At 44.5% G+C, this 67609-nt stretch overlaps 3 protein-coding genes and 1 long non-coding RNA gene across 7 annotated transcripts in view; 3 read left to right on the forward strand and 1 right to left on the reverse strand.

Moving 5' to 3' along the window:
• Positions 1-15510, forward strand: part of ZBTB43 (zinc finger and BTB domain containing 43) — a 22577-nt gene extending 7067 nt beyond the window's left edge. For 2 of the 3 annotated variants that reach the window (XM_039861648.1, XM_039861646.1), the window contains one exon: positions 10116-15510. In XM_039861648.1, the coding sequence (XP_039717582.1) occupies positions 10139-11542 (1404 nt within the window). In that variant the 5' untranslated portion in view covers positions 10116-10138 and the 3' untranslated portion in view covers positions 11543-15510. Of the gene's footprint in view, positions 1-3085; positions 3393-10115 lie in introns of those variants that run through there. The other variant, XM_039861647.1, reaches the window with a different exon arrangement.
• A 12999-nt stretch (positions 15511-28509) lies between these two features.
• On the reverse strand, positions 28510-32455 carry LOC120601728 (uncharacterized). Its single transcript, XR_005652520.1, has 3 exons — positions 32108-32455; positions 30133-30251; positions 28510-29084 (listed from the first exon to the last, which is right to left on the reverse strand). It is a non-coding gene; the product is annotated as an uncharacterized LOC120601728 (long non-coding RNA).
• On the forward strand, positions 32442-54625 carry ZBTB34 (zinc finger and BTB domain containing 34). 2 transcript variants are annotated; one of them, XM_039861650.1, is made up of 2 exons: positions 32442-32527; positions 48150-54625. In XM_039861650.1, the coding sequence occupies exon 2, from the start codon at positions 48160-48162 to the stop codon at positions 49672-49674; it is 1515 nt and encodes a 504-aa protein (XP_039717584.1). In that variant the 5' UTR covers positions 32442-32527; positions 48150-48159; the 3' UTR covers positions 49675-54625. The 2 variants fall into 2 exon arrangements, with proteins under 2 accessions (XP_039717584.1, XP_039717583.1); XM_039861649.1 differs by lacking the exon at positions 32442-32527 and adding an exon at positions 33041-33818.
• A 12676-nt stretch (positions 54626-67301) lies between these two features.
• RALGPS1 (Ral GEF with PH domain and SH3 binding motif 1) overlaps positions 67302-67609 on the forward strand; it is a 250459-nt gene continuing 250151 nt past the window's right edge. Inside the window, exon 1 of the mRNA XM_039861567.1 lies at positions 67302-67513. The gene's annotated coding sequence lies outside the window, so the exon portion shown is untranslated. The remainder of the gene's footprint in view (positions 67514-67609) is intronic.

Raw genomic sequence — 67609 nt, forward strand, 5'->3', positions numbered from 1 at the left:
CTCTGAAACAGTTTATGTAGCACAGAAATTGATTTGTTTTAAGAATCTTTTCATAAAATATTCTGGGCCTGGTGTCCTTTTGGAAATCATTCGAATATATTTTTTTAGTTTCTCCAAGGTTATTAATCTTTTCAGATTTTTTTCTTAGGTCAATTCTGATCATTTATATTTTTCAGTAAAACTATCAGTGACACTTTAAAATGTATTAGTGTGGAATTGTCTCCTATTTTAAAAAGTTTCTATAATCAATTTTAATTTCTTCATTGTGTTAAGAATTGAGAACATTAATTATTGAGTATTTAAGCTTTTTAAAATTTATAATTTTAATATTTCTGGATTTATTACATTGTGTAATCCCATGTAATCAGATGTGCTCTATGTATGCATTTCTGCTGTGGGGAATTTATTGATGCTCTCTGTCCCCTTACGTGATAATTTTTGTAAATGGACCATGGAAATTGAAAAAGAAGGTGGATTATTTAAGCAGAGGTCCCCAGCTTTTTTGGAACTAGGGACCAGTGCTCCTATGAGAATCTAAAGCCTGATGATCTGAAGTGGAGCTGAGATGGTGATGCTGGGGAGCGGCTGCAAACACAGATGAAGCTTCGCTCATTAACTGCTCACCTCCTGCTGTGCGGCCCGGTTCCTAACAGGCCACGATCTGTACTGCGGCGGGGGATTGGGAACTCCTCATAGGATGCAAAGGTTGGGGGTTCCAGTTAAATTAGCATTATTAATGATACCAGTGTAAACCTCTAGATCCTAATTAGTCCTTTGCCTGCTTGATTTGTTAAGGATTAAGCAAGGGATATTTATATTTCTTATCACAATTTTTTTTCTGTCATCGTTTTTTGAAGACTGTACTACATTTTACACATAAAAGTTCACAAGATAGCACTCATTGAGTTAAATCGTCAATTAATAAGGTTTTATAACGTTTGATGCTCTTTACATTGAATTTTACTTTGATACGAATATTGTTGCTGGATGTATTTTTGTTTTTATGTATCTGTATTTATTTATTTACTTACTTACTTTTGACCCTTTTGGTGACTAATTCAGCTTTTCTATGTCTGAAAAGATATTTTGCTTTCATTTTGAAAGAGATTTTGATTGGGTATAGAATTCTAAGTTAACAGTTTTTTCTTTCAGTACTTCAAAAATGTCTTCTGTTTTGTATTGTCTCCTTTCTCTTAGCTGGCGTTGCTTCTTCCAGGATGTTTGCAGCCTTTTTTTATCTTTGATCCTCTGTACCCAGTGGCTCTTTTTTCTCTGCTTTTAATATTTTCTCTTTCTCACTGGTTTTAAGGGATTTCATTATGATATACCTTGGTATAGTTTTCTTTATGCTTCTTGCATTGGGGTTGTTGAGCTTCTTGGATCTGTGGGTTTATTATTTTCATCAAATTTGGAAAGATTTTAGCGTTATTTCTTCAAATAAATTTTGGCTCCTATACTCTCTCAAGCCCCTTGCAGTCCCACAGCTCACTGATATTCTGCTCTCTCTTTTTTTCTTTTTCTCTGTTTTATTTTAAGTTGTTTCTATTGCCTAGCCTTTCAATTTCACTAACCTTTTCTTCTGCAGTGTTAATTCTGTTCTTATTTCCATCCAGTGTTTGTTTCATTTTGTTTTAATCTGTAGAAGTTCGACTTGGGCCTTTTTTATAGCTTTCCTATCAACCTATGCTTAATTTTCCTCTTTTTTCTTGAACATATGGAATATAGAATTTTTTGCCAGTTGTATAAATCTGTCATTCTGGGTCTGTGTCTACTGATTGATTTTGTCCCCTCTATTATAGGTTATATTTTCCTGCTTCTTTGCATGCCTGGTGATTTTTTTTTTTTTTTTTACTGGATGCCAGACGTGAATTTTACCCTGTTGGATTCTGGATATTTTTGTATTATGTAAATATTCTCAGGCTTTGTTCTGGAAGACAAGTTACTTGGAAATAGTCTGATCGTTTGGAGGCTTGTTTTTAAGCTCTCTTTAACAGACCAGAACTACATTTTATCTGGGGCTAATTTGTCTCCACTACAAGACTCTTCTGAATACTTGCAGTTTTCCACTCGGCGAAGTTTTCTTCTGTTGAGTATTTTATTTGTTCCTTCTACTCCATTTGTTTCGTTCTTTCTTTCACGGACACTAATTAGCCATACATTGGATCTCCAGTCTCTTCTCCTGTTCTAGTATCTTCTCTTGCTGTTTTCATATTTTCATCCTCCTGCATTCTCCTAGAAGGGCCTCAAAGTGCCTTCCACATCATTGATTCTATTTTCTACAGTTGTACTTCTTATTCTTATTGCCTATTAAAATTTCTGCTCTATTGTTTCACCCCTGGCACCCATCCCAAGTCTTCAGTCTGTTCAAACTTTATGCTCTATTAGTTTTCTTACATCTTTAATTCAGTCGGCTTTTTTTCATATCATTCTGCTATTTTGTCTCATCTTCCTTATACTTCACTCATAGAGCCCATGTTTTCATAATTTAGTGGAAAACTTCAGTTTAAAAATTATATTACTCTTTATCCTTTGCCATTTACTTCTTTTTTGTTACTATAGAATATATTTACAGACCTCATTCACTAACAATTAAACCATGTTGGTTTTATTCTGCTTATTAATTTTTTAGAGGGAAACATTCTGTTCAGGTCCGAAATGTCCTTTGTGGGTGGATTGGTTTTGGTCCTTCACTGTAGATCTGAATGCTGTTAGAATCAACTTTTGGCTCTTTCGCTGGAGGACGGGCTGCACCATGTTGACATCAGGACTTGCTTGGGTGTAATAGCTGAGGCCAGAGGCTGGGCCTCAGGTACTTTCAGGAGAGCTTGAGCTCTGTGCACTTTGTCCTGTGTCAGTGAAATTGTGGTGCCAGGGACCTACTTTAGTCTCTTTGGCCCAGCTGGGAAATGATGATGGGTGGTGCCTTTGCTTCCTTCCTCGGGCTGTTACTGAGCCCCACCCTCTCATGTCATAAAAAAATCTCTGCTGAGGCAACCTTTGGTATCCCAGTGCAGCCCCCTCTCAGTGTTGCCAATCTGCAAGACCTGTCCCATGGTCCACTCTGGCTTTTTAGTTGCAGGCCTTCCAAATGAACAGGTATTAGTGGTCCTCTGTCACGAGGGCTGCTACTATACCAGGATTGCCTGGTATAGCAGGTAGAGTCGCAGGGGCACTGTCTCTCTTCAGTCTGGCCCCATCTCTGCTATATCCTTAATTGAAGTCCGTGGCATATAGATAATTCTGATCTCCTTTTTTTCAGAACTCAGGCCAGTTTTAGTATATTTCTTAGATTTTTTGGATGAGGAGGTGATAAATGAGAAGAATTATGTACTGCTCTGAAGTCTTCCTCTTACGCTGGTGACACCAACTTTATAGTGACAAGATATATAACTGTGGGTATACCAGATTCCCTCTTCTGAATTCCCCCGGGTTTGTAATTTTCTTGTGGTGCGTTTTACCAGGCTTTGCTTGATAACAGGGTCGTATGCATGTGTTTTTTTCTTCCCTACCAGATTCTAAGCTCTGGACAGTGAGACTCCTTGATCATCTTAGAATCCTCCACACTACCTTACATATAGTGTTTTATGTTTGTTTGTTTTTAGTGAGTTAATTAATTACTTCTATGTAAGTTTTGTAAACAATTGAAGTAGCAACTATACTGTTAATATAGATCACAACCACCTGTAAGTTTGTAAATATTGCTTCTATGGCAGGAAAATCTGTAAAAGTTCAGGCTTTGCATATTACTAAGCTCAGGGTACGTGTAGAAATGCCACACACAAAATTAAGGGTAGAGATCAGATACTTACTCAATTGCAAGGACTGTGACCACCTTGACACCGTTAAAGTTACATGACCTTTTTTCCATTTTTTTCTTTAATGCATGGTAAACGTATATGTCATTCAATTTGCCATTTTGTTGTGTACAATTCGGTGGCATTGATTATACTTACCACGTTGTGCAACCAGCACCACTTTCTATTTCCAAAATTTTTCATTACCCCAAACAAACACTCTACCCATTAAGCAATAACTCCCCTGAGCCCATGGTAACCTCTTATCTACTTTCTTTTTCTATGAATTTGCCTATTCTAGATATTTCAGATAAGTGGAATTGTATAACATTTGTACCTTTATGTCTGGCTTATTTAAGTTAGTGTTTAACATGACGTTTTTTAGAATATTTTCAGTGTTCATATTGTAACATGTTTCAGAACTTCATTCCTTTCTGTTTGTGTTCTGTAGATGGTTTTTAGGTTTAATTGATTTAAAATGTTGTTCAAGACCTCTCTTTCCTCATAGATCTTCTGTCTGGTTTTTCTATCCATTATTGAAAGAGGTATTGAAGTCTCCACCTGTTATTGTAGGTCTCTCTAATCCCGTTCATTTTTGCTTCATATATTTTGCTTGATTATATTTCTCTTGTTAGGTATATATATGTTTATAATTGTTATATATTCTTGATAGATTGAACCTTTTGTCAATATATGTTTTCCTTTGTTCTTGTAACCTTTTTGTCTTAAAATCTGTTTTGTTTGATGAGTAATATAGCCACCCCAGCTCTCTTTCAGTTACTCTTTACGTAGAATATTTTTTTCATCAATTTACTTTCATCAGTTTGCTTTTGTATCTGAAGTGAGTCTCTTAGATACAACATATAAATAATTTTTTAAAATCTATTCTGCCAATCTCTGCCTTTTAATAGGAAGGATTTACTTCTACCATTTAGCTATTTCTCTTCAGCATATCTTACGTTTTTTCTTCCTCAGTTCTTCCATTACTGCCTTTTAAAAATAATTGTTTTGTTTGTGTTTTTTGGCATTCCATTTTAATTCCTTTTCCTTTTATTTTCCTAGTGGTTACCTTGAGGTTTACAATTAACATCTTTAACTTATAACAACCTAGTCTGACTAATTCAAACTTAGTTTCAGTAGTATGCAAACACTGCTCCTATACATCTCTGTCCCTCCCCCTTCATATTGTTATTGTCATAGATGATATCTTAATACACGTGTGCCAATTAACAGATTTATAATTGTTTAATATTGGCTTCTGTATTTACCTATGGTGTCACCTTTATCAGTAGTCTTTATTCCTTCGCGTGGCTCTGAATTACTATCTAGTGTTCTTTCACTTCGTCCTGAAAGACCCTTTCTCATTTGTCGTAGAGATCTACTGGTAACAAAACCTTTACCTTTTGTTGTTTTTTTTGTTTGTTTGTTTATCTGGGAATGTCTTAATTTCTCCTTCACTTTTGAAAGTATAGTTATTCCAGATGTACAGCTCCTGGTTGACAAATTTTTCTTCTAGCATTTTAAATATGTCATACTACTGCCTTCTGGCCTCCATGGTTTCTGATGAGAAATTAGCTGTTAATCTTTTACAAGATGAGTCAGTCGTTGCTTTCTTTTGCTTTCAAGATTCTCCCTTGTCTTTGTCTTTCTACTGCTTGACTTGCAGTGTATGTCATGTAGATCTCTTTACCTTTATCCTGCTTGGACTTTGTTGAGCTTCTTGATGTATAGGTGTGTCTTTTACCAAATTTGGGAAGTTTTCAATTATTATTTCTCTTAATACCTTTTCTACCCTTTCATTTGCTGAGACTCCCATGGTGTGCCTAGTGGTACATTTGATGGCGTGCCCAAGTGCCTCAGATTGTGTTCATTTTTCTTTATTCTTCTTCCTTCCTCTCCAAGGGGGTAATATCACTTCTTTTATCTTTGAGTTTGCTGATTTTTTTTTTTTCTGCCTGCTTAAATCTGCCATTGAACTCCTTTTGTAAATTTTTAATTTCAACTTGTATTTGTTTCCTAGGCTGCCACAAAAAAACCGTCATAGACTGGGTGACTTAAATAACAGAATTTCTTCACAATTCTAAAGACTGAGTCTGAGATCATGATATTGGAAGATTTGGTTTCTCCTGAGGACTTCTCCTTGGCTTACCACATTTTCACTGTGTTTTTATATTGCATACACCCCTGATGTGTGTCCAAATTCATTTCTTACAAAAGCACCAGTTAGATTAGAGCCCATCCTAATGGCCCCACATTAATTTAATTACCTCCTTAAAGGCCCTCTGTCCAAATGCAGTCACATTCTGGGGTACTGGGAGTTATAGGGCTTCAACATATGAATTGGCAAGGGGTACAGTTCAGCCCATAACACAGTTACTATACTTTTAGCTCCAGAATTTCCGTTTGGTTCCTTTTTTATAATTTCTAATTCTTTATTGACATTGTTCTCCTGATTTCCTTTAGTTCTGTGTCACATCGGGTTTGGGGAGTTGTTTTGGGGGAGGGGTTAGCAATTTGAGCTTATACAAGACAGTTGATTTCATATCTCTGACTTGTAATTCTAATGTATAGAATTCCTCAGGGATAGTTTCTGCGAATGAGTTTTCCTTTTTGTTTGTATACTTTGTAATTTTGGTTGAGAACTGGAACATTTTGAGTATTCCGTGTGGTAACTCTTGAAATCAGATTCTTCCCCTCCTAAGAGATTTCTTTTGTTCCTTGTTGAGGGCTACAGTTGACTATTTGTATGATGATTTTTCCCAACTATTTTGCAAAGTCTGTAGTATTCCTGTTGTGTGTAGTCACTGGAGTTTCTGTCGTTTTATCTATGTGGTCAGCCTATGACCTGACAGAGGTTTACTTAATGTTTTGTAAGCCAGAAAAGTGTGTTTGTCTTTTAAAATCTTATGATAGATGTTGCTGGGAAGCCTTTGCAGTCTGAGGGAGTGCAAAACAGCGCTGCGTGGGTCTGCCAGCCAGCCACTGCAGGAATGTGGGCCAACAGTCCCACAGGCTGTGGCAGGGCTGAGGAAGGGAGATTGGAGCTGGTTTGCGCACACTGCTCTCTTAGGAAGCTTCAGCAGCCTCTCCCTGCATCGAGCATTGTCTTGGTTGCTATAAGTGTCTGGTCAGATTCCAGGGTTCCAAAATAGTTGATTCTGACCATTTTAACAGTTGACTGGTGGTTTTGGTGGAGGGACTGACCTCTAGAGCTTTCTCCTTCACTATTTTCTGTAATATCACTTACGGCATTTATTGTTGTAGAACTGTTTTTTAAAGTCTTATTTTCAGTCATTTAAAATTCCACAACAGATATTTGAAATCTTGAGGAAAAGATGGATATTCAATAAATAGTGTTGGAAAAACAGGCTAGCCGTTTTGGAGGGAAAGGGCTGGATACCAACCTTACTCCTTATGCCAAAATAACCCTTTGTGTATTAAAGGTTTAAAAGCTTTAAAAAAAAAAAAAAAAGTACCAGGAAAAAAATTTTACTAATTCTTTTTACTTTTAAAATAACCTTGGAGCTGGGAATGCCTTTTCTACATCTAACACAAAGCCCTGGAGCCATAAAAGCAAAGATTGGGTAAATTTCAAAGTTAATTTCCCAGATTTACAAAAAAACTACAATAAGATATTTCTTCAATTTATTTGAGCAAAGGATATGACTAGTAATTTATAGGAAAAACAAATAACCAGTAAACGTGAGTAAAGAATAATCTCATTCATAATTAAAGAAATGTCGATCAAAACAACAGTGACTCTTGGATTCACTTTGGAGTTTTGTAAAGTTTTTTTCTCGTTTGATAGCATCCAGTGTTGCTAAGAGTGTTGAGGAGTAGACACTGTCATTACCGCTGATAGGAGTGCAACTTGCCACCTCTCTGGAAAGTAGTTTGTTAATATGTGTCAGAATATAATATGTACAGCCACGTGACCCTGCAGTTCCACTGGTAGAGATTAACCTATAGATATTTCAAGGATTTGCCAAGGTAGTATACACAAATATCCATTATAGCATTGCTCATAATTTTAAAAACCTGGACAATTAAACTTCTATAAGAAGAGAACTGCTTAAATTATTATGAATCCATATAGCAGGCAGCTCTATAGCCATTAAACAGCTGTCTGCTGTATGGTGTCTTAGTCCATTTGGGCTACTGTAACAAAATACTGTGGACTGTGTGGCTTATAAACAGATTTATTCCTCTGTTCTGGATGCTGGGGCAGTCCAAGGTCAAGGTGCTGGCAGATTCGGTGTTTGGTGAGAACCACTTCCTGGTTCATAGACAGCAGCCTTTTCAATGTGTCCTCACATGGAATTAATCCTCTTGTGGCTCTTTTATGATGTGTCCCATTTTTAAGGGCTCTGCTCTTATGACGTAAATACCTCCCAAAGGCCCCACCTCTGCATACCATCACATTGGAGGATTAAGTTTCTACATGAAGTTTTTGGGAAAAATCAGTGTATAGCATGTTGGAAGATTGCAGGATACATTAAGTGACAAAAGCTAAGCGCAGAATAAAATGTAGTTAATGAATCTGTTTAGTTAGGGAGTTTTAAAGGTTGTATATGATTCTGATATATGCACAGAGATGTTTCTGGAAATATGTGCAAAAGTTTGTTAATGGTGATTGCCTTTGGGAGGAACAGACTAGGAATAAATAGTAGAGAGGGTTTTTGTTTGTTTGTTTTTTACAGCTTTCTGTACTTTTTTTTTACATGCGTGTATTAGTCTCCCCATTTTTTTATATATCTGAAAACAAAATTCTGCAGTGATGGGATCTAGCAGAGAATCTGTTTACCCAGAGGTGGTTCTCAGAATTTACCTAACTCTAGTCTGTGCATTTACCTAGTTAACTTTTGCTTTTGCAAACTGCAAATACCTAAATAGCTTGTGTCCTGGTCTGTTTTTATTTTAAGTTATGATAGAATGTTTTAAGAGGCATAACCATAAACTAATACTTTATTCTAAAAACTGTGTTACCTCTTTAAATTATTAATGATTACTTTGATATTTTGGCATCTTGGAAGAGGCAGAATGATGTGATAGGAAAAATAACGTAGGCTTTGGAATCATAGAGACCTAGATTCAAATCTCAACTTAATGAAAACTACCTTTCAAGTAACTTGAGGAAGTTACTTGAAATAGCTGAACTTGAGAATATCAATCCTTACATTTGCAGAGTCTTTGAAAGTTAAGTAAAAAAGGTGTGTAGCCCCTGATATACAGCAGTTACTCAAGAAACATTAGTTTCTTCTTTTGGCATCTCTCCCTCTCTCAAAGATGACTTGCAACCTTTGTTTGGGTTGTCTGGTTCTTTTTTCTCATACCTGGTACTTAGCAGTGTTTAGATATAGATTAGAGCCAGGTGACAAATAGTACTCATAAATCTGTTGGGTTTTCTAGTTTGTTTTGATTTACTATGAAATTATGGGGCATGAGCAGGATCTCTGACAAAATTTATCTCGTTCATTGCCATTGTTAGAGATTGTCTCTAATGCTTGATTTACCCAAAATATATTTTCAGTAACAACACAGGTAATCCCTTACTTACTGTGTTATAATTTATCTTCAGATTGGGTTCATTCAGTAACAGTTCATATTATCCTTTGGTCTGTAACTTCTTAACAATTCGAAGGCCACCAGATAGAAGGAATACCTTGTCTTCCCGTTTAATTTCATTCGTTTCACATTATCAGAAGCTCCTAAAAGGGCCAAAATTCTGACTGCAGCTCACATCGTTGGGGGTCTCAGGAGTTCACCCCTGTGGTGCTGAGGGACCAAAGGCACGATTGTTCTGTCCTGGCCACTTCAGCCCCCTTACCCCTCCGTCACTGGATGCTAGCCTGGTGGTCTCCTTTCAATTCCTTTTTTGCCTGAGATCCTTTACATGTGCTCTTCCTTCTGCGCTCAATTCGATCCTCACTTTCATCCTCACCCCAACTTGGAAATTTGGGTTGAATCTGATGAGGCCTTTTTAAAATTCTGCCATTTTGATAATATATCATGTTTGTTTTGACTAGAAATATTTACTTTATTTCACCTGGGTGATTTCTATAGTTTGCAGATCTTATCTCTCTGGATTCCATTCTCTCATTCACAGACAGTCAGAATCAAGAGTTACTACCATGCAGAGTGTGGCGGGTGGTTCCGGCACACTCATACCTGAGAGCCTTGCTCAGGGGAATGAGTGTGCCACTCACTAGTGCCCACAGGCAAGGGGACGTTAGAGAACTGTGGCACTTGTCTTCGTTTTCTTAGAGATCAGTAAGTTTCTCTTTGGGCTGGAATTAGTACTAATTTTTCTTTCTCTTGTAGCACCGAACAAGATTTGTGATGAAATGGAGCCTGGAACAAACTCTTTTCGGGTAGAATTTCCTGATTTTTCCAGCACTATTCTGCAGAAACTGAACCAGCAGCGCCAGCAAGGACAATTATGTGATGTCTCCATTGTTGTGCAAGGCCACATTTTCCGGGCACACAAAGCTGTACTCGCTGCCAGTTCACCCTATTTCTGTGACCAGGTACTCCTGAAAAACAGTAGGAGGATTGTTTTGCCTGATGTGATGAACCCAAGAGTATTTGAGAACATTCTCCTGTCTAGTTACACGGGACGTCTCGTGATGCCCGCTCCAGAAATTGTTAGTTACTTAACAGCAGCGAGCTTTCTCCAGATGTGGCATGTGGTGGACAAATGCACTGAGGTTTTAGAGGGAAACCCCACAGTCCTGTGTCAGAAGCTAAATCATGGCAGTGACCACCAGTCTCCGAGCAGCAGTAGTTACAACGGCCTGGTAGAGAGCTTTGAGCTGGGCTCAGGGGGCCACACTGATTTCCCCAAATCCCAAGAACTGAGAGATGGAGAGAATGAAGAGGAGAGCACCAAAGATGAGCTGTCGTCACAGCTCACTGAGCATGAATACCTTCCCAGCAACTCGTCCACAGAGCACGACCGACTGAGCACTGAAATGGCGAGCCAGGACGGGGAGGAGGGGGCCAGTGACAGTGCCGAGTTCCACTACACCCGGCCTCTGTACAGCAAGCCCAGCATAATGGCACACAAACGCTGGATTCACGTGAAGCCCGAGCGCTTCGAACAGGCGTGCGAGGGCATGGACGTGCACGCCCCCTACGATGAGCACCAGGTCACTGAGTCCATCAACACCATGCAGACGGAGCACTCAGCCCAGCCCTCAGGAGTAGAGGAAGACTTCCACATTGGGGAGAAAAAGGTGGAAGCAGAATTTGACGAACAGGCCGATGAAAGTAATTACGATGAGCAGGTGGACTTCTATGGCTCTTCCATGGAAGAGTTTTCTGGAGAGCGGTCGGATGGAAATCTGATTGGACACAGACAGGAGGCTGCCCTAGCAGCAGGCTACAGTGAGAATATTGAAATGGTAACAGGGATTAAAGAAGAAGCATCCCACTTAGGTTTCTCTGCCACCGACAAGCTGTATCCTTGTCAGTGTGGGAAAAGTTTCACTCACAAGAGTCAAAGAGATCGACACATGAGTATGCACCTCGGTCTTCGGCCTTATGGCTGCGGTGTCTGTGGTAAGAAATTCAAAATGAAGCATCATCTCGTGGGCCACATGAAAATTCACACAGGCATAAAGCCATACGAGTGTAATATCTGCGCGAAGAGATTCATGTGGAGGGACAGTTTCCACAGGCATGTGACTTCTTGTACCAAGTCTTATGAAGCTGCAAAGGCTGAGCAGAATACGACTGAGGCTAACTAAAAATAGGATCTGGCCCTTGAGTGGCAGGCACAAAAATAAACTATGGTAATTATGCAAATCTGGGCACAGATGATATGTGCTACTTGCTATTATGAGAGAAGCTTAAAAAAAAAAAGGAAGATATTTCTGAAAGACCAGTTCTAAGTAGGCCAATTAAAAAATCTAATTCCTCAGCTTTGTATGTTCCAGTCCCGGCCTGGAGTAGGTAATGGGGGTAAGTTACCCCCGCTCCCAGTAGCAAGGCAGACCTCTAGGCCTGTCACGATTGAGGCGGGTGCATTTGGTGATAGATACCTGCCCTTGGAACTGGACTCCAGCCCACCAGTTCCACTTCAGGTGGCAGCAGTTTTTGATCACTCATTATTACGAGCTCATGTTGGAATTTTATTTTGCTCTTTCTATGGATACTTAGGTAATATGGGTTTGTTTTGGTAACTGCTTCACTGAATGAAATGCTACTTCTGTAAAAGCTACAGGTAATGTGATTCCTAGGATGCAAAATTGATTAGCAGAGCTCTCTTGTCTGGTTTTATTCTTTCTAAAGTCTGTTTCACCTAAAACAATGGAGATACTAAGAGGTGACATTCTAAGTATGAAACAACTTATGGTACAAGCTTCAGTTTCTATAAGATGCCACTGTCACAGTGTGTTTCAGACTCTTGATAAGGCAGAGTATTTTAGTACTAACATTTAGTTTGAAATACTGTATCTTCTTATAATTCTCTAGTGTGCCAGAGATAGGTATTTCGAATTGGTTCACTGTCCGAAATCCTTTGTTTAATTGTAGCATCTACACAGTGGGGTCTCCTCTGTGGCTAGGAGACGTCTGGCCTGCTGCGACTGACCACGGTACCACTGGCTGCTGTAGCCGCTCTGCTGTCTTAGATTATGGTGCTTCCCGAAAGGGTCGGTCAGTGGGGAGGAGCCAGAAGTCACGGCCGAGCGTTACCTGTGAACTTCAGGAGTTACTAGAGTGCCGCAGCGACACTCCAGCTGTCAGCGTGAGAGATGCCAGGAGCAGGATTTTGAGTGGCAGGTTATACTTGAGAGGGGGAAAAGCTGCCCAGGAAAAGAGGAGTCTCGCAAATGCACTGGAAGGGGCCATACTCTTCTAGAGGGGACGCTGAGCTCCCGCTGGCAGCTCTGTAGGAGTGCTGGGCGTGTTTTAAAAGGGGAAAAGGACGTGTCCTAATCTTAGAAAGTAGTCTACAGATTCATGCTCCCAAATTCTATATAAAGCCGCATAAATTTACAAGTCCACATAGCTATACCTACCAAAAACAACAAAATCAGCAGCTATTCTGAGACCTTATCTGCCAATCAGATGTTTTAGGGTAAAAAGCAAGCTTATATTCAGGATGCTCGTAAGCAGAGTAACACACCTGGCATTTTCACCAGAGTGGGACAGGTGCTGCTCTTACGTTACCTTCTCCTTAAGCTTCCCGGCCTGTTACTGCCAAGTGGAAACTTTTTTTTTTCCTTAAAATAAAAAGAACTTTTCTTGGATTTGGGATGAAATTTTGTTTTAAAAGTTTGGTTTTACTCTCATGTGATAGACGTTGCTGGCAGTGGCCTCTGGTCCTCAGGCTGCTACCACCAAGGGGTTTACTGTTGAATGTTGTCTGGAACGGGGGAAGAAAGAACACATTTAGCAGTTAGCTTGTAATCAAGATTACAAAACAGGGATCTATTCAGTAACACTGTATCATTCTCGATATATAAAAAGCACTTTGTATTTAAAACTTTATTATAAATATATATATATATATATTGGTTTTTTAACCTAGAAACTAGATATTACCTCTTGGTCGTTTGCCACATTAATATCCTCTTCGTGTTGAAAATTCACCTGTTAACACCCCCTTCCTTGTGTACCTGACAGCAGTGTAGAGAGGTGACTGTACAATCAAGCTCAGTGGCTCTTCCTCGCCGGTCGGTTTTAGGTATGATCCCAGCCATTACGTGTGGGGAGAAGTTGTTTTATTACTCCTAGTCATTTCAGAACTAAAGCGGTGAAGCCGTTTCGTTCTGCCAAAAGCCAATCACCATCTCCCATGGTCTTAGCAAACCTTTTTCTGCCTGTTTGGGAAGTTCGATGTGCTATTTCCCATTAGACTTTATATTCAAATGAGCATCGGGACATGGGGGAGAAGAGTCCGAGAGGTAAAATGAAAACATTCTAGAAAAATCATGGTCTTTCAGTTCTGCTGAACTCAGCCAGCCCCTTGGGCGTGAGTAATGGTGAAGCGCTTTCGCTCCGCCAGGAGTGGTGGGTGCCCTTGGCTGGTGGTTTCGGAAGCAGTCAGTTGTGCTGGGACTTACTTCCCGTGTGGAGAGAGGGATATCTTTTATCGAGATCCTTACATACATGTCAGCTACTACATGTAGAATTTAAAATGTAAGTTTCTCAACATCTGTTTTAATTTAAGTTTTTTAAGATAGTTGGGGTTTCTGTAAAAGTTAGAGTTGCTAATCAGGTCCCCCAGCCCCCGTGAGATGGCTGGACATCTGAAATGCTGGCCGCGTTCAGAGAGGTGGGGGATGGAGATTGCCTTAGTTTGGATATTAAAAGTGAATTTTTATAAACTCTACTTTTTAGGATTAAGAGATCATACTGTATTACTACCTTTTTTTTTCTTTCCTGCCCGCCCCGGGTCGGATCGATAGTCTGTCTCCTCAGCCTCAGTACAGCTTTAGAAAATCTTTACCCTTCCAAAGTTTGGATAGTGGTGGGTAACATTTTCCAAACAGTCTTTCAGGGATCGTGTCACTGGCCTACAGCCGAGGTATTTGTTCTCCACTTTGAATCTTAACTGTGGTTTTTCTCCAGTCCGGATGGGAAAGGGCTTCAAGGCACCGCCAGTGATATTTCATATTAGTACTTAGACCATGCCTTTAATTTTAGGTACACCATTACAGTAATCCACTTGGTAAAGTAGCATCACTGTCTAAGGAGGGGCTGCGATAGCCTTTCCTGTGTCGAGGGCGACCCTCAGGCGCCCCTGCGCCCCGGCCTGTTGAGTCTGACTTCTAGATCTCACCTGCCTCCAGTCCCTTCCTCTGACCACAACTTTCAATGGGTCCTGCCTGGAAGGGTTTCCTCCATTCTAGTGGGCATTTGCTGAACTAAACTGACCCTAAGCTGACTTCCGGCTGCTTGGGAAAACCGCTTGGCCTCAGCGGCCCCTTCCCACAGAGACACACGCCTCCCCAGATGGGTACACAAGCAGCGCTGAGGCAGAGCAGCAGCAGCGTAGCTGTGCCTCCCCTGGGGAAGGGGGTTTGCTGCAGCCCCCCGGCCACTGAGGGAGGCGAGGGTGCCATCACGCGAAACCCAGGTGTTTGCTTCTGTAAGGTCTCTGATAATTTAGGAATGCTGGAAACCAAGCAACATATTCTCCTAGTCCCCATCTGTGCCACACTTAATTTTGTGATTTAGGTTGCTGTCATGGGTGACTAACTTTGTTCAGTGAAACCAGGGTTTGTTTGTTTGTTTGTTTTATTTGCAACTCATATTTTAAAGGTACATGTTTCTTACTTCAGATCTCTACTGATTGATAGTGCTCTATGGGAAGATGCTGGAACACATTTTGCAAATGTGACTTTTTTTTTTTTAGTTTTGCTTGAAGCCTGTGTCATAATGTCAGTTGCTGCTGCCTTCTTTCCTTTTATGAGGTTCCCAATGTTTCTTCCAGAAAATTACTTTATTTATGCAAGTCAGGTGACTCTTAGACCACAAAACCATTTGATGATAAACAGATTATCACTAGGTGCATATCTAATTGATATTTTGTGAAATGTTATGCCTGTGTTGCAAAAGTTGAATAGTTTTGTCTTTATATATTGCTGTCTTCAGTGTACAGCATGGTTTTACTTAATTGAATGTTACTGTTTAATATTTTCTTCTTATAGAAGAGACCATGCCCTTTTGTATGACATGTTTTAATAAATGTTATCTGTCAACTTTGTAAAAGTTTTTTCACTCTGGGTATATGACCACATGTCTTTGTCTTCATTCTGGCTTTTGCTACCTGAAAATATAAGTTTTATTGTGGCCTTTTGAGAGTAAATGTCAAACAGACAGTTGGATCAGGTAGGCAGTGAGCGATCATTTGCTGTGCCAGGCAGGCACTTATGATGATTATCTCATTTCAAACCCCTGCCAGCCCCATCGGGCATCTAGGTGCGCTGGGTATTCTCCGTGCCGCTCTCTGGAAGCTGGCCTCTGTGGACTTGTCCTTCTGGCTTCTGGTCAGGGTCTACCAGAGACATGCCAGAAGGAGCTTCGTGGACGAGAGGAGAGAGAAGTTGGGTTAATTCACTGCCCTGGCTGCTGCTTGCCAGGTGTGGGTTGACGGTGGCTGGGCTCCTCTGCCAAGGGCCACCTGTCAGGCCACTCCAGGGTTTGGTAACCGCACACTCCCCTCGTCATGGATAGGTCCTGACTCCCCCTGTTGCCAGCCCTCAGGGGCCTCACTGTCCTCCCAGGAGTTCCTTAACCCTGCCCACACCCCTCGCGAGTAGTCCCTTTGTGAAGCTCCCCAGTCACCCCAGCTGAGTATGCCATGTTTCAGGCCAGGACTCAGGCGGATCATAGGTCTGTGCATTTCACACACGTGAGCCGTTGTCATTCAGGGAAGGCAGGCGTGTCGCCAAGCGCGGTACGGTGACGGCGGAGCTGGCATTCAAACGCAGGACTTCCTGGCTGTGACACAGGGAGGAGGTTTTTCCCACTGCTCTGGAACGCCTCCGTGGGCTTTAGGCGGGTCTCTAATTCGGCTCGCTTCGCCCTTCCCCAGTCACGCTGTCCCCAGACAAGTCCGGCAGGGAAGAGCGGGCTCTTTAAAAGCGCTGCAGGGCCGAGGGCCCCACATATTTCCTCGCGACAGCTCACTGCTTGTTTTAGACCAAACTCAACCATCTTCCCACACGAACCTTCTGTTACCACTGTTTGTTGTGAGGTTTCCCCCCCTCCCCACTGCTGAGCTTGAAGCCAACTGCAGATTGCCTCGGCTAGCTTAGCCCTTCTCCGTACGTGAAGAAGTCCAGGAGAACCATTTCTACCCTTTTTTTGGTGCGGGCCCGTCCATCCTGACCAGGGCAGACAGGCTCTGTGGCTTGGTGACCCCTCCGACCTCTACTGTCACCCCTCCCCGGTCCCCAGCCGTGACCCCTGGTTGCCAGCAGTCCAGCCCACCTCGGAAGCAGGGTTTTTTTCCCCACGCTGCTCCGGCGGGGGCGGGACCTCTGGGGTGTGAAGATGAGCAGCATCGCGCACCTTATCAGGGGGAAGGAAAAGATGAAGTGGCTCATTCGTATTTGGGAACAGAAGCGGGGTGGGATGTGAGAGGTGTTACCCAGATGGAGCATTCAACACCTGTGCAGTTTATTTAGGTTTCCTCATACTTCAGGGACCGCTTCCCACGAACCCCCCGGAGCAGTCCTTGAGACAGTTTCCATGCCTGGGCATCTCGGAGGGTACTCAGCTCTAGGATTTGCCCACAGTCCATGGATCAGTTAGCAGGTCAGCAACAGGAAATGAGGTAAGCTTGAACTTGAAGTAACTTACAGTCAATAATTATTTGGTAGATGGTTTTAAGTTTGTTCTTTCTCACTGCAGAAAGTGAGCGATAAGAACTCTGCCCTTCTCACTCTGTCTTGTGTTCTTTTAAGAAAACTTGCTCAGAGTTCTGTGGTTAGAGTTCAGGAAATAGAGATAGGCACAGATGGCATTTTTTTTGCCCTGAATGAGAAACCAGAAGGGGAGTAAGAGTAGGGAGAGAAATGTCAATGTTTCGTTTTGTTTTTCCCTTGAACTGATTTGACTAGTTTCGACCAAAATCAAGCAATTTGATTTTATAATCTACCGCTTTCTCAGACCACTGCAAGAAGCTTGATGCGATTGTAGGAGAATCACAGCTGTCTTTTGAGGGGATCTGTGGGCTCTATAAAAACGGTAATTTGTAAGCAAGACTGCAGGTAAATATATAAAATAGTGATTTTTTTACTCGGATTCTAGTGATCGTGAGTTCCGTTTTTTCTTCTCCATATTCCAAAATAAGAAATGAGTACTAAAGCCATGAAATGCATTTATAACTTAATAAGATACCAGTTACTCCCCAGAGTATACTGGTCTGCCAGACGTAATAGCTAACCTTTATTAGTGGGTGCTGACGGCTGCTCCAGGACTGCCCTATCTTGTTACTTTGGGGTCACCAATGCTGTGTTAAATCTTACTCGTTAGGGTTTTCTGGAAAGATCCTCAACTGCACAGTACTTCACTCGTGCTAGATGGATGCCAAGTGGGTGAAAGCTGCTAAAGTTCCTACAGGATCTGGCTTAGCAGAAATTGTAGGTTTTAAAATGACAGCACTGACCTTGAACCAAACTAGAAAGGATTTAATTTTTATCTCATTTACACAGTGTGTCATAATGTGTGAAATGTCTTTTGTCTACTGACTTATGAGAAACAAGAGTTTTTCTTGGAGAAAAATACTTTCTAACTGCAGTTCTGTGTATTTATTGGGCTGCGAACAACCCACGCAACCCACTGAGCACCATACCTACTTTAATAGGCGTAGGAAGAATTGGGATTATGGACTAAAAATAACCACTCTCAGAGAAGGTTCAGTGCATGCTTAATAAGTGCTAAGTGCTTAACTCGCATTAACTCATTTGTTCAGTCCCATGAGGTAGGATTTTATTCCAGGTCACCTCAGGTAGCAGGAAAGGATGACAGCTTTCCACTGCGTTGGAAACCCCACCCTAAGCCCCTACCCCTGGGCCAGCAGGGACTTCTGTGTCTGAGGGTGGGACTCGCACAGTTGTCCCTCTGCAGGGCACTGAGCGTGGCTTCTGATGCTGGGGAGCACAGACCTGGGCCCAGTTAGCCTTCTGGTGCCTTTAGGGGGTGGATACCCCTCAGGCGGTTGCATTTTGCACTCTTTGGAGAAATAGAGACTCCATCCAGAGACCGTTCCAGGCTCAGCATCAGCAGCTAACCCTGCTTGACCTCCTTGGGTTCAGGAAATCGCGTCTAGAAACTCACCCCAGGAATGGAGAGCCCAATGACTTTCAAACTGGTAGAAAAATTCCATCGAGGCCTACTCCAAGGACGGGGCAGGGGAGAGGAGTGTGGCCCTGCCCCACCCCCAGCCCCGCTGACCAAGCAGCTTTAGTTTCAGGCGGGGCCAACTGTTTACATTCACTCAAGGCCTGCCGAGTTCCGTGCTGTTCTAAGCACTTTCTGTGAGTTAACTTCACCCCCACACCAACCCGGCAAGGTAGGGGCTAGTGCCTGCCGTTCCTGTCTCGTAGGAGGGCTGACCGCAGAGCCAGGATTCTAACCCAGACAGCCCAGGTCCTGGCTCCACCGAGCCACACGTGTTCTGTTGCTTTCTGGTGACTTGCCTGCCCCAGGGTTCAGAACGTCCGGAGGAACCCCCACTCTGCCTGCTGGTGCGCTGGGTGTTAAATTTTGAACATAAATAATCTAAAGACGGGTTCCAAAGGCTAAGGGCTTATCTGGGTCCCCTGACCACTGCTCTGGTACTTATCTACAGGAGACTGTGGGTCTTACCACCAGCAGCACCTGCTGATCTCCGGGTTGGTGGGCGCCAAGCGGGCTCACCCTGTTCCTCTCAGCCTCTGGGACAGCCAGTCCCTCACAACAGGTAGCCTCCCTACCGCTTGACCGCTCCAAGCCCTCCTCCTTCCTGAGCAGATCTAATCCTGTCACCTCCCTGATCCGCCTGACGGGGTCTTGTTAGCCTGGCGTCCGGGCCCCAACCTGACGTTAGCAGTGGCCGGGGCCCAAGTGGAGACCGGCAGACAACAATGAATAAGTACGCTAACGTACTTATTCATTGTTGTCTGCCGGTCTCCACTTGGGCCCCGGCCACTCTCCTCGGGCTGCTCTTTGTCCCCATGTGGATGATTTTCCCTGCCTCGAATGCTCAGCTTCTCTCTCATCCGCCCCTCCCTAACCTCTGTCCTCCTGGAGGACTCTCTTAGATTGTGCCAGGATCTGCAAAAATAATCTGTGACACCTTCCCTGAGCACCCGTGACAGTTATTCACACCACTCTCGGTGATAGCATTTTATTGTGACCTTAGTTCTGCTGTAGCATTTGCCACTGTATTTTAATATATATACCATCCGTTCCTCACATCCCTCGTTAGACAGTGAGCGCCTCAGAAATAGGGACTGTGTCTTAATTGCCTCTATGTGGCCGTTCCTGGCACAGTCCTAATCCTCATAAACACTGCTGAATTTTAAAAATAATGTAGATTTTCCTGTTCTTTACCCACCAGTTACAGCCATGGACTTTTTGCTTTGTCAAAGACTTTTCTTAGGAAGTATAGGCACCCAGCAATCTTATGCAGTGCCCTCTTCCGACTGAATGTCATCTAAGTGTTGCTGAAATGGCCTGTTAGCTGAGAATTCAGAGATAAGTATAGGTCTTCTTTCCCAACCGAAATGAAAGATTTTATACCTGAGTAGGTACTTAGCTGTGATACTGGATGGATGCTCGCTTATTTAAGTCAAGACAGGCAGAAGAGGCCAATGGGATTTAATGAATAATGATTTCTGGTAGAGAAAAGTCGGTGTCTGGCTCAAGGCAGTAGAATAACTTACAGTTGAAAACTTGCTTTAGAAGCAGAATAAATTGAATCGCCACACTCCTTATGAAATATACCAGCCCCGTGAAGAAAAGTGACTCATTTCTTAATTGTTAATTTCTTCTAGAAACTTATTCTAGAAGAAGGTGTATTTTCAGCGGTATTTTTTGGCACGATCTAAAACAGTTACATGTTATTTGGTGGTTCACGTCATAATCAAATTTGTGGCTATCGATTAAGAACCAAAGGTTCCTCTGGACAGCATTCAAATTGCCCCTCTGAGTTTAGCATAACAGCAGAATCCTATAGACGGGAAACTGCGTCTGGGCTGGTCACCTGGGGGAACTACACGCAGTAAAAACAGTTTGTTTCTTGCTAATCAGCTCCGAGGGGCCATGGCGTGAGTGAGACTTTTCTGACTATCTGAAAGTAAGTACAAGAATCCTTTTTTGAATATTAGAAAATGTTGCATTGCTCCCACCTCGCAACACGATAATGGTTGATGGAGAAAAATTCCAAATCACAAAACACTATTATAAACTCAGTAATGCTTATAAGCATTTATATTTATTCTTCAAAAAGTATTATATAGTCGAAAAGTATTAGCACAAACATTTGGGGGATCTAAAAGAAGTCTGGTTCATTTATTCTCTCATTTATTTACCAAATATTTATTGACCACCAGCTTTGGACCTGGGCTGGTGATTGGCTGTCTTCAGATGTTGTGGGAGACAAAAAAAAATGGACATTTCAGGATAGGTCCTTTGCTGTCTGTGTCACATAAGTAGCTAAACCTTAGGAATCCAGACCTGTAAATGAGATTTAACCATCAACCTCAAGAGGACACTTCTCAATCAAACCTGACTATGGGTGGTAACCAGGACACTCTTAGCTGTGGATATGGTCTAAGCCACTGAGCTTAATTCATCAGTGGCCAAGACCCAAGTTACAGCCGTTCCTGTAATAGCTGTATAGTCTCACCCGCTTTTCTGGGTTTTCAGTTAACTCATCACTGTCTTCCCCAGGGCGAAAGGGGACGAAACTTCCCCATCAGTGATCCCTACTTCTGCCTCCCAGGATTTCCCCATCCCTCTTTTCTCATCATTCGTCTGCCATAGTTAAAACACACTGAATTCATAAGGATGATATGGAAGCTATAGAATAAATCAATAACAGGCCTTCAAAGCGTGTAGCGTCCAGTAGGTAGAGTTATGCTTCCAGAAGCAATGTAAGAGCCTAATGCTACATGCTGTTCTAGGTGCTGGGGATATAAATAAAACTCCCTGCTCTCCTGGAGTTCACGGTCTAGAGGCAGATAAGACTGGCACCTCTCTAATGCTAATGAGAAGTCTACAGATTCACACAGGAACAGGATAACTAGGGGCGGATAGGAAGCTCCCTAGTGCCATCAGCATCTGAGCTGAGCCTGAAAGGATGGGTGGAATTCTGACCTATGGAACTGTGGATTGGAGTGAAGAAGATGCCAACCTCCTCCAAAGGGAAAAGTATTGAGAAAGGCATGGAGGTGGGGAAATGTGAAAGGAGCGGTGGAAATACAGTTGGTATATACGGTTTGGGGACCAAGTTGTTACTATGGTAATGGATGTCAACTACAGAGCATTTACTGTGTGTCAGACTCTGTGCTACATTCTTTACATATATCTCCTCCGATCTTTATCACAACCCAGCTAGAAAACTGAGGCTCAGAGAGGTTAAGTAAGTGGCAGAGCCAGAATTCTAAACTAGGTCATTTGACTTTGAAGCCCGAGCTCGTGAAAATTGCACCATATTGGTGCCCGAGGTGATGACGGGCCACAGATCCCAGGCTGAGGAGTATGGTTTTGATTTCGTAGGTGACGATCAGAGCTGTCAGAAAGATTAACCCAATGGAATGCTGTGACCTGGGACGTGTTGTTTGTGCTGCATTCCCTACGTGGGCTGAGTGACAGACACTAGGCTTGCCCATGTGGTCTCCTGGGTGTGGAACAGGTGCCTGGAGGGAGGAGCCACCGCAGCCCAGGTAGGCCAAGTTCAAAGTCAGTGTTGGAATGGGGTGATACTACTGGACTCCTGATAGCCTAACTGGGGGCCGTTAACCTAGGCGTGGTAGTCTGAGAACAGCAATTGCGGACAGAGGGCTCCTTCTAAACTTGGTTTTCTGCCATGGGATTTTTGTCGCTGGTACTGGTCATGTACCCTCCAGTTATGCACGCCAGCCAAATTCCAATTAGCAACTTCTTAAATGTAAATCAAAAATTGTTCCACCAGTGTCCTCAAGAATGGGTAATGCTACTCCCTTCTCACCGTGAAGGTCGCGAGGGAGGGTGACAGGCAGGGAATGCGAAGAGCCACGTCAAGTCCAGTTCTTTAAGAGAAATTGGCTGTCGCCACCCCATCCTCATTATCTCTCCCCTGGTTTATTGAGCCAGCCTGGTCACCCCATTCCACTTCATCCCACACATACCTGTCAACCTCACTCTGTCATCATGTCACCAAGCTGCTCTGAAACCTCCAGGGTGTCCTCAATTCCTACCGAAGTAGATCCAAACTCTCCAGACTGTAGGCTTAGACTTCCTTTCTGGTTTGTTTTCACTGCTTCTCCATCCTGCCTATTCTCTCCAGTCCAATCCCATATTCCTTGAACTTGCCCTCGACGTCCCTATATCCATGAGCACTGTTGAGGTTCCCTCTGCTGAGGACGCCCACTTTGTCCTCCCCTCCTGCAGAATCCTGCCCATTAGTTCTGCCCAGAACAGAGGCCATTTCTAATGCCACCTCCTCTAAGAAGCTTCCACTGTTCTTCCCATCTCAGTATCGTCCGTCCGTCCTTAGAGCCCCCATAAAGCTTAGGTTGTGTCACTCATGCCGGCATCATTTGTATGCACATTGCTGAGGTCTGCGAGGACCACAAGGGTGTAAAGACCTGCTTTGTGTCTGTGTTCGTTACACTTCTGCGTTCCTTACGGCGTAGGGCCTGACATCCAACAGGTTCTTCAGCTGAAGTCAGAACAGTCTCCTACGGTCTTCAGGAAGGCTTGGGTGTGAAGGCTTGGGTAGCAAGATGAGAGACTGGGGACACCAAGATACTACTCAGTGAGATAAAGAGACATCAAATTCTTGTTCTCGTGAGAGCTGAAAATGTATGAAATTGTACCATTATTGGTTGTAGTCCCGCTTGCAAATTCACCAGCAAATGTAGATTTCTTTCTTTTTTTTTTTTTGGAACCAGTCCCCCCACCCCCCAAGCCAGGAACTGCTTCAGAAATTATTGGGTATTGAAGGTTGTCACATCCAAGTTGCTCTTGTCTCGGAGACTGAAACGTGCTCACTCGCAGAGAGACCCTGCTGCACCTCCACCAGCCTGTGAGCAGCTGTCACAGCCTGGTGCCTGGGGTCAGGGGCTGAGCACTGGTCTCAAACCAGATCACACACAGCCGTCACACCCACGGCAGAGCTGCTTCTGCGTCTCCTGGTCTCTCCCCGCTCTTCGCACGTGGAGGCCCATGATAATTCAGCTGTATTTTATTTTTGAACTTAGGAAAATGACTAGCTTGGCTGACTTTAAAAACAAAGTCTCCTCTTGTTCTTTGAGTAATCTATCAGAGTCACAAACTGCTCCTTTCAGAAGTGCACACCCCAAAGAATCCCCCCTCGCGCCTTGGGCGGGATAAAAGTCAACTTGTTATTCCACAGAATGCCTGGGAGGAAGCTTGTCCTGTGATCAGAGTGGCACTTGATGGAAGGGCGGCCTCAGAATCTGTGGTTGGGGGCCCCTCCCCAGATAGGACCCTCATCTGCCCCAGGGAAAATTGTTGCACGTTCTTAATTTCTCCAGTTAGCAGCTGCTCTTTCCAGCAGCTACTGACCCCTTGCCTCCATCAGAGGTCATGATACAGAACTTGTACGGACGGCGATCAGGGAAGAGGCCCTGGGTGAGAGTTCCTCCCCTGTTCGCTAGGCAAGGAAAGTTTGCTCTTGGTAGAGTTTAATGACCCCTACAGGCACAAGAAAGCTGGGTAGCGTGTGCTAGTCTTTCGCCACACTGGGAGTTAAGTTTAAATTTATACAAAAGCTTGCATCATCAGTCCTGGACCTCAGGATTTCCTGCTGGCCATGTACACTTTTTTTTTGGTAACCGAAGTGCGATCAAGCATAGAAAAGCACAAATCACCAATGTGCAGCTCAATGAATTTTCATAAAATGAATGCACCTGTGTCACCAGTGCCAGATCAGAAAAACATGGGACTCGACAGTCCCCTCATTGCTCTTTCCAAGAGTAACCTATCCCCTATCCTGACGGGTCGCACTGTAGATTAATTGTGCCTGTCTTTGAACTTTGCGTAAATGGGATTATACAGCACCTACCCTTGTGTCTGGCTTCCTTCGCTCAGTGTTCCTGAGCTTTCATCCATGTCGTTGTATGTCATTGTAGTTCCCCACGCGCATTCTTAATTCATTCGTTTTTTAAATGGGATGGTCCCCAAAGCTGCAGCTCGAACTCCATCAGAACAACATACTCCACAGCAGACCGATGCAGTTCTGAATGAGATTGTCATACATGTCCTCGTCCTGCTAGAAACAGCTTTCCCATCTCCAGGAACGTGACACAAGCAAGGAAAAGGATGAGTATGTAGAGAGGTTCCTGGGCCAACAATATGGCTTGCATTCTGTTGAGCAAAGAAAGGGCCGTGCTTACGCTCTTCCCTCTGATTCTTTCTTCTGAGCTTCGGGGTCTCCCGAAACCGTCTTTGGAGTGCGCTTGAGAATTCCAGAAGAGGTTTAACTGGAGAGGGATCTAAAAGCTGGAGGATCAGCAGAACTTAAGGAAGAGTGCCACACATTTAACTGCGAGGAACGGCTGTCCCATGGGTGGGTTTCAGGAACACCTCGTTGGTGCAAGATTGTTGATATGTTGACGGAAGAGAGGTTGCTGTGAGTGACCATGGACTCTGGCAGAGAGAACTCAGGTGCTCCCTGCCCTTAGCACCCCGGGCATCATCGTCGCTTATTCCTTAGGGGTAAACTCTGCCTGTTTCTCAGCTCTGCAGAAAGGCGGGGCGAGCCGCAGTTTTGAGAGGAAGTTGGAGTGAGGATGGAGGAAGGCTGGCATGGTAGGGGGTGGTCTGCCCACTGGCAGGGCAGCTAGAATGCTGCCCACTCGGGAGGGCTCTGGGAATCTATGCCCTAGTTCTGAGCCATCTCATCCTAGCAGGAGCCAGCTGGAGCCTGACCGCTTTTTGTCCTTCCTTTGTTCCTTTTTTAAAACGTTACTGAGCACTTGCCTTGTGCCCCGACTTGGTGCCAGGCATAGGGACCACAGTGAAGAGCAAGACAGAGTCCCTGCTCTCAAGTCACAGGAAGCCCTGACAACAGGAAACGCTGGTAACTTCTAAGAATTGTGAGAGAGCTAGACAGGGCCCCTGTATTAAGCTGCTGATGCCTGACAGACAAGTCAGAAGATGCCCAGGGCTCCACGTGTTAGCTCCCAGGGAGTTGGCCATGATAGAGAAGCCTCGGCAGGAAAAAAGACTCATCCTAACAAACCGCAATGCGAACATACGAGCTACTGGTTTTTTGCATGTTTATCATACGTGAGGCGCTTTTGTAAAGTAGTTCATCTTATTGTACTACTCCCGACAAGCCTTTGGGATCAGAACACTTATTATCTCCATTTTCTAGATGAGGAAACAGAAGTTCAGAGAGGTTTCGCGTCTGAACTTTATTCAGTGTGTTTCGACCGTAGACACCGTGTTGTAATTTATTGCTCGACTCGAAGTCGAGCCACCCCGCACACGAGACTTCGGGTCTAAAAGGTCTTCCTAAGAAGCCAAGGCAGCTCAAGGAAAAGGAAGCAAATAGAGGCTTAAAGGAAGAGCATAATGGTAGAGGTTACTCACTTGTCTGAATGTCTTGTGAGAACTGGGGGCAGCTTGAAAAATAGGAAGCGTCACAGTGTAAATTGCTGGCTCAGCGAGGCTTCCACGCTGGGAAGCAGCAAGCGGGCTTTGGTTTCGGCCAGGAGAAGGGACCCACACAGAGATACTGAGATTCTCTCAGCGCAAAGGAGCGCCCCAGACGAGTTTCACCCACGGTCTGGGTTGGCGATGAGTGCCGAGGTTTCTGGGTGTTCTGAAAGGCCACTCATTTTCAGAGAGGAGAAGAACAGTGTCTTACAGACCAGGACACTAGAAATCAAGGGCCAAGATGGCCCGTCTTCTTGAGTCTTGACTGACAAGGGAGGCATCTTCCCCTTTGAACAGACTGTTCTTCAGGCAACAGAGCGGGATGGAGGGAGGGGGCCGATGACTTGAAAGCTTTTTCTCATTAAGTGGCCAGAGGCAAAGATTCCATGGAGTTAAGCTCCCTGATGAAAGGGAGCCAGGATGACAGTGTCGTGGGGGAGGGGAGGGAGAGACGCAGCCGGGGCTCACGCACCTCCACCCGGCGCCGCCCCCTGCCCAGCTTCCAAGAGCTCAGTCCCTCGTGTGTTACCAGCTGCCGGTGCTTTGGCACCCACTAAGTGCCAGGTTCTGAAAACCACTTTACCCCTGTTATCTCATGGGATCCTCGTAAAAACCATCTGGGGCAGGTGCTCTTGCCATGCCCAACCTGGGAAATGTGGCGAAAGAATGCCTAGTAATGGTGGGAGCACTGACTCTGAAAACGAAGCCATCCCAGTTCTGGGCCAGAGACGGTAGACAGGACTGCGGAACTGAAGACGGGCACAGAGCGGGCACAGGAGCGAGGGAGGAGCAGATCCTGGAGGAGCCCAGCAGAAGAGGACTGCTCAGGAGCAGGGCAGGAACACAGGGCTCGGGCAAACCCCAGCTCAATGTCAGCAGGAAGGAAGAAGGTCAAGGTCAGGAAGGCAGGTGCCACAAGCCCCTCCTCAGCCTGCAGCTGTGAGCATCCTCTTGTTTGATATGGAAGTAAGGAAAGAATTTCAAACTGGTATAAAACTCTGCCATTGGGTGATGCGTTGTCTTCTCTCTCCTTCCCTGTTTATTTTTCCATAGCCCTGGTCCCCATCTAACATGCCACATGTGTTGTTAGTTTATCCCTCTGTGTCCCCTAACAGAGTGTATGGTCCTGGAGGGCGTGGATTTTGTTTTTCTGCCCAGTGCTCTATCCCAGCACCTAGAGAAATGCTTGGCACTTAATTAGCACTCAAAAATATTTGTCCAATGAATAAAAGCATGCAAGCATACTATCATGACGGGGCTCTCTCAGACCTCATGTGCCTCCACCGCCCAGCCGATCGGCACTGAGCCCGGTGACCTCGCCTCTCCTGTGGGGACTCCCTCAGTCACTGACTTCCACAGGGTGGACAAGACAGGCCAGGCGCACAGGGACTCCAGGGGGCAGGAGCAAATCCCGGACGACGAGCACCTTCACACCCAGCAATAGTCAAAAGAGCAGAGGTGCTGGTGGCAGTTAACAAAGGTCTACATTGGTCAAAACTCATCATACTTCATTACATAAAGCCGATTAAAAATAAACAAAGATAGACTCTCCTTCCTCCTCCACGATGCCGGGGACCATCCCACAGCCCCCTGGGAGCTCTGCTTCCACAGGGCTCCCCTCTATTCTGATTCCGACATCAGGAGGGAAAGACTAAAGGACTAGCAGGAAAAAAAAGAGATTAAAGAGACACCCCGTGCCCAGATCCTCAGCTTCAAAATCTTTAGTGAGGCCCTCAAACAATCAAATGCCATGATTTTTATTTTTAAACAGCTTTCAACCCAAGAAAGTGCTGAAGTCATGTCTAAGGTCAATGGAACTATTTGCTCTAGGGAAATCTACTCAGGAGGGAAAAGATTCCCTCTCCCCAGGCATCTTTTTAAAAAGAATCTTGGTCATCAAAGTCATCCTGCAAAGCCCTCTGACTCCTGAGCAAAGGCAAGTAATGTTTCTGGTCTAACGTTTGACGGACAGGATGTTGGCTTTACATTAAACACATGTGGCGGGCGTGAACACTTCATGCGCAGTTTGCTCACTCCATTGAAATCCAAGGCGTGCCCGGCGGGTTTACGCCTGGTTTATAACATTTAGAGCACGAAGTCACCCTTTTAAACCAGGCTAGATCTTTGCAGATGTCTTCACTTTACCGACTTTAGTCAGACATCTGCCTGTGAGAAAGTATGAGTTACAACATTCCCCCTTAAGACAGCTTTCAAGAATGCCATTGATTCTGAGATAGACCCTGGATTTATTGACCGTGTTTGGGGCCAAAAAAAAAAAAAAAAAACCCAACCAGATTAAATATACCCATTGATTGTAAGATGTCTTCTGATTCCAAGAATGTTTAAATGTGAACAAGAAGGCATCCTTTATTAAAAGAGGAAATTCAGTAATATTTGGCCCCATTTTCAGATGAGTAAGACAAAGGAAAAAAGAATAAGTGATTCACCCACACCAACTCTTAAGAACTCATTCTCTTAACCATGCAACACCACCTACCACAGCATATCCGAGTGTGAATAGGAAACTTTGCAGTCAACGGCTTGGATGAAAATTGGGAAACGCACTGGGCCAAAAAAGTGGTCCCATGTGTATCTGTGTCCCCTCTCCTGCGACGTAGCCATCCTTTTTGACCAGGTTGGTATGTTCTCTGTGGGAACTGGGGTAGAGAGGACCCATGTGCGTGTCCTGAAAACCTTATTTTTCAAATGAGAATTCCTTACAGATACGGAAGGCCTTTCTCTTCTCACCTATCATCCTTACGGGTCAAGGAAAGCCGCACGTTGGGGGCTAGTCAGGACCAAGAGACCATTTATACAGATGGGGAGACTCGGTCGTCAGGTGCGATGCAGGCAGAAGGGGAAGAGAAATGGGGGTTCATTCTCAGTTCGGTCATTCATTTGTTCGTTCTTCGTTTCCCTCAGCAAATATTTGTTGCTGCCTATTCCGTACCAGGTTCTCTGCAGGGCGCAGAGGAAATGCATTAGACAGCCCTTGCCCTCAAGGAACACAGTCTTAGAAACAAAAACGGGTAACCGCTCATTAACTATTAATTCAACAAACATTTACTGAGTACCGAGCACTGGAGAAACAGCGGGAAAGAAGTCAGACAGGTCTCATTCTCATGGACTTTACAGGCGAGTGACAGGGAACACAGATATGAAACTCATAATTGTACAGGTGATTAATTAATTACCATTGTGGTTACTACAAAGGAGATGCAGAGAGTGCCAGCGGAGTCCATTACAAGGGGCAGTGTTGGAGATTCAGCAGGACACCGGGAGAGAGGAGACCAGGAAGAAAACGATAGTGGGGAAGGACTCCAGGGTCAGCGCAGCTGGGCCCAGTGGGTGTCAGCAGGGATTACGTCAGCGGGGTAGCCAGACCCACCCAGAAGCTGGACAGGTGAGACAGGAAGAGAGGAGAGAGGAAGCTGTCTTTCCAGGAAGTGAGAAAAGGCCTCATGGAAATGGGTGGGGGTCTCGAAGCCATCCTTCCTCCTTTGCTTCCTTTCTGACCAAGAATAATTACTGAGTGCGCCACGCTGGACACATTATGTTATCTACCCGCCGAGGTAGGTGCCATCACCTTCTTTACACAGGCGAGGAGGCCAACACTCGTGGTGTGAGTGCCGCTCGCGGTGTGAGTGCCTTCTCCACACCAGATCTAGGGCCTCGTGTGTGGCTGGGGACGCGGGGGGTACTGAGACTTGGGTCTGCTGAACTCTAAGCCACAGCACTCACTGCCCAGTCTCACTGTGGGAAGGGAGGCTATATATCTCTATGATACAGAGGTGGCCTGGTAGAAGGAACCCAACCCACTGGGATGTTCTAGAAGTCAGTGGGCATCTTGGGACTTGGAGAAACAGACGCCCCCTGCTGGCTGAGAACTATTCGGGTGGTGAGGCAGGTGGAAGAGGCTCATCAACTGCGTCCTGGGGAGGGGAGCAAGAGTGAGGAAACCCCAAATAATTCATGTCGTTTCATTTAAGGGACACTCACAACTTACATGTGTCCTGTAAAGACTCCGACAGGCGCCAACACAGACAACGAGTTTTGCCAAACTCTGGGGATTTCGAAGCAGGCCAGAGCCAGGTAGCACAGCCTGACTCTGGCAGGAAGGGTCTCCTGTGGAGAAGGAGAGGCTGGGATCAGATAACCTGGCTATCTTGATTCTCCAAGAGCTCAGGGAATTGGAATAGATGAGAAATGGCGATTCGGGCCACATCTGTCCTAGGAAGGGAAGAAGAGGAAAGGAGAGGAAGGGAATTCACTTTATAGGCACTTCACACACTATCTCAGTTACCATGTGACATGGTGGGGCGGGGGGGCTGGGTGGTGTGTTTTAACCATGTGCCTATGAAGAAGAGGAGGAGGAACACCAGCTGTCACTGTCACTAACGCTGACCCCCATTATGGCAAAACCCCTCCTTGACTGGATTGAAATTAACCCCAGACTGAGGAAATGTGAATTTGATCATTTCATAAACAGTGCTGGGGAAATTGGATAACTGTGGAATAAATTAAAATGAGGCTCATACATTACCCTCTGGACTCTCCTTGACTTCAAATAGGCTAAACCATTTAAAATGCCACAAAGATTATGGGAAACCAGAAACACATGCACCCCAATTTATGAAGAAGTGGCAATTTTCTAACTAAAATCAATTGGTTGGGATTTTTTTTTTGACACATAATCCCTAAACAACAAGAGCAGGGGACTGGAAAATATCTGAGTTTAATAGCCCAATTAGATGGGAGAATAAATATAAATTTAGGAGGGAAATATCCGATGTCCAATGGACAGATGACCAATAACCTTGGACACTTGGCACCAAGATAAATACTTGGGAACATTTCAGTGGGTATAGTCCTTAATGACATGCGAATACCTTATTATAGCCAGAAAGACCCTGATTTACCAACAAATTTAGCAAAAATCAAAATGATGAGGTCTGCCGCTGGTCTGTAAGTTCACAGGAACTCACTCATGTGGGCGTGTGAGTCAGCCCAGTGGTCCTGAGGGAACCTGGCCTGACAAGATGATGCATTCCTGTGACCTTGGGTTCCCTGGGCTCGCTCTTGTGGACAGATCTCAGGGAAACAGCTCAAGATGAATAGTAATTAGAGTGACATTGTCTGTCCAGGTGCCTGCAGTTAGAAGCTGGTTACCTAAAATTCTGTGTTTGGAATATTGTTGCCTTAAGAAGTTCCTGTCTGGAGTCAGAGACACAGGGGAGCTCCTCCTGTCATTCAGCTGTGTGACTTTACATATGTCACTTACTCTCTCTGAGGCTCAGTTCCCTCCTGGATAAAAAGGGGATAATAATAGATGGCTACCTCCTGGGGTCGCGTATTAAAGGAGGGCCCGTCTATAAAGTGTCTACAGAGTGCCCTGCACAGTGTTTAACAAGGGGTAGCTGTGGTTACTGGAAGATGACTACTGGACGGATCCTGGAGAGAGTTCTTGCTTGCAAAGGATGAGGTAGCATCAGGAAGTCTCAGCTTTATACCCTGACCAGGAGCTGGTTATCTTTCGTAGTTTATTTGTATTACAGTCAGAAAAAGAGACTTCTGCCAACTACTCAGGAGTCCACCAAAATTCACAGGGCAGCTCTTCAAAGGGTATTAAATTCAACAGAAGCGGAGAGTAAAATGCTCCCACTCCCACCCGGTCAAGATTGGGATGCCTCCAAGAATCTGGCAATGCACATTTTTTGAGGCCTGCTCTGTGACAAGGGTTTTATAACCTCAAGTTCGGAATTTTAGTCTCTGTTTCCAGGGAGAGGAAATATGCCCAAGGTCCTACGTTAAGTGACCAGTGCTCTTAACCACTACACTTTACTGCCTTCCGCTGCTCCTCTAAACGCAGCTCCCGTGCGGGGCAGGAGCCGGAAGGGCTATGACAGCGAGAGTCTCGGAAGGGGAGGGCCGAGCGGGGGGTGGGCACAGGCCCCAGGTGATGGCGGGTCGAGGGTCCTGACCTCCCACCCATTCCGCTCCGGGAGCCCCGGGGCGCGTCCCGCTGCCGAGTCCTCCTCCCGCCAGCAAGGGGCGCTGAGGAGAACACGGGCGGGAGGCTTGGAGAGCAGAGCCGTCGCCGCTCCCTCCCGGAATCGGGACCAAGGCTGCCGCTCTCCCGATCTTCCGCGGCCAGGCTCCGGGACGCTCCTGGAGCGGAATTCGGGACTCAGAAGTCCGGCGACAGGCCCGTTCTGCAGCGCCGCTTTCCCGGTCCGCGCCTGCCCGGAAGTGCTGGCGCCTAGGGGGCGGGGCCTAGAAGCGCTTCCGGGGGCGGGGGGCGCGGGCTGGGGCGGCAGCCGGAGCGGCGGGGACGGGCCTGGCGCCGGCGGCGGCGGAGGGAGCGCCGCGGGCGGGCGATGTGAGCGCGGCGCTCTCGGCAGGTGAGGCGCGCCGGCCGGGGACGACGTGCGGCGGGAGAGGCGCGGGCGGAGCCGGCGGGGCCGGGGGCAGTCCCCGGCTGCTGTCCGGCTCCCTCTGGGCGCGGCGGGGCGGGAGCCTCCGCGCTTGGTCAGTCCCGCGGGCTGGCGGGCGGCGCGGGCTGGAGTCGAGGCCGGGCGGGGTCGGGAGGCCCCGGGCACCTGCTCGGGCCAGGCGCGCGCCCCCGAGGGGCCAACCGTGCTCGGTCCGGAGTCCGGGCGCCTCTGGCGGGGCAGAGGGTCGCGCTCGGTCAGCTGCCCCGAGCGCTCCAGCCTTTGCCCCGGTCGTCTGGGGATCCCCTGTTTCCGGGCCCTTCGCCCCTGGGGGCGCACCCCCTTTGTACCGGGAGATCGGATGGTAGAAACCCATGGATAACAGGGCCGAGCCTTGGGGTCGGCCCTGCGGGTGGCTGTAGCCGAGCCCCGACCCCACACCAGCGCCTTTCTCCAGGTAAATAGGCGGCGACGCGTCATGCTTGGCCCTGGACGTCTCCATGGTCACTCTCGCCTTCAGTCGGTCCTGCCGTTACGGAAGGCTAGGCTGACCTGCGGGTGTAAAGTGTCTTTCTGGGTTAGGCGGCTGTGCTTTAGGGCGACACTAGTCCGGGAGTCTCAGTTTTGAGGCTTTCAGCACCTCTCTTCCACGCTGGGCCTCAGTTTCCCCCATCTATTCAGTGGGGCTGTTAGATTACCTTTCTAGAGACCTCTCTCCAGGTCTACCATTCTGTTGCCTGAAATTGGAAGGACTGTGCCTGGTTCAAGATACTGGGCAGTTTCACTGAACAGTTTTTGCAGATACGGACTTTTTGGCCACTTAACACACTTGGTTTCAGACAGGCTTTAAAATGATTCCAAGAAGTGTTTCTAAACCTTATCCTAATCATAATTCATCCTTTGCTTTTTTGTTCATAGTAGTAGTCAATCACATCCCGCTGAGTTTTTGCGTGCAAAATTTTTTTGTTGTTTATATTTGCCCATTTTCTCTTTGTTCCCTAGTTCAGGCCCTCTTTGCTTCACATCTGGATTATTGCAACAGCTTCTTAGCTGGTCTCTGACTTCAGAAGTTCCCCCCACACCTCCCCCATCCTTCCTTTATGCTAATGCCAAACTTAATATAGGAAGTCAAAAAAAGAGTTGAGTGTTTGCTTGCTTATTAAATGTCAAGATGCTGTTGTTCCATGTGATGGGGGAAAGTAGAAGACACACAGCCTCGGAGCAGCCTTACACTGGGTGCTGAGACTTTACCTGTAAAAAGGTAATCGATTGATTAGACAGGACTGTATGCTGTAGAATTCACAGGAAGAAGAGGTAGAGGTCATTATAGGCCAAGTGATCAGGGAAGGCTTAGGGGTGGGGGTTGAGCTGGCTGTTAAAGGGTGAGTAGGATTCAGATAGGAAAAGAGGAATCAGGCCCAGTGATCTTAAGGAGATAGTGAATAGACCAGTCTCCTTGTAGAGAAGGGCTCATATAGGAAGGGAACAGTTGGAAAGATTGGTTGGGCTAGTTCCTGAAGGAACTCGAACACTAGGCCAAAGTTGAAACTATTCCAGAGGCAGTGGTGAGGGCGGGAGACTGGGGCTGGTTCTTGATCATTTTGCAGGAGGGGAACAGAGAGCTTAATGGCTAGATTAGCCAAGAGGCCATTGCATTTATACCACCCTTCAAAGCTTAGTAGAGGCCTCTTGCCTGTCACGTGTGTCCAGCCATTGCCAACCCTGTCTTTTCAAGGCTCTCCTTGGTTTGGCCCCTCCTCACCTACCTGAACCTTATTCTCTGCCTTATTCTCCTCCCAGCCTGTCCCCTTCGGAATCGAGTGTGACTGCCTCTAGGGTTTTGCTCCTGTTGTTTCCCCTTCTGAAGTGCTGGCCTCCTTTTTCTTCTCTGTGTAAATTCTCCATTTCACTTCCTTCAAGCCCCTGCTGAAGATATACTTCCTCCAGAGGGTGTTCCCTGACTGCCCTACCCTCATGCCTTTGTGGCGCTCAGAAGCTAAAGCACAGGATTCAGTACTTGTTCCCTGGTTATTGAACTTGTTCTTGTCGCAGCTGGAGTGAGAGTTTTTTGAGGGCTTTGTGTCTTAATACATCTCTCTGAGCCCTTGTAGTATCTAATACCGTAGCTGGAGTTTTATAATAGGCACTCAAATACTTCTTGATTTTTGCTGATAAACAACTTTTTTTAAAAAAAATTACCTCCCCTCTTTTTAATGGAGATTCTGTTATTATCAGCTTCTCTGTCATATATCACTTATGTCTAATGCTGCCATTCAAGGTGGATGTTTTCAGTTCTCATTCTTAGGGTGCCGATATCATAAAGCGAATATTTGAAACCTTAAAATGTTTACTCTTGATTATAGGAAAAGAAAAAAGGTCATGTAATTCTTCGAATGGAGACTGTGGGAAAAGAAAGACCGTCAGCTCTGGAATCAGACAGGCCTGGGTTTGTCAGAAAGGCTGGGTCTGAATCCCAGCAAGGCTGCTTACTACCTCTGTGAACTTGTGCAATTTATATAATGTCTCTGAGCCTGTTTTCTCCTCTGTAGTGTGGGGATAAAATCCACTTCATAGGGTTGCTATGAGCTTTTAAAAGAAAGAAGTATATGAAAGAGGTAGTAAAATTTGCAGCAGCTAGTAATTCCTCAGTATTCCTCCTCCTCATTATTATTAATATTAGGTGTAAATATATCAATGTGGAAAAATGACAGGCTGTGGAACCTCAGTGTTTTATCTACTGAGTTGTGGATTTCTGCGTGTCTCTGGATCCTGCTTCTACCTTCCAGCTCAGGCACTTGTCAAAAATGTCAATACGTGGATCTAGAAATCCATCATTCTGTCTTATTTTCTATTAATTTTCATGTTACTTTAGCTTAAATTCTGCTTAATGTTTCTCAGACTTCTTAATTGTGTCCACTTAATGTTTTGTAACTGACAGACTGCTGAATTTAGCTTAGCGAAAGTCATCAACTGAATAGCTTAATTTCTAATGGTTGTTTTCTGGTTGATATTGATGGCATAGAAAACCTCATGGAAGAAAGCCATTCCAGGTGAGTTTTTCTAATCCTTTTGTCATTAGAGGTGGAATTTACGTATTTTCCAGGTCCACCGCCCCCTGAACTGCCAGCAGTAAGCAAATCTCGGTTCGGACCCCGACTCCGCCAGTCTTAGTGACCGCGGGAAAGGTCCTCAGTCTCTGAGTTTTCTTATCTGTGGAATGGGGTGGTAGCAGTTTCCATGAAGGTGTTACGAGATTCAGCGAGCAGGTCCAGAGCTTACTTAGCATACGGTACACAGTGGGAGCTCGGTGACTGTTGGCTTTTAAACGTTGCTGGTGAGGTTAAAGAGACCGCTCCTGCCCTACTAGGAAAGCTCAGAAGAAGCTTCTGATGTTTGCATTGACTGGAAGACAAACCCCACTGTCAGATCAAACCGCACTCTCAGAATTAGTGTATCTGAGCAGACTTGGAGAATGTTAACGCCTTGGTAGGAAATCTAACAGTTTGGATAAAAATGTTCTTTCAGGCTCACATGAATTAATGCAGTAAGAACTCTAGACTTGTTTTCTTTTAAATTAGGATGAGTGCCTCATGAATACCCATCACGGAATGCCATTTTATTTATTTTTTTCTTGCCTGGGGTTTCAGCAGCCCCAGAATGTCTCTTGCAGCCCTGGTGTTATCCGGCTGCTGCTTTCTAAAGGATTAGATTATAATTTATGACAACTCGATTTTAGTTTTGATCTAGACCCAGACAGAAATACCTAGATAAGTTCTTTTTATATCGCTGTTACTGCCGTTCCCAGGCCTGTCCTCCCTACTGCTTCCATCTGCGGTCTTTTAAATGACTTTTTGTATGAGAACAGAAATTGGGGATCCTCGGGTCTTTTGTGCCTGATGGAGGTGCCTGAACAAGGAAAGCCTTGCTTGAGTTGTGTCTCCGGTATCAGCAAGTGACTGAAGCCAGCAGGTGCATGTCTGGGTTTGGAATCATGGGCATCTTGATTGAGAATAATGGGTACCTCCTGGTACCTAAAACAACTTCCAAATGTATAACCTTGCTTTCCTTTCTTGGACGTGTCACTGGGTACTTTTAAGTGAAGTGGAGCAAATTAGAGTGTTGATGGGCTGGCGGAGCATGAGCCACCTTGCTAGATTGTGTCTGTGGGCAGAGATGGACCTACGTGTCTCTGGTCTTCAGCAGGAAAAGTTGAAAGCTGAAGGGTGCAGCAAAATCTATGGCAGTCATGGATTTTGGGCCACTACCTTGATTTAGGTCCCATCAGCTGACATCTTAAGAGCCTCTCTCTGCCAGGCACACTGCTGGGCTCAGAGCACACAGTCCCTACCCTTAGCTTGGCACCGAGAATGTGAGAGCTCAGCAGCACGGGAGGCCCCCAAATCAGCCCATCTCTAATTGCTTAGGTTGTGCACGTTCATTCAGGTTGGCATTATGGGGAAACGGCCCCAGGGCTTTACTCAAGAATGTTGGTGGGGGGATTTCAGGGCCCATGTGGGTGTTTTGCCCAGATGACATTTAAGTGTCCTTTCACAACTTTAGGTTCTCTTGAAAATGGGTTAGCAGTGTGAGAAGATGTCACTGGTTTTGGTTTTCATTATACAGTTTCCTTGCAGCTTATCAGAAGGCATGATGCAGAATTTTACTCTTCATTGAAATGATGTGTTAAGGAGAGGGCTGGGTGTGGCTGTTACCTTTTTCATGAAATATCATATTACAGCACTTCTTACCGGAGCAAACGATTTTTCTGTTCTCAGCTCTTTTGTTTTTTTCTGTCTTTTCTTTTGAGTAACCTCTTCTTACCACATCCATCCTCATTCAGTAGTTTTTGGTTACTCCCCAGTGGTGTCTCCAGGTGTGGTGTTTCTCTGCAGCTCTAGCCCCGTACTTCCCACTGCTTATTGGACAGCACTACCCAGATGCCGTAAACTCAGCTTGTCTGAGGCCGAACTGACTTGCCTCTGAGAATGGAGAGCATCCCTCAGTCTCCAAGCCCTGTTGAGTCCTTGTCCGGACCCACGTTCCGATTGGTTGCTGCAGGTTTGGTTTGAGTTTTCTAATCTAGTGTTGAAGGTCCTCCACGTTCCAGCTGTGGTCCTCCTCTTTTCCGTGTCACCCTTGTACCTGGGCCCCGGCTGCTGCCCCAGACACCGTACATTTTCACTCTGCTGTTCTCTGCTCTTGCCTTTCCTTCCGTCCTGAGTGTTCTTTCTGTTCCATTTGAAATGCAAAATCCTGTTCAAATATTACTTCCATTGTGAAGTTTTTCTTCTGTTTCCTTTTTCAAAATCTCTTTTTGGTCAGAAGTAATCAGTCTTATTTATTCTATCAGTTCTTTTCTGCCTCCATAATTGCTTGATGCAGTAATTATCCATTTGCAGCCTTTCTCTAGATTGTTCGATTTAAAAAGGTATATATTTTTCAGTAAAATCCTATAACGTGTCTTAGGAAAAAACTTTTAGCAAGAATAATACAGCTATTTAAGAAAAACATTCAAAAATATAAAGTCTGTTTCTCTTTCCTCTCTCCAGTTTCACGTGATCCCTTCCAGAATGGCTACAGCAGCATATATTTATTCTTTTAAGGAAAGTACATGAAGGGAATCACATATATATACACATATTGTTCTCTATTTTGCTGGTTTGGGCTAAATATTAGAGCTGTTTCCTTGGCCGTGTAGTGTTTCATTATCGATTGTGCTTTTTGGAACCAGTCTCTTGTGGATTTTGAGGTTGTTCCTCTCCCCTCCCCCCTTTTTGTTTGCTATAGCAAATAAAAATGTTCAGTGGACACCCTCATTACATATATCTTAAACTTTTGTAAGTGCTGTATATTTGTGGGCTCAATTCCTACAATTACTTGTGCACCAAATGGTAAATGCCTTTTTCATTTTGATCGATATTACCAGATTATCCCTCAGAATTACGTTTGCCAGCCCTTTTAAAATGTGCACCAGTCTGATGGGTTACAAACGGTATCTCTCTCTCTCTCTCTCTTTTTTTTTGTAATTCACATGTCTTTAGTCATGAGGAAAGCCTTCTCTCCTCTTTTGCCCAAAACTCAGTGGGAGGAGCGGGACGGAAGGAAGAGCCGAGTGTCGATTAACCGGGAGCTGTTCACCTCTCAGGGTCTGATGGGTTGTGGTTTCCCTGTCTAAAGCATCTCTTAGGGGTGCGGTGATACAGCCTGTACTCTTTTGGGGGCGATCTTACAAAGCTTTCCAGCAGCCTGTCGTCCTGTGGTTCGGCATCAGATCTTGGTTTCCTTTTCGGAGCTTGCGCGCGTGTTTATCTCTAGGACCCCTCTCCTTCAGTTTTACTCCAGGTCTGTGGGAGGACTGCCCCAGGCTGGCTTGTATGGTAATTTTCAGGACAGTACCACTTTCCACTGTGGCTTATGCCAACAGTGCCTCGCTATGTAAGTGGCCTCTCTCCTCCCGTAGCCCAGTCTGCCTTCACTCCGCAGCGTGGGTCCATTTTCTCCCCGAACCAGCTTGCTCTCCACTCCTCGTGGTTCTGTCTTGCCCCAGCCTGCGCTGGCCGCGCTGGTGTCCTCGGTGCTTGGTCAGTCCTGGAGAGCCCCTCACGGTCTGCTCTTGCTTTTTGAACACCAGTCTCAGTGCTGCTTTGAATTCTGTTGAACTTGGGCTGAACCTGTGTCTTTTTGGCAGCTTCTGCTGTCTGTGACTTTCACCTTCAGACATCAAAAGGACCAGTTACTTGAGCCCTAGATCAGTGGTTTCTAATTAGTTGAAGCTTCAGCATATAAAGTTAGCTGTAAATCAGGTAAAATCAGGTAGGTTTGGGGGCTCTGAGGGAGAAAAGGGGATAAAAGCTGTGGATGTGGAAGACATAATACACTTCAGCTGGAGAGTCTCACCCGGTACTTATTTTCTAACCGTTGTCCTTACCTCTACTGGTGATTTTGATCTAGAATAGAGGGAGATTTTATTCTAGAAAGAGGGTGCTTTAGTAAATTCTTAGAGCTGAAGTTGCTTGGTCACAGGGGATGTGCATTTGTCATTTTGATGGATATTACTTAAAACGCACTCACAGAGGAAGGAGTAGGGGCCCTGGGCAGCAATGGGGTTTTTGCCACCTGTCCTTATCCCTTTTTCTGGCCACCACCCTCAGAAAGGAGTATAACCTAAGGCAGGCTTTCTTTTCATCCTGCCTTTTCCTCAGCTCTTCCTGCCTCCCTCTGCTGGTCCTCCCCTCCCCCTTGGGCAAATGAAGCAGGGGTCAGGGCTTATTGCATAGGGTTTCAAGGTGAGCAGACTTTGGAACAGTCCTGGAAAAGTTAGCCTCTTGGAGCCTCAGTTTCCTTATTGCTAAAGTGAGGGTAATAATGCCTGCCTGCTGGGGGAAGGTCAAGAGGATCCAGTGGAATAATACATAGAAGGCCTTTCCGACATGCCTGGCACATATCAAGCATTCAGTAAATGCTGGTCATTAATGATGATGTTGGACATCCCCAGGTAAGGGGGAAAGGAAAGAGTGTGGTGAGAGGGAGCAGCGATCCCATTTTACAATCACTATAGCTAGTGTGGCAGTGGCTGGACACACGGATGAATGTCCAGACTGCCCACAGCAGAGGTGTTCCTTCCCAGAACTCACTGTCGAGACCAGTGGTGGCAGCCTCATCAGCAGAGGCGAAAGCCACTTCCAGGGATGTGAAAGTATTCTCAAATTAAAGAAACTGAACGAGCAAGACGCTTGTCCCTTGGCTGAGTGAGCAGAAGCGGACTACGAGGAAGCGGAGGAGCTGACGATTTTGAACTTCCCAACAGACTGTCTCAACTAAGTCCTCTCCATGTATGTTTCTTAAAAGAAGTATTTCACAGTTTTACCCAAGGCGTAGTTTTTACAAACAAAAACAAAATAAGCATTCTTAAAGTAAGTATTAATGCTGTTGAAGAAAAATAGCTTATATATGCTTGTTTTTTAAATTAAAATATAGCAATGGAAATGCCTAGTTTGGAGATTTTTATTTACTTTTTGCTTAATATGACAGAAAGACCAGTGATTAATCTGCTGAATTAAAAACTATTGATTCTGATGTATTTAGTGAGTGGAATAATCAAATTCATTATTGTTTTCTGAAGCCGCCGCAAACTTAGTCTAAATGAAAAGCTAATATAAGTCACTTCTCTGCATTATCAAAAGTGAATTCCATTCTCGTATCTCTCTGAGTTGGGAGGCATCTGCATTAACTTGTATCAAAAGCAAGATTGGGACTCTTATTCATCTTCGAATTCCCTTTGGTTTTGTGCATGCAGAAGATTGAAACTGAATGAAGATTTCCTGTAAATGTAGAAAAATAACTTAAATTCCCAGTCAGTATGCCATTTAGTGGTTGCAATTAAGTCTAATATGTACTTGCAGCACATATGACAAAAGGCTAATTTCCTTAATTTGCGAAGAGTTCCGACAATTCAATAAATGGGCAAATTCAATATGGGCAAAGAATATGAGTAGGCAATTCAAAGACAGACTTAGACAAATTGCCATTAAACATGAAAAAAGATGATCAACCTCATTTATAATTAAATGCACATCATAACTAGAAGATACTGGTTTTAACCTATCAATATGGCAAAAGTGAGAAAGTTTAATACCCCTTGTTGGCAGTTGTGGGGGGAACAGGCACTTCCATGTGCTGTTGGTGGAAGGTACTTGCTACCCCTTTGGGAGATAATTTGGCATTATTCATCGAAATGAAAAATAGCCCAGCACTTCCTTTGCTAGGAGGAAATACTTTGACTGTTTAAATTGTTTCCTGCTTTGGTATCACTTGGGGACTGGTTAAGAACATTGTGACACAGCCATCCGTGGAGTACTAATAAGTCGGAAGAGATAATGAGGTAGGTGAGTCTGTGCTGCTATGGAAGGAATTTAAGGTGTATTAAATACATTTTAAAAAGCAGAGTACAGAACAGTTTACACTGATATTTACAGTTTTTCTCTGAAAGAACACCTAAAAACTCTTACCAGTGGTTATCTTTGGGAAGAGGAACTGGGAAAAAATTTTGCTATTCATTCTATATTTTTCTGTACTGTGATTTGAAGTTTGACCACATGCATATATTTTATTTTAAAGATAAATTAATTAAACATTGGTGTAACTTAGGTATAGGCCCACTTACATTCCATACAGGGGAGAAATCAAGACCTACAGGAAACCAGTGAGTAGCCCATGCCGGGAGACTGCTGATACAGAGGCGTGGAAGATCTTATTTGAACTTGATGTCTCTGTAAGAGGGTTTGACTTGCTTTACTTCGGAACCACTGGACCTGATAAGTCAGGTCGTTGGCTGTAGAACTTGTGATTTTTAATTATGTCGTTTACTTTCTTTAGCGTGGTGATGCGCCTAGGACTTCAATTACCTGAAGGTTCCGGGTGTCAGTCTTTTAGAAGACTCTTACTCCGGTGTTGCTTGTTAACAGCTTTAGGCCTGAGTCTTTGAATCTCATTGTCGCAGCGGAAAGAAGGTGTGAATGTAAAGGAGAATGAAGCACTTCCTTTCTCATTTTGCAGAAAAATGGAATCCCTCGCTTAGGTGTTAATCATGGTCTTTCGTTTTTTTTCTCTTTAGTCATTTTCTTTCAAGTGTGGTTCTCTACTTTGAGAAGAAGGTAAAAAGCCACATAGAGGAGGAGGAAGCCTCATGGGGAAACTGTTCAGTTTTACAGACTCTTTCAGAAATGCTTTATGATTTTCCTTTCTGCCCAGGACTCTGCACCTTTAAAAAGCCTAAACCCATCTTCCTTTTGCCCTTTAATTGCAAAAGTCACTATTTACACACTCTTGTGTCATGAAAATGCTGTAATGAATAGGTAACATTTGGACATTTGCTGGGCGCCAGGAAGTGTCCGTGTTTCTAGAAGGCAGTCTGGTGTAGAATCCAGCACCACCTCCGGAGCCAGACCAAGTTCATCTAATAGCTGTGGGGCCTTTGGCAAGTGTCTTAACTTCTTTTCCTGTTTCTTCATCTATAAAGTGGGAGCAATCATACCATTTCCTTCGCAGAGTTCATAAGAGGATCAAATTAGTTATCATATATAAGGTGTGTAGCACAAGGCAAGTATTCATATGTAAGCTATTACAGCACATTCATTGCATGAATTTCTAGATAAAGAAATCAGTTAACTGACTAGTCCAAGGCCACATAGCTATTTAAATGTTCACTGTTATTATTTGTATTAGAAAGTGGCAGAGCCAGGATACATGTCCAAGCCTAACTTCAAAGCCATTCTCTTTGTTACACCATCCTGTCTCCCTGAAAAGAGCCTATAATAGCTAACCTCGATTACCATGTGCCAAGCAGCCGTTATGCTAAGTGCTTCCTACTTACGTAACAACCTGTGAGGCAAAGACCGTTATCCCATTTTAAAGATAAGAAAACTGACCCTTGGAAAGGTTATGAAGTACCTTGCCCAAGTGGAAAGCAGGTATCATTTGAACTCAGATCTGACTCCAAATTCATGTTCCTAATAGTTTATGATCTTATTTTTTAAAAACTGGATGAGGTGTCTTAAATTTCTTTAAATGTTTCCTATTTTTAATAAGTGAGACGTTCACATAGGTTAGAAATATTAAGTCTAAAAAGATTCCCTGAAAGTGACTAGGCCTTCCGGCTACCCCATCCCCCTTGCAAGAGGCAGTTGAGGTTGTATTAGTTTATCATTCCAGAAGTATTCTGTGCATGTCCATATACGTATGTATGGACACAGTGGGGTGCGTGTGTGTGTATGTGCATGTGTGTTCATATTGCTTCATACATATAACACATATACTGTTCTGCATCTCACCTTTTCAGTCAGCAATGTATCCTGGTGATTGTTTCGTATCAGTTCTAAAGAGCTTCCTCATTTATTTCTTCTGGTTGTAGAGGGGTCTTGAGTGCAGATATGCCATAATTGATTAACCAAGCTCCTCTCGATAGTTTGTTTCGAATCTTGTTATGAACAATGCCATAGTAAATTCCTAGAACTAAAATTGCTTAGGCATAGGGGCCGTGCGCTCGTAATTTGGTGGATATTACTAAAATGCCCTCCAAAGTATTTGTGCCATTTTCTACTCTTTCAGTATTACTTCTGTGTATATTTAATATATGTATTTGCATACATACTTTTAGAAATATCTTAATTTTATTGTTACCTGATTTTTTAACAGCTTTATTGAGGTATAACTTACGTATCATAAAATTCCTCTATCTTAAGTGATTTTTCGTAAATTTATAAAGTTGTACAACTATCACCATAATCTAGTTTTAGACCAGTTATTTCCATTATCCATAAAGATCCCTCATGCTCATTTGCAGTTGATCTGCTACCTGATTTTTTTTGCTCTGTTATTCAATATTCATTCAGCAAATATTTATTGAGTTTCTTCTATTCGACAGGCAGTAATCTGGCAGATAGTTAAGAAAACAGATAAAAATCTCTGCCCTCATGGGGCTTACATTTTTGGAAGCACCTTTGTATTCTTCTTTAACATCATTTTAATAAAGGCAATGGTATTTAGCATATAGGTATACTGTACTTTAATAATTCCCTTTTGGTTGGACATTTCACTTGTTCCCAGTGTTTTGCTATTGTAATTGAATATTCTTATGGATAAGTTATTATGCCTATATTCGTGATTTTTTATGATCTAGAGTGCTAAGTCAAATGCCCATTTTTAAGGCTTTTATTATACTTGCCTCCCAGGGGTATCCGAGCTGCCCTCTCCCTATAATATGCCCACCGGGTTGTGTTTTGAATTCTTGCCAATTTGAGAAAGAATTGTGTCTCATGTTAATTTTTATTTGTTTGTTGATGAAGTTGTTAAGCATTTTACTTCTGTTTAAAGGTTATTCTGATTTCTTTTTTTAGCCTCTTCATAGTCTTTGCCTATTTTTCAATTGTTATATTTGACTTTTATTGATTTGTAAGAGTTTTATACATCTCTGCCACATATGTTGTATTTTTCATAATTTGTCCTTTTTTTGACAAAAGGTATTTTTTATATACATAAACATTTACTTTTATAGTTAAATTCCTGTTTATTCTTCTGGTCTTTGTGTGCTTAAAAATGCCTTCTCTAGAAGTTATTTTTGGGTATGTCATGAAGAAGGGATCTAACTTTATTATTCCTTATTTGTATTATCCGAGCAGCATCTATTTCAAGAATACTTTCTTTTTCACTGATCGGAAATGGCTCACGAGTTCCATCCTGGTCTGATTTCTACCTGCCTGAACAGCCCCGGTGGCCTCTGCCCTTCTTGCTCCTTGTCCCAGCTGTGCCACGATCCTCCCCAGCATTCCCTCCCTCCCCGACTCAGGCTCTCATCTGTGCACACGCGATCCCTTCTGTCTGCCAGACTGGACGTTTCCCTGCAGCCCTTCCCCGCCACATCCATGTGGCCGACCTCTAGGTCTCAGCTGAAATAGCATTTGTTCAAGTAGCCTTCTCTCACCACTCCCCATTATGAAAGATCTCATAGCTTTTATCACATTTTTTAACAAGAGAATTAGAGCTCTCCTAGATCCCCAGGGCCTGGCACATCAAAGACACTCAGCCCATACTTACCAAATGAATTATAGTCTAATCATACATTTTGACATCTATATGTTTGCCTGCATTTTTCTTTTTCTCAAATTTCTTCAGTATTTATTCTGTTGGGTCTGCACTGTCCAGTACGGTAGCTGCTAGCCACATGTGGCTATTGTAGTGTGGTTATCTCACATTGAGATGTGCTGTTGGCATAAAATACACATCATATTTCAAAGACTTAAACAACATTTTAATATCAATTACATGTTGATAATATTTCAGATATATTGGGTTGATAAAGTATATTAAAATTAATTTTATATTTTTAGTTTTAAACAATGTAATGGCTAGAAAACATTACACATATAGCTTGCATTGTATATCTGTTGGACAGCAATGTTCTAGCACAATTTTAAATCTTTTTTTTTGTCCCCGCCCACCTCACCCAGGCTGCCCTGGGCTGCATTATATTTATAAATGCCCATTGGGCTACATTATATTTATAAATTAATTTGCAGGAAAGTATCCATCTTTATAGCGTCAAATCTTCCTGCCAGGTGCATGATCTGTACCTTCTGTTAGACGTGTTTTTGTCCTTATTGAAGTCTTACAGTTTTCTTCTTGTCAATCCTGACCATTTTTTGTTTATCCCCCAGGTATTTTATAGTTTATATTACTATTGTAATTTCTTATTATCTTGTGTTTTTTTTTGTGTACAGTAATATTTGAAACCCTCCACTTATTAGATCCTGATTCTAACAGATTTTTTTTAAGTGATTCTCTCACGTTTTCTATGTAACTAGTCATATCTTCCTTGAATGGTAATTTCACCTCCTCCCATCTAATGGCTGTATGCCTTAACTTTCTCCTGTCTTGCTTTGGCTGGAACTTCCAGAACAATGTTAAGTACGAGGAGTGATGGGTAGACAACCTCGTATCTTCCCAGGCACTGACGGGAATGCTTTCACAAAAGTGTTTATCAGAGTGTGCACCGGGGAACACTAATTTTTTGGAATATTAATTCATGTACCTTGAGAGAGGAGTTTCATGGTTAAATGAGTTTGCAAACTGTTGAGTTAAATAGAATTCTTGTCTGCAGGACTTTTCAGATGGGTTATTATGCTGATGTGCTTTTTAATCCCTGGGAAGTAAGGATATTGAGGCTAGCTCATGGAAGTGCGTTCTAATAAATACAGTGTGGGGAATAAAGATGTGACGTTTCCTTTTTAAGGATGATGTTGTCATTGGTTTGCAGTACATACTGTTATTAAGAAAATATTGTTCTATTCCTAGCTTTTGAGTATTTTTCCCTTACTTTGAAAGGGCATTTAGCTTTCTGAAATGCATTTTGGCATAGTATTGATTTGGCCATATGGTTTTTCTCCTTTGACTTAAATTGACTTTGCAAATTCTATTTGTATATTTCCTAACATATGGCCATCCTTACTTTTGGTCATATTATATTATTCTTTCAATAAGTTATATTTGCTAGAATTTCCTTTAGGACTTTAAAATCTGTTTACTTAGGTAAAGTTGACAATTTTCCTTATGCTCTTTGCCATCTCTGGTATCAGCTTTATGCCATGTGAACTGAGATGCTTTGAACGTTTTAACGGTCATCTAGAATAGTTTGAACGGCCTGAAGATCATTGTGCTTTAGTGCTTGTTTCTTATTATTTAATTCTGCCAATTTATGTTATCCTAAAAATATGTTCATTATGTACTGGTTTCAGTCATAAATCTAGGATAAATGAGGGCATCGTGTTCCTCTTTAACTAATGACACGTTTCAACTAAAATTCTGGTTTAAAAAATTATGATGTGATCTAGTCATACTAACCAATTTATCCTTTCCTGCAAAAACCTTGGATTTAGTTTCACATTGTCTTATAATTTATTTTTTTTCTCTGATTATCTGCTGTTCTGTATTAATTACCTTTTTGCTTTCTTTGGGTTTAATTTGTTTTTCCTTTACTAACCTCATGAGTGATTTCTTTTATTTTTATTGTTTAATGATAAAAATTAAGGTACTGACTTTCCATGTTAAAATTTGTTGTTGTTGCTTCAAAACCCTCAACTTTTCATTATGAAAATTTTTCAAGCATACAGAAAAGTTGAATTTTACAGTAAATACTCGCGTACTCACTATCTAAACTCTGTACTTATTAACATTTTGCTGTGTTTACTTTATCACTTACCTGTCCATCTTTTTTTGAGTGCATTCTCAAGTAAGTTGAAGATATAAGTAAACGTCACTCCTAAACGCTTCTTGCTGCAGAGTTGATGTGAGTTTTCTTGTTTTCTAAATAGTTTTATTCCTTTTTGATTTTGTCTTTGATTCAGTACTGTTCAGATGGTGTTTATGTTTCTATTGTTTGGGTTTTAAAAACCGAAATATAAATATTAGATCTAATTTCGTTATGTCTGGCCAGGGAATGCAGCCTGGGCTATACGCTCTTTCGTAGTGTTGAGTGATTCAGTACTGCAGATTCCAGGCAGGGGGCACCAGCTCAGTTTGACGTGCCCGAGTACAGCAGCACCGTTCTGTACTAGATGTGCCAGTGCTGTGAGCACTCGTGGATTACAGTATACTTGTGATGTCCATCACTCCTTTTTACTCCTGCTGTCTAAAAACCTTTGCAGGACCTTTGGTCCTGTCCAGAATGTCCATGGAGACATTTCATCCGTTCCAAACAGTCCTCGATATTTGGTGCTGTCAGAAATGTCCACGAGCATATTTGGTTCATGCCAAATTGTCAAGGACCGAAGGTCTCCGTGGATGTGTGGGACATGTTTAATTTTGATCAAGATGCAAGTTAGGCAGTTAGGGCACTGGGCTAATTGATCATTTGGTTACTCGGCTTTAGATGAATTAGCCAAGACAGGAAAGACTGAAAATAAGTAAGAGAAGGAATGCTCAGGCAGAGCCCAGGAGGTGCAGTAGCTACAGTGATGATGGCGTTATTTTTGCAAGCTTGTGTTTTTGCAACTCTTAGTGAGAAGTCATTGGTAAATTATGAAACTCTCTCTTTCCGCAGATTACGCTTCATGTCAGTAGAAATGGACAGCAGCAGTTTTATTCAGTTTGACGTGCCCGAGTACAGCAGCACCGTTCTGAGCCAGCTAAACGAACTCCGCCTGCAAGGGAAACTATGTGACATCATCGTCCACATTCAGGGTCAGCCTTTCCGAGCCCACAAGGCAGTCCTTGCCGCCAGCTCCCCATATTTCCGGGACCATTCAGCATTAAGTACCATGAGTGGCTTGTCAATATCAGTGATTAAAAATCCCAATGTGTTTGAACAGTTGCTCTCATTTTGTTACACTGGAAGAATGTCCTTGCAGCTGAAGGATGTTGTCAGTTTTCTGACGGCAGCCAGCTTCCTTCAGATGCAGTGTGTCATCGACAAGTGCACGCAGATCTTGGAGAGCATCCATTCCAAAATCAGTGTGGGAGACGTCGACTCTGTGACCGTCGGCGCTGAAGAGACGCCAGAGAGTCGGAATGGAGTTAAGGACGGCAGCTTCTTCGCCAACCCGGTTGAGATCTCCCCGCCATACTGCTCTCAGGTACGGCAGCCCACCACAAGCGGCGACCTGCGGATGGAGACGACGCCCAGCAAAGCTCTGCGCAGCCGCCTGCAGGAGGAAGGGCACTCGGACCGAGGGAGCAGCGGCAGCGTTTCTGAGTACGAGATCCAGATCGAGGGGGACCACGAGCAAGGGGACCTGCTGGTGAGGGAGAGCCAGATCGCCGAGGTGAAGGTGAAGATGGAAAAGTCCGAGCGGCCCAGCTGTTCCGACAGCTCCTCCCTGGGGGACGATGGCTACCACACGGAGATGGTCGACGGGGAGCAGGTCGTGGCGGTGAACGTGGGTTCCTATGGTTCCGTGCTCCAGCACGCGTATTCCTATTCCCAGGCGGCCTCACAGCCGGCCAGCGTCTCAGAAGCTTTTGGAAGTTTGAGTAATTCCAGCCCGTCCAGGTCCATGCTGAGCTGTTTCCGAGGCGGGCGTGCCCGCCAAAAGCGGGCTTTGTCTGTCCACCTGCACAGTGACCTGCAGGGCTTGGTGCAGGGTTCTGACGGCGAGGCTGCGATGAATAACCCCGGGTACGAGAGCAGCCCCCGGGAGAGGAGTGCACGAGGTCACTGGTACCCGTACAACGAGAGGCTGATCTGTATTTACTGTGGAAAGTCCTTCAACCAGAAGGGAAGCCTTGACAGGCACATGCGACTCCATATGGGAATCACCCCCTTCGTGTGCAAGTTCTGCGGGAAGAAGTACACGCGGAAGGACCAGCTGGAGTACCACATCCGGGGCCATACTGACGACAAACCATTCCGCTGTGAGATCTGTGGCAAGTGCTTTCCCTTCCAAGGTACCCTCAACCAGCACCTGCGGAAAAACCACCCCGGCGTCGCCGAAGTCAGGAGTCGCATAGAGTCCCCCGAGAGAACAGATGTGTATGTGGAACAGAAACTAGAAAATGATGCATCGGCCTCAGAGATGGCCCTAGATGCCCGGATGGAAATTCACACAGTGTCCGATGCTCCCGATTAAGAGGGTAAAGAAGTGCACCCAAACAAAGCACATTAATCAATGCATATTTGTGATTTGCTTTGTTGTAATCTTTAGTTTTCCCAACCATCTGGAAATCTCTTGGTCTCTTGGCAGTTTTTCTAAGGTTTCTGGAAGGAACACTTCATTGTGTTTGTCCTTTCTTCCGCCCTCCCTCCCCCAAGGAGCTCAAAGCATGAAGGGCATCATATCCAGGGAAAACACAGGCTGACAGTATTCCTCTTTGGCTGAACTCTTAATCCATAATGCCAGGGATTTAGCTATGCCAACTGGTTGACCCTGCGTCCTCTGCCGAGAGGCCTGCTCTCTCGCTGGTGCCACCGTGCACTGGCACCAGTGCATTTCCGTGGAGAGAGACTAGGATGCCGTCAGCTGAAACAAATGGGTAACTTTTCTAATTTAAAAATTACTTTTACGGAGTAGTTAGACAATTTATATATATATATAATAAAGTGATTATTATATATAGTATATATACATTCTCAAATTTGATTTTATTCTGGTTGAGGTGAATGTAAGAGGAATATATAATTTAATACAATGTGAACAGGGCTTTTGACTCTGTCTCATCTCTACCTAATATGTTAGGGTTTTGCCCCTTTATTTCCCTTACAAAAGAATGTTCATAGGTTTTCATATATATTAATCATTGTGTCCAAAAGCAAGCAAAGCAAATCACAGTGTTCATAGCTCTGCTTCATAACAAATACATAAACCAAATGCCATAAAATGTATTCAACTCTAGTTGGAAACCATTTGGAATTTTTGTTAGTTGTCCAGTGGGTAAGCTGGATGACCCGTGGTGCTGATCTTTTTACATATTGTAGTGTTTTATTAGCCAACCCCAAAGGAGCAGTGGTTTTCAGTGTTTTTACTGGCCTACGAATCTACCTTCATTCCGTACTGTAGAAACATACATACCAGGTAACTAAATGGGATCACTCTCTACCATGAGTTACAACTCGCACTGAAGGAAAGGGATTTGTAGTTCTGTCTACAATATTCTCCAAGCAGTGTTGTGGTTTTTGTTTTTGTTTTTTTCTTTCTCTTTTCAAACAGCCAGTTCAGGTGCACAGCAGCTTTTTCTACATGCAGTTCCCAGGGAAACTGCAGAACTTGGAATTTGTACTTTTGTAAAGATATACTCTATGGGAATTGCAAGCAATATATCTATCTTAGAATTGTGTGTGCTAACGAGAGCCTCAGTGACTCCCCCACTCTCTCAGTGTTTCCTGCTTAAAGAAACCACCAGTTCAAAAGCCCCCTAAGATACTCTGTGTGTCACCGAATCTGTGTGTGTCACCATTGTTTTGGTCACGTGGTGCTATCTTTATGTTATGTATCTTTTAGGTCAGTATAGTTGTAGAAAATGTGAAATCAGATGGTAATAGTGAATTACTATTTTTTCCCTCTGAGTTTATAGCTTGAAAAGAGACCTCAAAAGCATGTGCTGGCAAACACGTTACTGTATAAAAACATACCTGAGTCCTATCTGAATAATGTTTTATTAGTACTTTAGCAAATGTCTTCAGTTCTGTGTTTTGTTCACCCCTGTGCTTCTAGTAAACAAAACGGGCCTCACAAGATTGCTCTAGTACTTCATGCTCTGCCAGAGAGTAATTTGGGGAGCAGTTTGGTGGTGAGCTTGTGCTGCAGGCCGCCTGTGGTAGGATGTCAGCACTCCAGACTCTCTGCTTGAGAACCTTGGCTCTGAAACTCACAACCAGTGCGTCCCCCACAGGAGACCAGCACAAACCACCTGAAAGAAAAGCAAACGAAAAGATCAACCTCAGAGGCTAGGAGTTCAAGGAGTTCGACAGTAGACGTTTGCTGGTTTTCCATGCTTTTTTGGCTCTTAAAATACCAAGAATGGTGGGGGTTGGGGGGAGGTCCTTTTTTTGTTGCTTGTTTTGGGGGGTTTATTTTGAGAAGATAAACCATTCGGGCCCTCGCGCGTGATGGCCCCGGGGGCGGTGGCCGTGCAGCGGCGTCTCTTTAGCACACAGGATCTGTTCACGCGTGAACTGTGCTCCACATCAGTGTTACTACGTACAGATTACACTCTAATCCTGCTGCTCCCGAGGAGCAGCTTTTGCTAAATCGGGTATATGGTATGCCTTTTCCTGTCAAACTGCCTAAGTAAGGGGCTTGTTCTCTCCCTGAAGCACTTGTTCAACTCCCGTCAAAGCCGCGTGCCTCAAGGGGAGGCTGGACCCCCAGTGTTTACCCACTTAAATATGTTCTGGGGTTTCAGGTAAACGTTTGTGATTTTGTTTCCTTACACGAATAAGTTTCGTTTTGATTTTTTTTTTTTTTAAAGAATTAAATGCAAAAAATTTATGTTGTGTTAACAAAATTAAGTTTGTGACAAGAAATGCCCAAATCGAGGACATGAGGGGTGAGGCTCAGGGACGAACCTCCTTTTCACTCAGGCTCGGGGGCCTTCTGCTAGGTCTCCAGAGTCTTCTGTGATACATCAGACAAGGCAGGAGGAGCAAACGCTTGGGGCAGGCACCTTTAATGTCCTGGTTCTTGTCACCGTGTCAGTCTTAACCTTACTTACATGGAGTTCTTTGTATTTGTAAATTTGTTTAACTGGTTTGAGTTTACCAAAGAGTGACTTATCCAAAATTGTCTTTGACAAAAATATACATTGCTTTGATTGTACAGTTCAGGTTCAAACATTGTAATGGGACTGTAAAGGGGCAGAAAATCGATCGGGTCTCTCTCTAATAATCCTAATTCCACATTTTGCAAGTTCCACTTGCTCCCATTCATGTTGCTACACTTTACCCTTTTCCACTGCTAGCAGTGTTAAGAATGAATTCTCAAGCCATAACACAGTACTGTAAGGTTCCACGGGACTTCGAGGGGGGCGGCGCCGAGGCCAGCACACAGCTGCGTAGCCTCTCCGAGCGTGCGTACTGTCATGCTCCTCAGTGTGCGTGGCGGGTGAAAGATTTACTCCATTCACATCGGGCAGTAGCAATCACTTGTGCCTTGTCACATGAGGATGTGCCAGGAGGGTTAACATGACCACAGAACAGAACTCTTCCCTCCCCGAGGTTACGAAGTACGCTGTGTAACTCTTTAGAGCGACTTTTTGGAAAGCAAAGTCCCTATTTCTGTACAGTTTTAGATTAGATGTTTCATTTATAACAAATGCAAAAATCAATTAAGATAAAAGTGATATGTGAAGAAATCTTTTACAGTAAAATATATCCTGAATTCATATAGGTTTGTTCATAATTGAGTCTCTTCTTTGAGCTACCTTTTCCATAACGGACAATGTGAAGACAGTGACAGCGTCCTTTTCTGTAGGGGTTTTACCTGTTATTACAAACTGTGAAAATGAAGATTTTTATACTTTTACTGTTTATGGTTCTAAACAGTTATTTTCATTCTAATCAGTTCTCTACCCTCTAATTTCTACTAAAGTTGTAAATACATTTAGAAATTATATTTGTAAATACAGTATATGAAGACAAGTTAATTTTTTGGTCAGCGGAAAACCTCCCAATTGGCTCTGCTTTGGCAGTTTGTTTTTTGTTTTGTTTTGTTTTGTTTTGTTTTTACAACAGAAAGGATAACTGTCGGTTCACTGTTAAGCAGAATATACTGTAGAACTAAATTAATCATTTAAAAATCTTCCAGAGCACGAGTAGGTGTCTTTTCTAATGACATAACAGTCATAACCAAGTCTTTTGTCTTCCCGTAGCCCGGACCGTAAGCCTGCATACTTATGTGTGTGGCTTTGTTTTTACTTTTGTTTTTTATGGCCTAGACTCTAGGAAGAAGTTGCAGGAACACACAAAACAAGGGCTGGGGAGAGGGGGGGAATCATCCATGTGAATGAGCTTTACTTTAAGGATATCAGTGTATTTTATTTTAACAACTTTTTCTATTACTGTGATTTTTTTTTTTTTTTTGTCGTCGTCATTATTGTTAAATTCTGTAATGGTTTCCTGTGAAGCCTCCACTGAAAGGGACTCAAATATGCAACACCTAAACTATTTTCCAAGGGGACACGCCCCTTGAATGGTGCTTCTAGACTGGTCAGGGTTATTTATTAAATTTTATATATGAAAGTATTGGGGAATTATGTAAATTCTTTATATGAAACTATCTAGTTCATAAATCATAGATTTCATATTACTCAGTGCAACTGAACTGAAAGTTCAGAAGAGTCATTCACATTGTTCCAAATTTGTAATGGTTGTCACACGCCACATAACGTCTTTTTCAGTAAGTGCCAGAGCATTTCCACTGTTTCTGCCCAGTGCTTGACCCCTCGGCCCGGAAGAGAACCCGCTTTCTCTGGCTCCCCTCTGGGTCTGCACAGACAGGGCTGTGGCAGTTCTGGATCAAGTCCTGGCATGAGCCTTGCAGCAGGTTCAGTGAACGGCCCTCTCGCTGCCCCTCAGCGACAAGTATGCTGTGAATTCAACCTTTGGTTGCTGCCCTGACTATAGTAAGAGGTAGACTTACCTGGTTTCTTTGAGAATGACCATTTTTCTAATGTGAAAACCATCTCCCTCACCACTTTTATTAGTAGGGCTAACATTTTTTTCCGTTATAAATGGTTGAGCAATTTGAATGACTTAACAGTGTCATTATCTTGCAATATAAACTGGTAACCTCACAACTCCACACTTCATCACCATATGAAGTAAATGAAGCTAGCTAAGCGGATGCTGTATCAACTAGTAACTTGCCATTAAGGATTATTTTATAGCATGAATTTAAGACTATTTATTCAAATGATATTTTACTCTTGTATTCATTTTGTTTTAGATTTGTGACATGAATATTTCAGTGCTGCTTAATTTTGTTCTGAATTCTTGTTTCTTGCTTGTAAATGGCTTTTTTATGGTATAAATAAAGTCGATGGAAATTGCTGTTTGTAAATAAAAATGCTGCTAGAGCAAACGGCGCCGTGGTCTCCCTCTGTGTTTGCCCCTCTGGCCTCTCAGTTTTACGGGCTTCACGAACATGGGCACCGTCGTCGTTTCTGTAACCACTCTTTTCGAAAGATTGGGGTTTCATAAGAAGCTCTTAGGCCACTGCGATCCGGGAAGGGAGAAGCAGGTCTGTGTCTAACCTTTCTCTTGTGTGGCGGAGACTGGATTGTCAGGGGCCCCGCTCTGCGCCCAGACTGCCCCAGAATGAACCCCTGGCGCATCCTTCCCCCGCTGGCCTGCAGAAGTGCCCCTGGGCTCCCTTGATCCGCCTTGTCCCACAGAGCTCTTGTGCCACAGAGCTTGGGGCTGCACGTGCTGTTGCCTCTCTCTACCTTGTCCCTCTTAGCCTGTTAACTCCTCAGATTTCAACTCGGGGAGGGAGCCCTTCCCTTAGCAGCCCTTCTAGGTCAGGCCCCTTTAACAGAGACTTTATGGCGCCTGTTCCTGTTCTTCGGAGCACTTACTTCATTTGGTAATCAATTGTATATTGATGAGGGAGATTACTCAATTCACGTTTCTCCCACTAGCCTGTACGTTCCATAACAGTAGGGCTCCTGGACCATCTCTCACCTGTATATCCTTAGCCAGGACCTGTCACCACAGTAGGTGCACACTGAAAACCGAATGAGCAAATGTACGTGTTGTGGGAGGGCTGGGAAGCGGGTGGGGATTAAACTTGGCTCCTATGCTGCTGGAGCCAACTTGCTCCTTAATGTAAAACAAGGTCTCTTACCGGGACTCCCTTACAGGCGAGTGGGCAGTGGGCTGGCGTGCAGCGTAAGAGATGACGTAGGAGCCAGCTTCGCTCGCCAGCCTGGGTCTCCTGAGGTACTCAAGGGCATGGTGGAGAAAGTGCATTGACCTGCGAGTCCAGAGGTCTGGTGTCTAGCCATGCCTCTGCCTGACCATGACCTTAAGCTGGTCACTTACCCTCTTTAGCCCCAGTTTGTCTAAAATGGTGGAATTAGACTCGAGGCTTAGATAAGTTGTGAGGCAGTGGAGCAGCAGGCCAGCGGTCAAGAATCGGGCGAGCCTCTTCTCCAGCAGGATTACAGGAATATCCCTGAGGGTGCCATCCTGGAAATGGGAACACCGCCCAAAGCTGATACACTGAGAGCCGACGTGCAGACATATTGCACCACATTGCTGGCAAAGGCCATTGACAGTAGCTGGCTCTTTCCATTTGTCCTGAAGTCATGATCTGTCTTCATTTTTCTTTCTTCCTATTATAATGAGTACAACTGGCCAAGCCCGCCTGGCCTTAGGGGTGTGTGTGTGACACCCTTTATACTGCCAAAGGACCAGCACCGATTGCTCGTTGCTCGCTGGTCTTCATCTCTGTTTCCTGGACCATTTCCTTGAAAACCCCTCAAGCCTCAATGACTCATGTTTAAACATCCTGGATGATGTTTTCCTTCTGCTTTTCACAACAGGCCTACCTTGCATACCTTTGGTCAGCAAACAGGGCTTAAAAATGTCTCACAAGAAGACAAATGGCAGAAAGAGGCCACCTATGTTACAGAACACATCAACTTGGGGGAGCGCTGGGTGGTGCTGGGCGAAAGATGCACAAAATAAAGCTTGCTGATCCGGCTTTCATCGGTCAAGAATGTACTATTTAAAAGTGACGGGGGGAGGAACTATATGTATATATGAATGGTAGATTATAATGCAGTCACCCACGGGGCCACCTACCCGAGTCTGCAGGGACAGAGCTGCCTCCCTTTCTTCCCCAACTCAGCAAATAGGTCCCCTGCCCCTCGTCTGTGAAAGAGGTTGCTTACTCGGACTTTTGTTCCTGCCTCTGCCCTAATGGAGCTCGGATCTAATCAGTCTGGCTGGGCCTCTAGGGGATAGTGACATTCCCCTTTGGGGCAGCTGGCCAGGTGTTGCCGGTGGTTGTGCTATGTGGACAAGCCCGCCTCAAGCTTTGCTGCGGAGGCAGTGAAGTCCTGGCACTCAAAACATTTCTTCACCCCTTTTTGGCCTCAGCCTTGGCATTCTGATCAGCCTTTGGGCACTCAGTCTTCTCTGTGTCCCCAACACAAGATTTGCCCCTGTTGTCATTCCCGGGACTCCTCTGGGCGTCAGCAGTAGCTGTGCATGGCCCAAGCCTCTGAGCTAGAATAGATCCTGCAAGTTGGCTTGCACCACCTGCAGGTGCTGCGTGTGTGTGCACACGCACGTGCATGTTCACTAAAGTATGCAAATTAAAGGATAAGTCGTTTTGAATTCTCCCTTCCCCAGAATGCTCAACATGGAAAGGAAAGACCCTTATTACTCTCTTGTAAGAATGGGAAGGGACCTCCCAGGCTACCTACTTCCTGCCTTCTCATACTGGGACTGCTACAGTTGTATCTGTAAGTAGGCTCCAGTTTCTATTTGCTTGTGGAAACTGGCTGCCTCCCAAGGGACTTTGCCTCCTTGATAGCTTTGCCTGACAGAAAGTCCTTCCTTTCCCTGAGCCCAATATCTGCCTCCCCGGAGTCAGACCCTTGGCTTTCTGTTCCATTCCACAAGACCATAATGTGCTTTAAATATTCAATGACTGCAGTCCATCTCCCTCCAGCCCTCTCTTGGGGCTTCTCTAGGCTCAATGTGACTCTAGGCTATTTTCTCTATAGAATCTAGGCCACGGGGAACATCTTTCTCCTTTTTGTCTGCTCACCTTCCACTTCAGGGCTTACATATTATCATGAGACATGTTTCTGAGAGAATCGTGTTGGAACTGAGGTGGTAGAATCCATAACTTGGAAGAACACTTCTTTGGCAAACAGATTACTTTTGTGTGACTGTTATTTCAACTCGCCTGTCTCTGCCAGATGTTCTATTCATCACACATCTGGCTCCCTGGAGCCGTTTTTCAGGGTTTTTTTTGTTTTTTTTTTGTTGTTGTTGTTTTTTACCCCTCAACTCCTTTCTTCCCTTACTTCTCCAAATATTAATGTGAGACTTGAAAGCCACCTTTAATTTGGGAGATCTAGGCTCTGAGAATGGACTCTTGCATCTGAATTTTCTCTGAGGCCTCACACCTCTTCCCCCTGAGAGCTTCCTCACCCTGTGTGACTGATTCATTTGCTCTCCAGGGATGCTCTGGCTTTCTTAACCTCACAGGTGCTCGTGCTAACTCAGCTGGGCAGAGGTCCCTGTCTTGCATGTATCATTTTTGCAGAGGGCGGGCACAGGGGCCAGTTGCTGGCATCATACCACTTCCCCTTTGCCTTTTCAACACATCTGCCTCCCCATATTCTGGCCTCACTCACCCCTTCTTGCCCGCTGGAGCCAGGCCAGGCTGGTGGTGAAATAGGAATGCTATTAGGTGTTCAATAACCTAACTACGAGTTGCCTTCCTTCCCTCCACTGCACGGTCCCCCTTTCCCCAGAAGGGGCCTCCAGAAACCCCCATCCGACTGTGGTCAGGGGGTGACCCGCTGCAGGCCCTGTGAGTGCTAGAGACTTCCACCCTGAAGGTAAACCAAAACCTCTCTGCTTATAGTTTGACTTGCAGAAATGTTTCCCTTTATAAATTGTCAGGTGCTATCTGGATATAATGGTCTAAGCCAAGAAAGGAACTGGATAGTGTCCTTCTGGGTAAGCTCTGTGTAAATGACCGAGGTTCACAGCCTCACTGAGTCCTCCCAGAGAGCCAGCGACAGGGCCTGGTAACCCTGAACACTCTCCGAGGCCGGAGGACCCGGGGACAGGGCATTCCATACCTGGGATTTGTTCTGGTACTGAGATGGCCACTCTCTCAGGTTCTGGATGGCAGAACTCAGGTGGCCTGATTATGATTCCAGGACACCACTCTCTCCTCCCGTCTCCGGAAAGGATTACATTGTTATGAGTCTGTCTGTGGTGCATTGCGGAAAAGCATTGAGACGCTGCTAGTCCTGCACTGGATAGAAACTGCATTCACTCACTGGCTGGAGCCAGTGGGCACATCCTGGAAGTGGACACCTTAGCCTTAGGACTAAGATGGCCTGGGGCTAGTTTTGAGGTCCCTTGAGAACCTTTATCCTGCTGGAGGGAGGCGGCACCAGGAGAGAGCCAGTCTGAGGGAGGAGGCCAGCTAAATGAAGAGGGAGCAAGACCGTGAAAAAAAATTCAGGTGAATTAAATAGTTAATTGTAGAAAAATGAAACCATGAAACAACCTGTTTTGTTTTGTTTTGTTTTAAAGGAGGTGATGGCATTTGCTTTTGCAGTGGGGAAGATCATTTTAAGGATGAGACCAAAAAGAAGAAATCCTAAGGTATTTACACATGTAGAATATGTTTAGTAAAGCAAAAGAACAGCGACCAAAAAAAAAAACCACTACAAGTTTAGAAAAAAAACCTTTGCAATACATATAACGAAAACTTTTAAAATTGATAAAAAAAAAAAAAAGGAATAGTTTTTTAAATAGAATTTTTAAAAGGGGAAGGAACTAAAGAAGCAATCCACAGAAGAAATACTCAAGGCTAATAAGTACATAATGAAGATATTTTACCTCTATAGAAAGTGATCAAAGCAATAACGACAGGCCATTTTTCTACCAATTCAATTGGCAATACCCAGCATTGACACGGGTGGGGGAAATGGGACATTCATACTGTGATGTTGGAAATATAAATTGGTCTAACATCTCTGGAGGGTAGATGGGTTCCATGTTACAAAATTTTAAATGTGCATTCCCCTTGATACAGTGGTACTGCTTTTAAGAATTTAACCTCATGAAATAATCTAACAAGTTACTGGAGATGTAAAAATTTATTCATCCCAGTGTTAATGATAATATTGAAAAGTTGGAAGCCAGCATAATGTCCACCAATAAATCTGGTACGGTTCTACTATGCTATTGTAGAGAATCATTTAAACTGATGATATAAATGTGTAAATACATCTTTATGGCATGAAGAAATATCCATGCCATATTGTTGAGTGTGGAAAAGCAACTTATGAAAGAACATGTGTTGTATGAGACCACTTAGGTTAAAGTATACACATGTATAGACAACATTATATAATATATACATAATGGCCTCTATATTTAATACCTATAGATATGTTTATTGAATGAGATCATGTATTTAATGAGATGAAACATAGCAAATGCTTTATAGATGCTAGTAATTAGGAGATGAGGGTAGATAGGGTGGTTCGAGCCAGATGTTGAGGTACTTTTATTTCAAGCTAAGAAATTTGGATTTTACCCTCTGGCCATGGGAAGCAGTAGAACTCAACTCAGTGAACACTTACGGAGCATTTACGATAGGAATGCCAAAATTGAAAAGTCTTTTTCCTAGAGAATATTGCCACAGAGAGTGAGGCTTGTATCAAGGGAAGGTTAGCCAGTTGGCTTCCAGGACAGATTGTCTTGGAGACTTCATGAGGGGCTGGGGTCAGCCCTCAGCCTTGTCCACCTAGAAACCTGACTTTGGAACACGAGGAGGGTGGGTCTGAATCTACCACTGATTTACAGACACTAAGTGTAAAAGACTGATGTGTAGAGTTAGAGGGCTCCCCTATCACATTTCAATGAGATGTAAGTGGTATGCTAAAATGTGACATGCTTAGCGCATTCATTTTCAGCAGACCTACATGGGAAGCTACTACCTACCGATAGTACCAATCAATGATGGCAGCCATTTCTTAAACATTTAGTGGGTGACAGACAATGTATTAAGCACCATTTATACATTATTTCCTTAAGTCTTCAGAACAACTCTGTGAGGTAGGTACTATTATTTATTATCTCCACTAATTTTTTGAAATTTCCATTTTCTATTACTGGAACATGGAGTCACAGTGTGACCGAGCTGCCCATGATGAGCTGAGCATTATCTGATCCATCAAGCCGTAAGGTGAGGCACAGGCAGCAGCAATTCTTCATCAAGTAGAAATGGTATGTAAGAGATTAGACTGATAATGCCCAGAGGCACCAGTAAGTTATAGGAACAGGTGGCTCAAATACCCATAACACTGACTCCCGCTGTGTTGCCTCCCCTACCTCAATCCAAACGTTGAGCCTCAACCTATACCTATACTGGCACCTTCTGGAAATGGACGGCTGAAAAATCGCAGCCCCATTCAAGAGCGCCTCTGAGAGGCGGCATAAAGAGAAATCCTCCCAGTGGGCAATGCATTTGGTTGTCCATTTTGTGTGGCCTGAGAGATGACCAGAAGTGCAGATACACGTAGATTGATGGGCACTGGCTAATGATTTGACTAGGTGCTCAGGAATTTGTAAAGAAAAGGACTGGAAGATAATCAATCATAAGAGAACTTTGGGAAGAGATTTATGGATAAACCTCTCAGAACGCTCACAGAGTGTGAAGATCTTTGTATTAGTGATATATTACTAGGCAGCAAACCGTCCCCAAACTTGGAGCCTTAAAACAATAACCAATTCATTTTTCTCATGATTCTGTGGATCAGCTTCATTGGGCTTTTTTTCTGAACTTTTAGGTTCTGATAACCCAGAATCTTTCTGTGATATTGTGATTTATAAGAAATATATGCTTGGTCATTCAGATGACCAAATATGTTTCTCATATACATTTGGTCTTCATCCACAATTCCCGGCTCTCAGCTCCAAAAACCTTAGAATTTCCTAAGCTATAAGAGCAATAAAAGTATCTTTTCTTATAATATTTGGTCACTTGTCCTCAGTTCCTGAAAAATACTTCAGAGCCATAAGGGTGAAATGAGTGTCTTGTTATTTATAACAAGTCCGTTTTAACCACAACTGAGTTTATGTTAATGAGGTGACCTTTGGAAATCCCTTAAAGATGGCAGGGGGTGGGGGGAGGGGTGCTGGTTTCTAAGGAAATCAGCCATGATAGAGGGTTGAAATGTTCAGTCCCACCCCTCATGTCCAGGGAGGGGAGAGGGACTAGAGGTCAAACCGATTGCCAATGGCCAATGATTTAATCAATCATGTCTATGCAACAAAGCCTCTAAAAACCCGAAAAGGATGAAGTTTGGAGAGCTTCCAGGTTGGTGAACCGGAATGCTTCCACATGCCACCATGATGGAACCCAAGCTCCACGAGGATCGAAGCTCCTTTTTGGGGGGACCTTGCCCTTTGTATTTCTTCATCTGGCTGTTGATTCATATCCTTTAATATCCTTCGTAATAAACCAATAACCTAGTGAGTAAATAGGGTTTCTGAGTTCTGTGAGCTGCTTGGGTTTGTGGGAACCTTTGATTTACAGCCGGTCTAGTCAGAAGCACAGGTGACAACCTGTACTTTCAATTGGCACCTGAAGTGGGGGACAGTCTTTGGGACTGAGCCCTTAACCGGTGGAATCAGATACTGTCTCTGGGTAGGTAATGTCAGAATTGAGTTGAATTGAAGGCTATCCCGCTAGTGTGGGGAAAACCATCCACCCCACTTCCACACAGCGGAATTGGTGATCGGAACCCTTACTTTTCTCTGTCCCCTCAACCCGAGGAACAGAAGCTTCTTCCTCCTGACATTATGTGTTTCCTCAGGGGAATAAGATCCTTACACTACTATGAAATGATATAATATTCTTTGAAGATAGACTCTGATTAATTAACAATGTATATCGTAAACCATGGGGCAACCATTAACGTGTTTTTGAAGCTTTTAAATGGTTTAACATACTTAACCGGATTGTCTGTTATCAGTTCAGCACCACACCCGCTTCTAAGCTCTCTCATGTATCACAAAGTCTGGACACTTAGGAGCGCTAGCTACGCTTCCCAGCATTCCTTGCCAGTAAGGTTACTACTTAGAGTCTCCCAATGAGAAGTACAGTTGACTCTTGGTATTTGCGGTAGTTATGCCCTATCAAGTCACTACCAACATTAATTAAATTAGTAAATACTGAACGATTGATCCTAGGGGACATACAGGGTGAGGTTCCTGTGAGTCTTGTGAACCGATCAAAACCACCTTTTTTATGTGTGCTTCTGTTTTAAGACAATTTAATATATATTGTTGATTCCTTAACGTTGAACTCACAAGCAACAGTGCTCTAACTCATGCCTGAACCAAGTTTACCAAACACATGCACTTTCTCCGTAAGGCACCTCACAACCTTCCTGCGCTTCTGGGACGTTAGATAGCATCTCAGCACTATGACTGGGCATCATTTAAACAGAACAATCACCAACAAAAAAGCTCAGAAATGTGAAAAATGTGGCACTAAATAGGCTGAAAACAAGACAGTTGTTTACGGTCTGAGAGCTGAACAGAAGGCAGGGTGTCACCTTGTTTGACCTCTGCTGGGAATGTGCCTGACGGGCCACTTAGATTTTTTGCTTATCTGTGAATGAGTTCAGAAGTGCTGTGAGCATTGATTTTTGAATTACAAATAGATTTTAGCGATAGGCTAATTTGCAAATAGGGAAACCACTAATCGTGAGGCTCCACTGTATGTCCACTTCAGCACGTCCACTTCTACCATCGACCAGGGCAACTCAGGCACTTCTCCTTCTCTGAGAAGCGGCCATTGTGCTTTTCAGGCTTCTAAGAGCTACTCCAGTAGCCAGGGGCCTTGCTCGGGAGTCACATCCCATGTCCCGAGGAAGTGTCCCCAAGTCAATGACTCCTCGCTTATCTAGTCTTATATCCCCTCTTCCTTGATCGAGCACCTGCAAAATTCAATCCCGGGGTTACTCCCCTGGCTTCCGCCAGTACATGCTGGCTAATTCTTACGTTCTGCAAGTATGTAGTCTAGTTTTTTCCTTATTAGGCCCAGTGCATCCCCAGCTGGGTTATGCTGGGATTTAACCCTAGTTACCACCCTGGCAGCCTGGAGAGCATGGAAGAAGGGGACACCTTTTGTGTGTGGGGAGGGGCTTCTGTAGCACCTGCCAGCATGATGGTGGCTCCATTTTGTACTAAGGAAGGGTGTGCCAACTTGGCAAGCCTGGAGGGGCCCGGGGTGCATGTTGTGGAGCCGACATCCTCAAGAACATCCATCTAGATGTCATCGTCCCATATTTTAGAATCTTGGGTTTTCCCCACCAGAGCCTTGACCTTCCCTCGACAGACTTGCCTTGGCTGAGAATTGAGACATCTCTGGAGCTTCGGACTCCAACAATTAGGTCTTCAGCCTGCCGCTCAGTGTGTCTGTTCTTCCGTAGGCACAGGTGATGAAGCTGCCTCTGCAGCTCTCTGGTTCTCACGCTTAGCCATTAACTGCTCCCTAACAGCCTCCGGCCCTCATTATCCTTCTGCAGTACAACTTTGTAACAGGGAACCTAGCTTCCTCTGTCTTCATTGACATTATTCTCTCTATATTTTTCAAACTCTGGCATTATATCACAGTATTCTCCTCCACAGGGATATTGTTGCAGGTCACTGCCAGTAAAATCTTTAGCATTTGAGCCACCATCTTGTTCTGTGTTCTACCAGGAGGGCAGCCTCTTTGCCTGCTGGGCAGTGGGTGAGCCAGTCTTAAATCTGCATCTTACCACCTATTTTCCCTGACCAGTCCTGGTACTTCTTGTGCCGGTCTGGGTTCACTGAGAAGCAGATGCCAAAGCAGGATTAAACATGCATTAGGAAAACATGGGCAGGGAGCTGAGAAGGATTGAGGGAGCCACCAGACTGTGATGCAAGTCTGACCCCCAGTGAAGGAGAGAGAGGGCAGGCAGTGTGTAGGAGCGGCCTATACTACCATGCTGTCTAAGGGAGTCCTTGAGCCAAAAAGATCATCAGAGAAGTCCCATGGTCACCCAGGGACAGGTCTTCCTTAGACTCCCTGCCATGTCTGGCATTGGGTGCAGTCCATGTGTAGTGTTGCCTCAGTGCAAATGCTTTGTTGGGTTTCAGAATACAGCAGCTGGGCCCTTGCTCAAATGAGCTCCCAACAGTTGGAGGTCTGCAAGGTGCATGCTCATGGCCACCGGCGGTCCCCAATCTTTTTGGCACCAGGGACTGGTACGCCTATGAGAATCTAATGCCTGATAATCTTAGTGGAGCTGAGGTGGAGCTGGGATGTGCCTGCAAATACAGATGAAGCTTCGCTCACTCATCCGCCGCTCACCTCCTTCTCAGCAACCCGGTTCCTAACAAGCCATGGACCGGTACCGGTCTGTGGACCCGGGGTTTGGGGACCTCTGCACTAGAAGTCAGCTCAGTTTTTTCAGGAGAACCCTGCAAGGTAGGTACTCTGAATATTACCTTCTTGTGAATGAGAACGCTGAGGCTTAGAGAGGTTTGGACACTTGTCCAAGGCCACATAGCTGGTAAGTGGCAAAGCCAGCATCATTTCCAAGAACTAACTGAACTGAAAACTTTATTATAAACTCTTGCTCTTCCAGTCTCCCCCAGCCCCTCATGTTGATTGCTGCTCCCCCTTGGGACACCTCACCATTGCCACTGCTATCTGTACTCCAATGATGGTGTTCTTTTCTATGTCCTCTCCTCTGTCTCCCGATGCCCCTAGGATCTGGAGGAGGGCTACATTCTAGAAGGATCCACGCATGAGCTCATGTGATTGTTGGCATCATTTAGTTCCTGCAGGATGCTGGACTAAGGGCTGCAGTTTCTTGCTGTCTTTTGGCCAGAGGCTCCTTGCCAAGTGCTCACAACATGGCAACTTGCTTCTTCAAAGCCAGCAAGAGAAAGTCTTCTAGCAAGATGGGTTACAATCTTATGTGACATAATCACATACACCCTAAAACCTTTGCCTTCTTCTACTGGTTCGAAGCAAGTCAGGTCGTCCACACTCAGGGAAGGGGATCACACAAGACCATGGACATCGGGAAGTGGGGATTATGAGGGCCAGCCTAGAGCCTGTCTACCACAGCTTCCTTGTTGATCAGCATCTGCAATGAAAATAGCTCCTTGAACTGTCCCAAAGCTTGGCTCTCCATGAAGCACAAGTCTCTGCAGAGGTAGCCGGCCTGGAGGATCCCCCTTGGTGATTTCTCCAACTTTCTTTTCCTCCTATGGTTCAAGAGATCCTTCCCCTCATTGAGTGACTCAAACACATGAGATGCTGCTGAGAGCTGGCCCACATCACACTTTCACAACGGACGATCAAATCCCTAGTAATTACAGCTAAGATGATCTCTTCATCCTGTTACACAATGTTGGAGCATGGGAGTGACATGAGTGATCAGACTTTATAACTTTAAAAACAGCTTTATTGACATATAATTCATATACTATATAATTCACCCATTAAGGCGTACAATTCAATGGCTTTTGGTATCTCCACCAAGTTGTGCAGTCATCACTAAAATCAATTTTAGAATATTTTCATTATCTCAAAAAGAAACTCTGCATGTCTTAGCCCGTACCCCCAATTCTCCCATCCCCCAGCCCTAGACAATTACCAATCTACTCTCTATGTTTATATATTTGCCTATTCTGAACATTTTATATAAATGGGATCATATGAGATCTGGCTTCTTTCACTTAGCATGTTTTCAAGGTTCATCCATGTTGTAGCATATATCAGCACTTCATTTTATTTATTCCTTTATCAGTTGATGGACTGATTTGGGTTATTTCCACTTGCTCACCTGCACACACCTTTCTGGTGGCACAACCCAAGTTTAGACTCAGGTCTCCCCAGTTTTTGCACTCTACCCTCACCCTGTGCATTTCTGAATCTACAGACTCTGAGCAGAATCCCTGCATTACACTGTCTCTTGTTCTCTTTAAGTAAAATAGTTAAGTATCTTCTTCGACGATTAGTCTTCTTAATGCAAAATGGCAGAAATTTCCCTCTGAAGAGAGATCTCTGAAGACTTAGAAATGGTTTAATTTCCATTGACTATTTCTTTTCTTTTTGTTTGTTTCTCTTTTTTTCTTCAATAAGCTTTGGGAAGCACAGTAACCAAATATGTTTATACTCTAATGTTAATGCAAAAGGAATCTGAAAATTGTCGCCAGTGATGTTCTACTTGTCTACGTGCCCCACAATCATTCAGAGTAAGGCAAGACATAGGGCCTCCCTTCTGTGAGAGGCAGAAGAGTTTTTTGTGGTTCCGGATTTCCAAGGCTTCACAGACCTGGCTTCGATTGGAACTTATTATCTCTGTGACTTTAATCAAATAACTTAACTTCTCTGCTCACCTCATCCTGCTTGGCACAGAGTAAAGAATCTGGGAGCAGGGAGACAGGAGACAGGCTCATTTCCCAGCTTTGCATCTGTGTGGTCTTGAACAAGTCCCTTCACCTTGTGGGGCCTAATTCTGACCAGTGTAAAATAAGTGGGTTGGACCCAAGGTTCTTTAAGGCTTCTTATGGCTCTGACTTTCTGTATTCTGTGCCTACCTCTGAGTTGTAAAGAATGGGCATTATAGTGATGTCTCTCACAAAACCATTTTTTGTTGAAAACGGTAAATCTTAGGTAGGAATTTTAAGGGGAGATTGTAGGAGGCCTGCAAGGATGTATGCGGAATGAGATGCGCAGCTATTTCTAGGAAGGGGATGGGCGTGGCGGGGCGCCGATGGGGGTGTGCGGGCAGCAGAGCATCCTTGCTGGCTGAGGGTGTCTGCGGGCTGGAACAGAGGCCGAGTCTAGGGAGGACCACTGCTGCAGCGGCTGCGCACTGGCGCGCCCAGCCGGCCGATTTGCGTGTCTCCGCCTTTGCAATGAGCTGATTGGGAGGACTGCTCGGGAGTCGTGCGCCGATTGGCTGGGCGGACCGCCGCTCAGGCCCAGGAGCGGACGGTTCCTACTGCGGCTGGGCACCGGCTCCGCTCCCGCGTCGGCCCGCGCTCCAGCTGCGCCCGGCCCCGGCCCGGCTCGGCCCGGCCCAGGCCTCCGAGCGAAGGCGCCGCTGCCGCCTGGGCCGCTCCCAGGGCCATGAGGAGGCGGCGGCAGCCACTGCGGCCCGCGTCAAGGTGACCGGCCGGGACTGCAGCGGCGGCGGCGAGTGCGAGCGGTGAGAGGAGCGGCCCGCCGGGCGGGGCGGGGCCCTGAGGGCCGGGCCGGAGGGAGCTGCAGGTGCTGGGGGCGGGACCTGGAGGGGCCGCTGGAC

The sequence above is a fragment of the Pteropus medius genome, unplaced genomic scaffold (assembly GCF_902729225.1).
Source record: "Pteropus medius unplaced genomic scaffold, Ma_sr-lr_union100, whole genome shotgun sequence".
NCBI classification, from domain to species: domain Eukaryota; kingdom Metazoa; phylum Chordata; class Mammalia; order Chiroptera; family Pteropodidae; genus Pteropus; species Pteropus medius.

Coding starts and splice junctions, on each gene's coding strand:
- ZBTB34 (XM_039861650.1), top strand. CDS start 48,160: ATGTCAGTAGAAATGGACAGCAGCAGTTTTATTCAGTTTGACGTGCCC.